Source organism: Herpailurus yagouaroundi, unplaced genomic scaffold (genome assembly GCF_014898765.1).
Source record: "Herpailurus yagouaroundi ecotype Mexico unplaced genomic scaffold, PumYag 140, whole genome shotgun sequence".
NCBI lineage: Eukaryota > Metazoa > Chordata > Mammalia > Carnivora > Felidae > Herpailurus > Herpailurus yagouaroundi.
Genome location: NW_024412395.1, coordinates 40,070,617 through 40,131,714, shown reverse-complemented (window position 1 = coordinate 40,131,714; position 61,098 = coordinate 40,070,617). Strand labels below are relative to the sequence as shown.

At 40.6% G+C, this 61,098-nt stretch overlaps 1 protein-coding gene and 1 long non-coding RNA gene across 3 annotated transcripts in view; one reads left to right on the top strand and one right to left on the bottom strand.

Moving 5' to 3' along the window:
• Positions 1–5,091: 5,091 nt before the first annotated feature.
• UPP2 (uridine phosphorylase 2) lies at positions 5,092–35,954 on the bottom strand. Its single transcript, XM_040474666.1, is given in 13 exon segments — positions 5,092–5,355; positions 9,215–9,310; positions 10,306–10,462; positions 12,032–12,231; positions 13,491–13,562; positions 15,502–15,749; positions 18,424–18,554; positions 19,177–19,240; positions 21,738–21,858; positions 24,205–24,224; positions 24,838–24,972; positions 35,133–35,188; positions 35,869–35,954. Coding segments are annotated over 13 exon segments (1,557 nt in total). The 3' UTR covers positions 5,092–5,184.
• A 9,779-nt stretch (positions 35,955–45,733) lies between these two features.
• LOC121030597 (uncharacterized) overlaps positions 45,734–61,098 on the top strand; it is a 55,919-nt gene continuing 40,554 nt past the window's right edge. For both annotated transcript variants that reach the window (XR_005790312.1, XR_005790311.1), the window contains exon 1: positions 45,734–45,974. This is a non-coding gene — a long non-coding RNA (uncharacterized LOC121030597). The remainder of the gene's footprint in view (positions 45,975–61,098) is intronic.

Genomic DNA, 61,098 nt, shown 5'->3' with positions numbered 1-61,098 from the left:
TATATATATATATATATATATATATATATATATATATATGTCTTAATAAGCTCAAGCTGACAAAATACTAGGTGGCTTAAGCAGCAGAAATGTATTTTCTCACAGTTCTGGAAACTAGAAGTCCCAGATCAAGATTCCAGCCTACTCCATATCTGGTAAGCAGATGGCCAACTTCTCACTGTGTCCTCACATCGCCTTTCCTCAGTGAGTGTGTACACACAGAGAAAGAAAGTGAACTCTCTGGTGTCCTATCTCATAAGTACACTAATCATATCGAATCAGAGATCCACCCTATGATCTCCTGTACCTTAATAATTTCTTATAGGCCCCATCTCCAAATACAGCCACACTGAGGATCAGAGCTTCAACATATAACCTTTGGAGGGGATACAAACATTCCTGTTTTAAAAAATGTATTCTTTGGTGAGGACACTTAAGGCTTACTCTTTTTAAAATTTATTTTTTAAATTATTTTTTTAAATGTTTGTTTATTTATTTTGAGAGAGGGTGTGAGAGCAAGCATGAACAGGAGAGGGGCAGAGAGAGGGAGGGAGAGAATCCCAAGCAGGCTCCACACTGTCAGTGCAGAGCCCGATGTGGGGCTTGATCTCACGTATTATGAAATCATGACCTGAGCTGAAATTAAGAGCCAGAGGCCTAACCAACTGAGCCACCCAGGCGCCTCAGGATTTACTCTTATAGCAAATTTCAAGTATACAATATTACATTATTAAATATAATCACCATGTATAATCCCCAGAACGTATTCATCTCATAACATAACAAAGTCTGTATCCTTTGACCAATTTAGCCAACATCTTCCCATTTCCCCCACCCCTAGTTCCTGGTAACCACCATTCTATTCTCTGTTTCTATGAGTTTGACTTTTTAAAAATTATTCCATATATCAGTAATACTATACAGTATTTGTCTTTTTTGTCTGTTTATTTTACTTAACAGAATGCCATCCAGTCTCATCGCTGTTGTCACAAATGGCAGGATTTCCTTCTTTTTATTCCATTGTGTACATATGCCACATTCTCTTTATTCATTCATCAATGGACACTTAGGTATTTTTCCAGATCTCTACTAGTGTAAAAAAGGGAACTATATGAGGTAATGGATGGTGTCAATTCACTTGATTGTGGTAATCACTTCACAATGTACATGTATATCAAACTATCACACTGTATACTTAAAATATATACAATTTTATCTATCAATTACCCTCAATTAAAAAATATGTATACTGTTCCTGACATTGAGGAACAATATTCTGAAGACTTGTAGAAGTTCACCCAGAGGAATGCCTTGCCATACTCATAGCCTATCCATTCTTCTAAACGTTGGCTCTTGACCCCACCTGCAAATAACCAGGGGAAATTTTTTAGATAGAGCTTTCCAGTCCCATTCCCGGAGATTCTTATTTTGTTGGCCTGAAGAAGGGGCCCAAATAGTGTTTTTTCAGGGCTTCCCTGGTGATCCAAATGTGCACTAGTGTTGAGAACCACCTGGAGTAGATGCATTGACCCACTGCCCACCGCACACCCACACCCAGGCCATCTGCTCTGGGGCCCACACTCCTTGCTACACTACACTGTGATCTCTTAGAATCGGGACTAGTTGTTCTTCTCCTAATTATTAGTTCACATCTTATCTTAAAGACACTGTATATTTTTCTATTTATGAAACAATGCTAGCCAGCTCAGAACCATATTAGGGCCTGCCATCTGCCACTGCATAGACTACATGGGATGCATCTATGCAACCCAGTATCAGTTCCAGGCTCTGTGTCAGTGATGCCCTTTCCCTTCACTTTTCCCTTTTCTTTTCCACTTATTCTATCTAACCTATACTATCTTGATATGCTTTATTTATCCTTATAAACTGTTCCTAGTTATTTCTGGGAAGAAGGAGGGATATGTATTTATAACGAATGAACAGAGGAACAAACATATCAAAAAATGCACATGAGCACCCATACATAGAAATAACCAGAAGAGAGTTTTTGCAAGCCTTTCTGTTTCTTGAAGAGTGTTCAAGGAAAGCAAGATTAAATGAGTGGAAAAGATGGAATTAGAAGTGAGGTGAAAAGCCAGTGTCTAGGCATAAGGCAGGCATAGTTGAACAGTCCAAGACTGCCTACAGAGGACTAAACTCCATAACAGTCTAAGGATAGAAGGGACACACAGGCCTTTCAAGTGAGGACAATCTGGGTGGTCATAACCCAAATTCATGAAAAAGGATGAATGTTCTCAACACGATATATGAATGCGAACAAATCGGTATCTTCTTAGTGCAACCCCAACTCTAAGTGAAAAAGAAGGGAAATTATTATGGGCTGAGAGGGAGCTAAGCTTGGAGAACTTCCCAAAGTTGATTCTGGGGTTTGGTTTTGACAAGGAAAGCCATGTGCTATAGGAGAAAACACGAGGTTCTAGACATCACAACTCTACACTGATAGTACGTGAAATGCATTAAGAAGGACAGTCGGGGGAGCCATCTGACAAGGGACTGACAGAGGAAAGGATGAGTCTCGCAAAGATTAGGGACATTTTAGTGAGAGTTTATAAGGGGAATGCTATCAAGAAGATTCATTCTTCATTTAACAAATATTTTTTGAGTACCTGGTATGTGACAGGCACTGTTTTAGGTTCTTAGGGTACATCAGTAAATAAAACAGGTACACACTTTGCCCTCGAGAACCTTATAATCTAGGCAGTAGACATTAATTAAATAATGACCCAAATCACAACATAATTGCAAGCTGTGGTGACTGCTTTGAGGAGGCAGTAGAGGGCGCTGTGGGAGGCTGAGGGCGAGGTTGGCTCGGAGGAATCTGGTTTGAAGATTCAGAAGGCAGTGGACAGATTGGAGAAACATTTAGGAGAATCAATTAATAGGATATGGTGATTGATTGGAAGGAGAAAGAATCATCAAAGAGGTTTCCCAGGTCTCTTGCTTGTTCAGCTGATACCATTTTCTGAGATAGGAAATACTAGTGGGGAAAACCGACATACATAGACTTAGGTGGGTGGGCATACACACACTCCCAATCAGGGGTTGAGAGGAGGATTAACTGCAATTAGTTCTTTCTTCTCTGTCTTTCTTAACCTCCCCTTCTCCCAGTAAAAAGGAAAATAAAGGAGATTTCCCAGGAGCAGACAGGTAAAAGTTCAACCTGAAGGCTTATGGAGAACATTATAAAGTATTCCACTTGGTCTAAAAAAATTATGAAACAAAGTGAAAACTTGACTAGTGACTGCAGTGTTCTTCTACATTACTTTTAGCTCCGATCTTTATATTTGATGATCAGTTATGGGGGTACTTTAAGAATCTCACTCCAAGCACACCTAACTGCCAGAAGAAGTTCCCAAATGGATGCACCTCACAGGATGTTGTTTATTGTCACTGATTAAAAGAGAAAATCCTTGGGGCACCTGGCTACCTCAGCTGGTAGAGCGAGTGACTCTTGATCTTGGGGTTGTGAGTTCAAGCCCCATGTTGGGTGTGGAGATTACTTAAAAATAAAATCTTAAAAAAATTTTTTTAACATTTATTTATTTTTGAGAGAGAGAGAGAGAGAGAGAGTGCTAGTGGGAGAGGGCCATAAAGAGGATCTGAAGCAGGGTCCATGCTGTGAGCACAGAGCCTGATGTGGGGCTCGAACTCCTGAACCGTAAGATCATGACCCAAGCTGAAATCAAGAGTTGGCTGCTTCACCAACTGAGCCACTCAGGCACCCCACTTAAAAGTAAAATCTTAAAAATAAATACAGAAAAAATACAAAAAAAATAAAAGAGAAAAACTTTTTCTGAGCAGGAGCAGACCCCTTTAGATTCAACCAGGCTAGACCATGTTGACCACCAATAGAGAAGCCCACCCTGTGCCTCCACTCTGTCACTCATGAGGCAATAGTTTCAGGATGCAAATAATCTTTATTATGGAATTAAACTTTACTTGAACCACAAGCATATAAGTATCTGTACACGACATACACTGTAGAAGCATGTCAGCCATCCTCCATCCACGCTTCCCAATGTCTAAGTGTGTAGGCTTTAAAAACTTCCCAGGTGGTAGCACCTCATACAAAGCATTGCCACACAAAATGACAACTTTAACATCTTTTTTTTTTTAATGTTTATTTACTCATTTTTTGAGAGTGACCGAGGGGCAGAGGGAAAGGAGGAGAGAGAATCCCATGCAGGCTCCACACTGTCAGTGCAAAGCCCTACTTGGGGCTTTAACCCACCAACCATGGGATCACGACCTGAGCCAAAACCGAGAGTCAGATGCTTAACCGATTGAGTCACCCAGGCGCCCCTAACATCTTGAACTCAAGCCTAAACTCAGTTGTTACTAATTCCTCAGCCTATTCAATCAAGTTAATATTGAAATGAGATTTAAAAATATAGCCTCCTTGAAACACATTTTCTCAAAAGAAAAGAAAATTACTAGAAGGCAATTTAGTCATTTGTGAGTTCTAAAAAAAAAAAATGAGGATCATTCTCTGCATTACCTGGGGTTTTCATCTTCATATAAATGTGTGGTCTAGAGTCATTCTATTCCATGATAAAATCGCAAACATGGGCAAACATAAGCCTCTAATCCTATTCTGTGGTGTACTGAAATCATGCAGGTGGGGCAGGGGGTTGGGTGGGGGGCAGAAAAGAAGTGTGATCACATTTCCTGAAGGGTAGCTTTCGCTATAGACCTACATTACACTGACATTTTTTTTTTCCTGTAAATATTCTAAATGTGCATGATCAATTTCTGTCACTTGTCCAACACCTAGTAAGTGCCTGACAATGTTCCAACATTTCTGGATTGGTTTCAGAAACAGAGTGACTGGTAACCGTATCTACAAGTGGCTAATCTATTTTGATGTGAGCTTAATTAATGCTGCATATGAAACTCCAAATGTTACAATCCAGGAGTTTTAAATTTTTAATTATTAGACTAACTCAGTTAACTTATTCCAAGATGAAATTTGAATTCGATTTAATGTGAGTATTAAATTCTTTTACAATAAATTCAATTTTCAACAGAAAGGGGTTTTATAAAACCACTCTATTACAATTTTAGCACATGATGAGACCTATATATAAATGTCACAAATAATATATGACTTTAACACTACAGTTTGAACTACCCAAACTTGCAGGGAAGGATCAGGCTGCATAGTTATAACATCTGGTCCTGAAATCTAAGCTGCTGTCTGATGAAGCTGGAGATTAGGGGCTGAGGCTGTTGCTGTTACTCTGCTAAAACACCATGGGGCAAGCTGATCTGGTCACATTTAAGTCTGTCAAGACATGTCACACACCACAGCAGTTGGAAGAGCAGGTAGCACTTCTACTGGACAAATGGGTTTATCTTTTGTATAGAAACATCAGACAAACACCCTCATCTCCCTAGCATATGTACTTTGTGTTATTTTCTCTGTTATGTAGATACAACCCACAGAACCTTCTAGCCTTCCATATAATTCATAGTTCTGTGGACTCCAGCAAACACCCCATCTAAATAAATTAACTGAGATAGTTTTAAGTACTCTCCTTTTTCCTTTGTAAGGTTCAGGAAAGGTTTGTGTTCAGGAGAAGAACACGGGGTAATCTTTTTCATTCTAGACACACAAAGCTCCAGCTTTCTATCCTATAGCCGGTTCTTAGAGAAGGATCTTCTTACAGGAGGGTAGAAATGGAGAGCTAGTCATTACTCCTGAGATGACATTTTACTCTGGGGTGCAATGTTTGAGTTTGCCTAGCCCTTGGTAAAGAGCAGAGTAAATACAGAAGAGGTATGAACACAGACCTCAGGAAACACCAATAAACGTGATTACTGATCCTTATGAAATTTGAGAAGGAAAATATGAAATAAAATGCCTAAACTTAAGAACCAGCTCCGTGAAGGAGCAAATTTATTAAAATTGAGTGGCTGAAGAATAGGAATGAAATCTTTAGACATGAAACCAGGGGAGAAGAACAAACACCTTAAAAAAAAATGAAACTCAGTTTTGAAAAATCACCATGCAGGTGGGGTCTGTGTTTTTTTCCACCAAGAAGAACGAGAGAGAAAAATTGGGTCCCCACAAATTCTTTATGGTCACTTTCACATGAAATCTTTGATTTCAAGGAATGTGGTTACACACATTGAAATCAATGTTACCTACTTTAAGTAGATAGCAAAGTAGTGATGTCTATCTTCACCTGCATCATCTTATTTTATTTTTAAAGTACGTTCTACACCTAATGTGGGGCTCAAACTCAATGACCCCAAGGTCAAGAGTCACATGCTCTCTGACTAAGCCAGCCAGGTGCCTCGTGTCTGCATCATTTTAAACCATTATACATTTCAGTGTACACGGGATTAGATGTGCCTACATTAACAAGCTTGGAAGGCATGGAGATAAAGTTGGGTGTGAATATAATACTTTTTTTACTTCTCCACTATTTCAAACTTCTTAATAAGATCTGGATTTGGGAAGGATAAATGGACCATAATGATAATAGATGCTCTTTGTTTGGTTTAGTTCTTGTTATATGCTAGGTATTTATGATATCATTTAGTCCTTATGGCTGTACCATGAGCTAGCTATTATTTTTATCCCCTTTTGACAGATGATGAATGAGGGCTTAAGGAGGTCAAATAAATGGCCCAGAATGACACAGTTAGTAAATAGCCAGTCAATTCCCAGCCTCCTAAAGTGCTGAGAAGAGTTCTCTGCCTTTCCATCCACTGCTCCCCTGGGAAGGCACATGATGAACCATTACACAGACCTGCCCCGACCTACTGGTCAAACTGACCTTCCTGTTCAGTGAAGTGAGAAGCAATGAAAATATTCAACTTGAGCTGAGTCAAATATTTTATCACCTAGGACCTACCCTACTTATTCAAAACTCACTCACTTGTAAAGCAACTTGGTTGAACAGGTAAATAAGCAAAGGGAAGGGCTAGAAACTTCCCCAGCTTTTCGAGTTAATGATCAACAAGTCTGTGAAGCCTGACATGGGCTGGCAGAAACAGGGAAAAGTTGAAAGTCCTTCTCTAATCCTTCACTTGGCAAAAGGATAAAAGGAAACTCATGCTCTGAACTTTTCACGGAGTGGGAGCTGACTTTACTAAACGTCTTTTCTGATACTTTCAAGGGGAATGCCAAAGATGGAAAAGAACAGGTCATAGCAATCCCAGTGGTGTTTTCTTGACCCTGGAGGACCCATTAACAAGCAGCATATAATAATCTTGTCACCTAAAATTACTATTTCCATGAGCCATTAAAAGGGACTAATTACCCAAAACAATTTGTCAAAATTAAGCCTGACAGCTTTGCTACCATAATCCTCAGATTGGGCTTGGAGGGGTGCTCCTGTGGAGAGATACTTAGTGACCTAGCTGTCACCAAAGAGGATGTCGGCTAACTGACCTTAGACTGCAATGTGATGGAGCACTGCGACATGAACACAGAGCTTGATGCACCCTTGGTTGTGCCAGGGACTCCCAGTGGTTTTTCACTCTTTGCAGTCATTTATGGTCCCTTTGAGCACTGATGAAAGTTGTAATTGGAAACTCTTTTCACAAAAATACACATATGCCTATACACACAAAATATTCATGTATAATTTCAGGAGGTTCAGGGTCCCTGAATTCCACTGTGAATCCTTGGGAATCTACAGACCCCCATTGGACACCCGATTTAGCCCCACCTCTCTGATTCAGAATGGACTTCCAGGAAAATCTTCATATAAACTGTAGGCAAAGACAGCAAGGTGAGGCACAGATTCCCCCATGCACCGCAGAACCCAAACAAGGCTGGGCCTTGGAAAATGACAAAGCAGCAAAGGTTAGCTTTGGAGTTTCCAATGTGGCCCTTATGACTTCTCCTCTTCCACTTATCCCGTCTTTTTCATGGCTCCCTTTACTCCTCAAGGTTTGAGTTTATTAAGCATTGTTATTTCATGTATGCCTGATAAATAAAGCATAGGAATCTCAGCAACCCAGAGCCTTTGCACTTCCTCTGTCTTCCCTGAAAAATCAATCTCAGGCTATTGGCTGCTAATCAAAACCAAGTTGAGAAAATATATATTCAAAGGGAAGATCAAAGCTAAGGAGCATAGGGATAATTTGTTCTTCTAGGTTGGTGTTTCTTCAGATGTGCCCCACTGGCCACCTGAATCACAACCAGAGCTTAATAATGCAGACTCTTAGGCTCTATCTTGGACCTATAGATTGAAGGATGAGGGTGAGAGAGGACAGTGATCTACATTAGGGAAAAAAAAAAAAACCTTTGTAGTAAATTATTTTCACATTAATATTTGAGAACAATTGCTTTTTAAACATTTTTAAATTTTTGAGAGAGAGAGATGAGCAGGGGAGGAACAGGCAGAAAGGGAGAGACAGAATCCCAAGCAGGCTCCACATTGTTGGCACAGAGCCCAATGTGGGGCCCGATCTCACAAGCTGTGAGATAATGACCTGAGCTAAAATCAAGAGTCGGACACTTAACCGACTGAGCCACCCAGGCACCCTTGAGAACAATTGCTTTAAAGACTTTAAACTCTATCCTGTATCAAATCATGTTACAACAACATAACTGAACCCTCGTGCTCTAGGTTCCCAAAGAAATGCTGATTCAGACAGAACCAAGATTTAATATGAACTCTATCAAGAATTGTCCTATATCTTTTATAAGTGTTATTGAAGACACTGTCCATTATAATATAGCTGACATTTTTTAATTAAGTATAATGTTTGGATGAAGTTTTTATGATAAACTTCAAATACTAATTCAGTGTTTCCATTTTCTTACCTCCAGGAAACTCAGAACCAAATCTGAGTATTCAGATTTAGTATTGCACTCCCAAATGGCCTCCTTCATATTGAAAACTCCCCATCCACTCTCTTAAATACATGCCTCTATTCACCTTACCTTTGCTTAAATTATAGTAAACATTCATCCTTTATTGAAAGCTGCTGCTAATGCCTATTCAAAAAAATAGAGAATACAAGTAACTGTCAGTAGATAAATATGTTACTCTTTTATACCTTATGAAATAGTGGAGGGAGTGGGGATCAGGGGATGGGAAATCTCAGTTCTAGTCCATCTGTCTTTCTCTGTCTAGCTGGCTTTCCTTAAGCAGGTTGCCTCCTTTCACTCTCTGAGAAAGGGGCAGGTTGGATCTCAGAGGTCTCTCCCAAGTCCACACCCTCAGCTTACGTGCTTCCCATCCTCTTGCTGGTGTAAGGACCATGCTGTCATCTCCAGGAGGTCTAGCTGCAGCCATGGGTTCTTGATTGTCTGCTGGGTGCTGGACTGCCAACCAGAGACATGTCAGGATGGGCAGAGGATAGAGCCTGATGTGCTGGGGGTGGGGGTGGGCTCCAGGGGGGGCACCCAGGAAGCCTCACTGGGGTCATAGGGAGGAGTGGGTCACAAACAATGCCAACCATACAAGGGATTCAGTCAGTGGTCCTAAATGGTCCTCTAATATGTGAGTGTGTTGGTATGAGGGGAGGGAGGAGTTGGATAGAGGGTAGAAGAGGAGAACTAGGATAAATCAAATAAAATGATAGAGGCTCACCTTGATTAAAAATATATAAAAACGGCACCTGAATGGCTCATTTGAGTGTCCAACTTCGGCTTTGGTCGTGATCTCGTGGTTCTTGAGTTTGAGCTCCACTTTCGGCTCTCTGCTGTCAGCGCATAGCCCGCTTCAGATCATCTGTCCTTCTCTGTCCCTGACCCTCCCCTGCTCATGCTCTGTTTCAAAAATGAATGAATGAATGAATGAATGAATGAATAAATAAATAAATAAATTAATTAATTAAAACACCAACAAAGTAAGAAGAAACCATTTTTTTAAGTCTTGTTTTTTTTTTTAATTTTTTTTTCAACGTTTATTTATTTTTGGGACAGAGAGAGACAGAGCATGAACGGGCGAGGGGCAGAGAGAGAGGGAGACACAGAATCGGAAACAGGCTCCAGGCTCTGAGCCATCAGCCCAGAGCCCGACGCGGGGCTCGAACTCACGGACCGCGAGATCGTGACCTGGCTGAAGTCGGATGCTTAACCGACTGCGCCACCCAGGCGCCCCTTAAGTCTTGTTTTTGTAAAAGTAATAAATGAATTACCTAACATTTATGTATGATTTCCCAGATAAACTGACTGATTTTCTTGGCAAAATAATGGCTAGGCAGAGTACTGAAAAATTGTCAAATTAATGCTTTATTTGTCTCTAGCACTCACCATCTTGGTATACGCTGAACCCTTAGGACTTGCTTGCTGAAGTAGCACAACTCTCTGCTCACAACTTTTAAAATAGAAACATCTGCATAGTTGTTGTTGTGAACAGACTCTATGAACTTTGTGTATTTATGGGAAGCTGCTGGGATGAAGCAGCCGAGCGTGCTACCAAGGGGCCTCCAATCAGAGCTCGGTTCAAGTCCCCGCTCAGCGGCTAATTCACTGGGAGAATTTGGGAAAGTTACTGAACGTCTCTGAGCCACAGTTTCCTTTTCTCCTGTGAGGGTGAAGAGAGCTGTAATTGGTTGCCTCATCCCCTTCTGCAATAATATTTCAAAACCCTGACTTGTCTCCATTTTAGAGTTAAGAAATGCTCCAGCTCTAGACTGAATATAATCTTTAATCCTTGTTGTAATATCTTTTTTGCTTTATCAGTGATCACTGCACAGTCCCCACAGTCCACCATCCTTCATTGCTGGGACCAGTGGAAGAATATAAAACTGAGTTAAAATCAAGATTCTACTCCCTTTCATTGAACTGTAATAAAGTAATATAAAGACTGACTATATCCCCAAAGTTGCCAGTATCTGTCAAACGAAATAACACTGGATTCTTCCTTTATCCTAAAGAAAAAAACCACTGTGAGTGCTGCAAACAGTTAAAGACAAAGAAGAGGATTTAAGCAGAACTTAATCTTAGATAAACGTTAGGTTTCACGTGTTGCCATGCAAGCGTGTGTCAAAAGGCAGCACTGTCTTTTAAAAATGGATACAAATTGAACGTACTTATCACAAGTTCACAGTGCAAAAGGATTATCATCTTTAATCAGAATGTTAGGGGTTTAATTAAAGTAGATTTTGCTTTAAGGGAGGGACAGATGTATGCATATTACAAAATCATGGGTGAATTCATTTATGCACTATATAGTGGATTTACGTTATTCTGAAGGTTTAGCCTTTCGATGGAGAATAATTCTGTGAGTGCCACTATTTCCCTTCACCCTAATCTTTGTTAACACAACGTTGGATTTCCACTGTTCTTTTTCGGGATAATGAGATCAAGATAACAACAGTGATTTATGGGTGTCAGTGGCCACATTTCAAGCAGGTTGTACGCCTATCAAACATCAAAGGATCCCGGGGCTAGAGATACAGCAGCGTTATTGTATGAACTTTACTGCAAAGGAAGGCTTAACTCTAAGGCTTTGCCTCCTCCTATGAGGACAGTTTGGAGGTGCCCTAAGGTCCTTTAGGCCATTCTCCCGAGTCATTAATGTAGCCAGGGAATGAAGGAACCAGATGGATTTGCCATCGCCATCTTTCATGGCAAATGAGAGTTAAAGGTCATTGCTTTCATTCATGTGTTTGTTCATTTAGCAAATACTTATTGAAGGCCCATAAGGCAGGTATTATTCTAAGTGCTGGGGATATAGCAAGAAAATTACAAACAAGGTCCCTGTTCTCATGGTGCTTATATTTCTAATGGAGAGAGATGCTAAGTACATACCTTCATGCATTAATATATGTAAAATAATATATAAGTTAATAGGTAAAGAAACCAGAAGAACAATGGGTGAGTGAGTTGAGTTGAGGTCATCCTACAGGCAAGGCTTCCCAGTGAAGTGAGAAGGGCCCTGAGCTGTTTGAGCCAGGTGAAATACATTTTCCCATGTCGTTTACCACTGATATATTCTCCCTCCCTTCCTCCATGTTAAAGCAGCTGCTTGTGAAGCCTCCCTCAGCCTTCCCCCCAAGCAAGTTTTTCTAGCTCAGTGTTTTTTCAGAGCTTCACTGCTGTGGCGAACTGATGTTAGGAAGCAGTGATGCAAGGTCGAACATGGTAGCATTGTACGCATGGAGTTTGGGTCTGTGTCCTGGTGGTTGATCTTCCAGGGGGGCCTGTACCAGGAATTCACCTTTGAAAACAGGGGTGTCTGAAGGAGGTGAGTCCTCGTCACCTCGAAGAATTTTAGACCGAGATACTCCCAAGAACTACAGTGTTAGAATCACAGCTGCAACCTTTAGCGTGAAGGTTGGCAGTCTGGAAGAGGTTGGCTCCCTGAAAGAGCTGCAGGAGTGGCTTGGGAGAGAGCTGCTAGCGGGCTGAAGTCAGCTACCAACAGCCCCCGCATCCAGCCTCGGGGAAAAGGCAAATGCTGCAGGGCATCAGGAACTACAGGAAATAAGGGAGGAAGGAGTCCAGAAGGGTGCCTGCAGGCGGCAGAGAGAGCAAGGTCACAAGGACTTGCAGCAAGGACAGAAAGATCCCTCATAACAGAATCATTTCTCTGAGGGCTTGGCAACGTCCTTAAAGAGAGAAAGACCAGGGTCCAGGGTTCACAAGCTGAGAACTCTCCCTGGTTGCCAATTGATGCCTCTTAGGAAAGAACTGATGGTCATCACCAAACTGACATCAGGGCAGCACGTTTGTCAGTAGGCATTTTTTTTTCCTTCTAAGTTAACTGGATACCAAATTCTCCATTTGCATACTATGTGGGGCCGTGGCTCAGGTGACCACTTGTTTCTATAATAAAGAAATGTGAGGAGGCATTTCTTGGAGCAGAAATGTCTAAATCTGGGTGTTTCTACAGGCTGTGTGCTGATGGGACTGTTGTTCAGGTCAAGGTCAAGCTGCCACCACCTGTGGCTCTCACTCTCACTAACTTGTGGGGAGAAAAGCAGATGCTGTTGTTTCTCTGAAAGGGGGTATTAATGATGACCTTCGAAAGAGGATAAGGATTCGTTTGCATTCTTCACCCATATACTACAAGGATCTGCATGGACATGAATTCTGAGAGATGGGAGTAGTTAAGCCTAGTGGTTCTACAATTAATCTCTTCTTATGAACTACGACTTCTTTCTAACATGTATTTTTGGAAATTTTACCATATATATTTTGTTTATAGTATTGGATATATACATATATTTTTAAAATTTTTTTGATGTTTATTTCTGAGAGAGAGAGAGAGAGAGCATGAGCCAGGGAGGGGCAGAGAGAGAGAGAGAGAGAGAGAGAGACAGAATCCGAAGCAGGCTCTAGGCTCTGAGCTGTCAGCACAGAGTCTGACAAGGGGCTCGAACCCACCAACTGCAAGATCATGACTTGAGCCGAAGCGGGACGCTCAACCGACTGAGCCACTGGGGCACCCCTGTAGTTTTATATATTAAAATTGACTGATTATAAGGACAACTGTTGCAATTAAAATTCCACTTGTGATTAAAAGACATATTAACATGCTATAATTCTTTACGTGTTCTTTGAAGTTTGCTTCTCTGAATTCCAGGACACTAGACTCTCCAGGTGTACTGCCAATTCCACTGGCCTGGCCAAATTTGAGATAATTTGAGTATCCAAGACAATAATGACAGAAACCATTTATAACACATTGATTTGAACAAGAGTCACAAAACAATAGTAACTACCCTCCACGACCAAAAAAGAGAGCGAGGGAGAAAGAATGTGATGAAGAAAAACTTTTCTTAAAGTAGAATTCCAGCTATTAAATGTAGAGGGAATGATGGAATTGAAAAATCACCATTTTGCAACCCATGCTAAAATCATTAGTAAAAGACAGTTGGGTTACTGGGTGTTCATGCCATGCCACATAGTCACCACAGAGATTGCTTGTTCCACACAAAGAGGGAACTTTCACTTCTCCATGGAAAGTGATGGAAGTTACCCCTTGGACCAAGTGCTCCAACTTGAAATGACTGATAGTGGGACATCTTCACATTACATCTCCCTGAGGTGGTACACTACAAAGCTTACATTACCATCAAGTGTTCTTGCCATAAGGCTGAATCTAGTGAGGCCACTAGACTTTACTTCCACCTACAGGAAATCTGCAGTAGAGATGAACAAGTGAGACTCCATGATGAAACACACAGACAAATCTAGAACATGGTATATTTAACAAGATAACAGCCTTGATGCGTTAAAAAATCCATTGTCATAGGAAAAAAAGAGAAAAGTAGGGGAAACTCTTCTAGAACAGAGATATAACAACCAAGTAATATAATGTATGAAATTACCTTGATAATGGGTAAGAAAAAATCTATAAAAGATATTTTAGGAAAATTAGGGAAATTTAAATATGGAATGGATACTGATATTATGAAGCTACTTTTACTTTCCTTAGGTTTTTGGGGTTTTTTTTTTTTGATAATGGTATTTTGGTCATTACAAGAATACTTTATTCTTAGGAAATGATGCTGAGGTATAAGAGTTAACTGGCATGATGTTTGCAATTCATTAACAAATGAACCAGGGAAAAAAGCAAATAGATGTGTGTATACCTATGTTTTCACACATGTATATGCATATATATGTGTATATATATATTTAGAAAGCATGCATAAATGTGGCAAAATATTAAAAACTGTTCAATCTTTGTAGAGTGTAGATAGGTATTATACTATTTTTTTCAATTTTTCTGAATTATTAAAAGTTTTCAAAATAAAAAAGTTGGGAAAAGCAAAAATGCATGTAAATTAATTTTATTTTATTTTTTTATTTTTTTTTTTCAACGTTTATTTATTTTTGGGACAGAGAGAGACAGAGCATGAACGGGCGAGGGGCAGAGAGAGAGGGAGACACAGAATCGGAAACAGGCTCCAGTCTCCGAGCCATCAGCCCAGAGCCTGACGCGGGGCTCGAACTCACGGACCGCAAGATCGTGACCTGGCTGAAGTCGGACGCTTAACCGACTGCGCCACCCAGGCGCCCCGCATGTAAATTAATTTTAAAAACCTACTCCACTGATGCTTTGTCCTTTGAACAGTTTTAGGAATATTTTATTTTTATCGTGTCTTGATAAATTAAATTGTAACAGCAAACAGCAGCCACTACCAGGATCAAGAAAGTGGAACATGGGGCGCCTGGGTGGCGCAGTCGGTTAAGCGTCCGACTTCAGCCAGGTCACGATCTCGCGGTCCGTGAGTTCGAGCCCCGCGTCAGGCTCTGGGCTGATGACTCAGAGCCTGGAGCCTGTTTCCGATTCTGTGTCTCCCTCTCTCTCTGCCCCTCCGCCGTTCATGCTCTGTCTCTCTCTGTCCCAAAAATAAATAAACGTTGAAAAAAAAAATTAAAAAAAAAAAGTGGAACTTGCTGTGAAGTCCTGACTACATAACCTTCATGACCTTGGGCAACCCCTTTTTAACCCCTGAGGCTTGGTTTCCTTATTTGCATAATGAGAACAATGTTCTGCCCTCTCATAAGACATTATGATCATATTATAAACAATTATAAGGCATGCGTTCAACCCCAAGTAATATATAGTTGGATTCCTTTTTCTTCTCCTGCAGAGTGAAAATAACTTCATGAAAAAGGAGAATTGGATCTGAGGCTTTCATGAATAGCTTACCTTTTAGATCACAATTTCTACGTGTAGCCAAGGACACTGCAGATTCCGTTTCAGTTTTCCTGATGCCGGCTTTATGTGCTCTCTTCAAGCAGTGAAACTTTTCTTCTCTGGAAAAGGACCACAGTGCTCCATCTAGTAGACCCTGGCCTGAAAGAGAATGGAGAACACTTAGTGGCTTGATGTCCTACCACGGTGGCAGTAGCATCATTAAAGGGCTTACTGTGGACCCAAGTGCTCTATGGCTGACTCTAACACTTGGGTCTGCACTCCTGGGAAAAATCCAGCCATCTGAACCATCCTGTCAAGGTATTTGGAGCAAGGCTGTGCCTGGCTCAAGAGTCTCTTGTGGAGAGGGGTCTCCATGGTGCTGAGTGACCTAGCTCTGGAACAAGTAACCATTGAGTGGCCGCAACAGCTAGCACTGTGCCCAGGGATAGCATGACCTGGAGGCTTGCTAGGAGATCTGCCTTTGAGAAAAATCTCAGGTTGCTTCTGTGACTGGGGAATGGCTCAGGGAGAGGTGCCGAAGGAGAAGCAGCAGCTCCAAGCCTCAGTGATGCTCCTGAAGCTACTTGAGGACCAGGATGGTGGTTTGGAGCTTGCAGTTCCCCATCTCCGTTAGGACAATGGAGCCACATACGGACAATGGACTTGTCCACCGTCTTCTCTGCCACGCGTGTCTCAAGTTGCATGCCACCCTTTTGTGATCACTTTTTCTCTTCTAGGCTGCTCTCAGTGTTCATTTAGTTTCACCTGTGTCAACTAGTGAAGCCAGAAGGAAGGCAGGGAGGGGAGCCTGAAGCTATTTTGTCTCCTCCACTGTGCATACACTGCTCCCAATTGAAGAGGGAGGATAGAAGCAGGGAGGCCAACACACTCTGTCACCATCCATTATTTTGCACAGTCCCCATTTTGGCTCCCTTTCTGCTCTTGTTCTCCCTTTCCTCTAGTTTACACACCACTTCCACCGTGGCTGTCTGCTCCTCCTTGCTCCCTCCTCCTCAGTGCTGCCTGCCAACACCTCTAATACTGTGTTATTTAAGCCAATTCAAACTCAGATGTCCCAGAAGCTGAGCAGGTAACATCAGTGAGGTCTGCCTGGTCTAAAGGGAGAAGCCTTGCCTCACTTTCAGTAAATGCAGCCCAATGTGGGCTGGGGCTTGCTAGGGCTGCCATGAATATATCATTTCATATTTTTTATGTGATGTTATCTCAGGAAGCCAAAAATCTGGACTTTCATGTGAAACCTCCAGAAATTTTCAAAGTTGGCAAAATAATTCACATTTAAAAAAATACTGTGTGGGCCAAATAAAACATCGACTCCAACAGGCTGCTGTTTGCAAGCTCTGACTTAAACCTAGTGATGACCCTCCCGGTGAAGGGGCCAGTGACCTATCACAGAGTCTCAACCCTATTAGACCCAACATTCCTCCTACTTTATAACACACAGGTACTGACACTACTTTTACTAACCTCAGGTAATGTTTGTACATAATATAACCTGTCTCCATACATAATTTTAAACAATTATTTTAATGTTTAGTTTTTGAGAGACAGCAAGTGGGAGAGGGCAGAAAGAGAGACGGAGACACAGAATCCAAAGCAGGCTCCAGGGTTTTAGTTGTCTGCACAGAGATCGACACGGGGCTCAAACTCACAAACCATGAGATCATGACCTGAGCCAAAGTCAGATGTTTAACCGACTGAGCCGCCCAGGTGCCCCTCCATACATAATTTTCTTTTAAAGTTTACTTATTTTGAGGGAGAGAGAGAGAGAGAGAGAGAGCATGAATTGAGGGAAGAACAAAGAGAGGGAGAGAGGGAATCCCAAGCAGGTTCCATGCTGTCAGCACAGAGCCCCAAGCAGGGCTCGAACCCACAAACTGTGAGATCATGACCTGAGCTGAAATCAAGACTCAGATGCTTAACCAAATGAGCCATGCAGGAGCCCCCATATTTTTTTAAAATTCAGTATAATACCCTAAGTTTGATCCAAGGGACAAGAAAAGAAACATAATTTAAAATGAATTAATACATAGTTTGATGAATTTACACAAATACAACTACACCTTAAGATTTCTAGAAGGCCCTTCAAGAAATGGTAACAATCCTGGTTAGATTCTTTCTTCTGGGATGAGCAGAGTCTGCCCTTGAGACTGTTTTCTCCCAGCCCCTCATCCCTTGGAGCTCTTGGATTGCCAAGAGCTACTACTTGGCAATCACCTTCAATTTGTGTCAAAGTTGATTTGGGCACCCTTCATGGTTGAGAGATAAAAGAACCACTCTGAAAGCACCCATCCCTTTAGGATTCCCTCCCCCAAATATTTCTCCCTGTTTCCTGGTCCCCACTCTTCCCTGGGTACCAGATCTGTTCTGATATATAGGTGAATATACCTCAAAATGGCAGAAACATAGAATCAGCATAATCCCTTTTTCCCAGAGTTACCAGTGTAAATTAAAGGCATAAACAGAGGTATGATTTTGCTAACATCACTAATTGCATTTTAGTATTTGATTTGTTCTTGGAGGATTAAACCCACTCTCAATATAAATTCATTATGGATGTTTCTCTGCTGCTTATTATGTCCTTGTGCTCCCATGCTCTAGTAAGTTAAAAAGACTGTTTCTGTTCCTTTTTTAATCCCCAACTATTTAATTTTCTAAAGCAGAGTTTTTAATATAAATTATGGCTTTGAATAACAAAGAGTTCCTGACAAATTTCTGTTGCTTTCCCAGTTTATAACTTCTTCTGTCTTCATACAAATCTCCTAGGTACACACTGCATGTCTGATGAAGATTGGGAAGTGGGAAGTCCCTTTACCATAGTTGAGGAGCTCCTCAGCCAGGTCTTTGTCAAGCTCAGCACTTCAGGTGGTGATATGGTCCGAGATTACCTATTAAAACCAGGGCTTAAGGAAGGAGTCTGTGGCCCCAGCTGCTATTACAACAGACCTTGGTGCAGTATTGCAATGTGAGATTAAAAGAGTGGTTACAGAAGAATGTCACTGAGAGTTTACTTTTGACGTGTAGTATGTAATCTATTCTGCCAACACTAATTAATGCTGGTTGCTAATGATTCTCCCTATTTTCATCTTTTACATTATTTTCTTTTACAAATGCAATTAAATAATATTCAGAACAAGCATTTACATTTGCTGTCTTTCCAGATTCACATTTACAGTGTGATCAGGTTTAGATTTCAAGACAAACATGACTCTTGGACATGCAAATTAGTACCGGCCTTCAGGCTCAAATTTGAGTAAATTAGGTCAGGAATAAACTAAATGAGCCTGCCAGCAAGTAGCTTTCATGAAGTGATGTGACTACTTGATATTTAATCTTCTCTGCAGCTCCTTGATTACTATAATTTCTTTGCATCTCTGTCCTCTCTTCCTTCTGATTCTTGTCACATCCACTCCCTCCCCACCCCCCCACCCCCGCCATGTAAATTAGGCTTCCTGGCTGACCTTCCGTTGCTGCAAACTCTGCCTTGCTCATGGGACTCAGAAACTCAAGTCTCAGGGACTCAAGAAACCATTTTCTGCCAACTCATTCTTGACCCACACTCTTTGACCAGATTACCTGCAACTCATTCTCCAGGTGTGAATCCATGGAGGGGGAAACGTCTGAAAAAACATCTGAATCCATGGAGGGGGAAAGAATAAAAGGCAACACAGATAGGTTACATTAAATTTCTTCAGCCCAGCTTTTGATCTACTTTTGGATCCATTCTGATTTCTATTTAGAGCCTGGATAAGGGGATATGTATTGATAGTACCCTTGATTCTGTGTCTTAACATTTATTACATTTAGTATTTACTCCTTGCATGTCTATTGCCCGGATAACACACGAACTCTATAAAGGCAGGAGCAATGTCTGTTCACTGTTGTCCCTGTAAGCCTAGCATTCTGCCTATTACATTAAAGGTACTGATAAAAATGTGTTGAATGAGTGAATGCTTTCACAGAGATGCCATAAAGCAGAGATCTGCAAACTACAATCCATGGCCCAAATTCAACCTGTCTTTATAAATAAAGTTTTATTGTAACACAGCCACATTCATCCATTTATATATTATCTACAGTTGCTTACACACTACAATGACAGAGTTGAGAAGTTGCAACAGAAATCATATGTTCTGCAAAGCCTAAAATATTTATTATCTGGCTCTTTACAGAAGAAGTTTACTGATCCCTTCCACAGGGTATAGTCATATCATTCTGGGGTTTTATAAATTCTAATACTAATCAACATGCGGTTAATTTAGAAGGTTCAGGTAGAGACCCAAGGTGGGCTCTGATGAAAAAGCCTTGGTGGGTCAGATACTTTTAAAATAAGTCAAACAAGTGGCTCCTTGAATTATTCACAATGTCCTAAGAGTAGGAAAGAGATTGAGAACAAAGTTGAAAATGTGGGTGTCAAAACTGATACTATTCACAGGTCATCCTGATATTTAGAGATTTTAGAACATTTATATCCGGGTTAAAGTCTCTTAAAGGTCAAAGTATTATTTAATCAGGTATTTTATCCTCATGAAAGTTTCCTGGCTTGCCTAAGGAGTGGGAACAGCAGCAGAGGAATTAGCTTTACTTCCTTCATCTCTGAATTCAATGCTGCTTAAAACAAAACAAACATTCACATCCTAGCAATAAGCTAAGAGTTCTTAATGAGGATAAAACTTCAACATGAAGGTATCTACAACAGCCCAGTGGTTTTATTTCCCACCATTTGTAGACCTCCGCTGTGATACGGGTATAGCCTGTGGGCTGGATGTATCTTGTTGCCATAAAGCAAAAGACCTAGAATTCATGACCATGAGTTGGATAGGCAGCAGAGTGCCTTGTGCATACTGGACACTTGTTCATATCCAGTGGCAGCCACAGCAGCAAGGATGGTACATTGCACTGGCATGGGCTATGCAGACAGATCCTTATATCCCACACCCCCAAATTATAAGCAATCTTAATAACAGTACTATCCATTTCATTACCGAATGCACTGTTATCTACTACTTATTTGGGGGTAACAATGGATAAACAACAATCTAGAAGGATACCTCATTTAACAATGATTGCTAATATTCTCCTTCTGTTTCTAGATGGGCATCCACGGATGTTTTTCTTTATAGCACCTGTGAGGGCCATGGCTGGACCTTACCCTGTACACAGCTATGGAGAGGGCATAATCTTTTTGAACATGTCTATTTCTAGTGAAGCATGGCTCAGTCACTTGTGGCTCTGTGATACTGGACAAGTCACTCCTCTAGTTCTTTGTCTGAAGCTTTATAAGGTTGAAATTTATCCCAAAACTGTGTCATTCTGTGAGCAAAATCACAACCCTTTTTATAATCTCCGTGCAGTCCTGCCATTCTGTCAACCAAACCTTTTCAGTTACAATGCCCTGTCTATATCTGCATTTGGGTACATAGTAAAATCACCTCCTTACAAGGTCTGCTCCTGGAGAAAAGATTTAAAAAGAAGGAGGTTTCCTCACTGCAGAAGCACATGCATGGCCCCTGACCAGCCAGCCACCTGACCAGTGGAGGAGGAAGGGCGGAGGGGAGGCTCTGGGAAAACAGTAGGAAGCATCACCTGGCCCTTCTCTAAAAGCCCAGCCTTCTGGTGTGTTGATGAGGAAAAGATCCAGCCAAGAAAAGGGGTGTAGTCACTGATAGGAGCTAAAACAAAGTGTTCCCCTGGAGGTATGAAGTCTGCTTACTTAGCTGACAAACAAGGCAAACCTTAGTGATTAATTTTTCCTTGAAAGCACATATTTCTGTCACTTATAAAATTCCTCAGCCTCAAAACTTATACTTATCCTCATCCATATTCCCTAGCAATTCTTCCAGTCTTCCCCTTAAGAATACCTAAGTCCATCTGGGCAATAGGCAGTGTGATCTCTCATGCCAGGTTTCCATGGAGAAAAAAAAAAAGGAAGATAAAAAAGAAATACTTCTTTAGATTTCTTTAATTTTCTTTAAATTTAAATTTTTATAAATTTCCTCAAGGCCAGCCTCCTGACACCTTCTAGCCCACCTGGGTCTCTGCTGGTCTGTAAGTATGTTGCTGTATTTTGGCAGCCACCCTGTATGGAACAGTCACTTGGATTTCATAGTAGAAACCAACCCATCTCACCTATTCTCCCTGATGTACCAGTTCTGATAACAGCAACATCACAGCACCGGGCATGGTGCAGTAATTTGATGAGTTCATGAAGCATACGCATAATAAAAATGGAGGGAATGCCAATGCCATGCTGTTGAGAGAAAAGAGAAAGTCATTATACATCTTGCAAACTGGTACATGCACAGGACATATTTTCTTACTTCATTACAAGTTAACAGCCCTCAGATAAATTTACATAATCATTATGACTTTGCCAAAGCTGAGGAAAACGTAAGTCAGCTCTAACTGATGCCTACCTGACATGCTGATAGATGTGTCCATCTGTGAGGATCAGACAGAGACATCTCCCTGCCAGTTACACAGAGTTCAGCCCTCATTGTCAAGAGCAGAAGGTGGGGATAGCATGGTGTACTCGTGTGTCAGAGCATGGCCGTTTCTCATCTCCCTACTGGGTTCTTTATAGTGAGCTTTTGAAAAAGAGCTTTTTGCAAGATTGACTTGATTCTCAGGAAATATAAATTTGGCTGCCATGTTATTAGTCCTCTTCTACTGTACTAAGTGAAATAGTAAATCCATTTCATTGCTCTCATGTGGCCTTGTTCATTTGCTGCTAATTCTGTGTGAGCTCTGAAAGGTATGAGGGTAGAGGTGTGGTCTGCATCCATACCTGACAATTCGGAGCATAGGCAAGGCTACATTGCTATACATCATGACCACAACACCTATTTCCATCATAACCCTTATTTTCCTTAGCATTTGCTACAACAAAATCCACATCACCAGAATAGGGGGTCAACATAGGTTAGAGGATTTAGAGACTCCTGGTGGTTACAATATGTTCTAATAACTCTCCAGAAAGATTGTCTGTATTGAAATTTGTAGTAGCTGGAGCTGAGTTTTGAATTGGTGGTGATTTCATTTCTAACATAAACATTAGGGAGTCAAATGTGTTCTTCAATGTATTCACCTCTTGAGCACAAAGACTTTGTATGTGGAACAGCACCAGGGGTATCTTGGCAATTAGGTGATGCCTGCCACTAATTGCAACCGTGACCATGATGTTCTCACCTGAGTTCCCTCACCGTCACCATCAAGGATATTAAACTAATGGGGCACCTGGGTGGCTCAGTTGGTTAAGTGTCTGTCTCTTGATTTTGGCTCAGGTCATGGTCTCTTAGTTTGTGCGATCGAGCCCTGCATTGGGCTCTGCGCTGACAGCTTGGATCCTGCTTGGGATTGTCTCTTGCTCTCTCTCTGTCCCTTCCCCTGCCACCTCTCAAAATACATAAATAAACTTAAAAAAAGAAAAAAAGAATATTAAGCTGTGGAACGTTTGAATCTCTGGGTTCACCATTTTTTGGTTCCCAATGAACATGTCCTGACTTCCAAATGCATTGTAAGCCTCCTAGAGACATGAATCAAATCTGTATTAATTTGTATGTCCAAGATTAACAAGTCTGGGCTTTGGCACTGTCTCTGCCACTAATGAGTAGACTCTCTAAATCTCATTTTCCTCAACTATAAATTAAGAGAATGAACTATTATTTCATCTATTAGGTTCCTTCTAAATCAGATATTTGATAGGTTTATGATTATCACTTATTATGCAACATGGTAATAAAATGACAAATGGGCTTATGTGTTCCTGAAAAAGTCTCTCTCTCCCCCACTCTCTTACACACACACACACACAGACACACACACACACACACACACACCCTCAGCAGCTGCTGGGGAGAAGGACTTTTTAAAGAAGGTGTCCCAACTGGAAATCCTCTGTCTGCCTTAGTAAAGGCCACTTTGAATTGGCAGACTCCTGAACATGACACACATTTCGGGTCTTTTTCTCAGACAGGACAGCAGGATCAGTCTAGTGCAGTTTTTCTTGCTCTGAAGTTTTACTGCTTGTTTATGATAGTTTCACATTTATATAAACAATTACTTTTTTGTCCTTACTCATTTACCATGCAAAAAAGGAAAAACAGGTGTAGTCTAAAAGTCAGGCAAAGATGAGTAAAAAAAAAAAAATTGCCAGGATCAGAGAATATTCATCTTCCTTCTAATGTAGATCTCCTATAATAGTTAAATGAACAAATGATTAAATGAATGGATTCCCCCGTTTGCGTCCCCAAAGCAGTTCTGAGGCATTCATGGCCCAGAGGGGAGATCAACTTGGCTGCCCCAATTGGCATTGCCTAATTTTCCCTTCTTTACTCCAGCCTTCCAGCCAAGATGGCTCATCTGTCCTTCCTCATCTGTCCTTCCATCGCCAGGTGCTATTGAGTGACTGATGGACGAAGGCTATTCCCTGGTGCAGGGGCCACGGGTAATTCAGCTCCTTAGACTTGTCACACGTCTGCAGTGGACTCTTCCCCTCTACTCTGGCATGCCTGGCGGTGCCCCTTGGGAGGGCCGCAGTGTCCAGACACGTGACAGACATAGAGCCGTGGTTTCAGACCACAGGCCTGTGGCAGACAGACGCACTTAAAAGGCGAGCTGGGTGTTCACGTATATCTACTCCCTTTATGCATATGGTGCCCTGAGTTGAAGAGGGAAGTGGTCTGTGTTTCCTTAAACTGCAAATCGTTCTGCTTTCATTTTGTGTTAGGACACTGTGTGTGTCGGGAGCTGTTAACATATTCCCAATACGGAGAGCAATTCACAAGAGCTTGTGAAAATGCATTAGCAGCTTTTCCAGCGAGCTTATTATAATGTTAAACAGCACACTTTGACAATCCTGAAAATTGGCCCCTGTGTACGAAAAGCTCAACATTCCCAAAGCTAGCTCAGGGATAGAAAAGTGCTGGTGGCTTAATCAGTTATAAATTAAAGAGAGGAGGTGTGCTTTGAGGGTGTTCTTCCCCCCTAACTTGAATAGCTAAGTGGTAGCTAATAAAGTAAAGTGACAAGGAATGCTGTGTTCTGCCCCTAGGACTTTTTCCAACAATGAATGTCACACCTGGGCACTTAATTTAATTGTGTGAAAATGCAAAGCAGGTAAGGAGAAAGAACTCCTGTATTCAGAATTTCCCACCTTTTTTTCTGCTAGCTTATGATGAGTACCTCAAGGGCAACTATTGAGTACGCAGACTGATGGAGGGCATGAGACAAGTTCTGTCCCTGCAAGATCTGTCTGTCCCGGCTCAGACGTTCTTTCTGTCCTCTCCACTCTCCTCCAAGTCGAGCTCCTTGCGCATAAGGAGTGCAAACTCTTTCATTGTGTTGGGGCTCCCACCAACGCAAACTGTTAATAAAAATAAATAATTACCTGCCTTATAACTGATGTAGGAAACAAGGGTCAGCTTTCAACTTTAATATTTTTATTTTATTTTTTCAGTAATTTACATGAGAGTACGTATAGACATACTGGGTTACATTTATGATTAGCTAATTTGCATCATTAACCTGTAAATAAGGCAACCAGACGAAAACTTTGATGGTACTTAATTAGTAAAGGAAAAAGATAATCACAAAATCAAAGTAAGTGTTGATTTTGTTCAAGGAGGTGTTTCCTGGTGTTTTTGTTTACAGTGAACATCATCCCGCATCTTGAGTTGATACAGACAGCTTGTTTCAGGGTATTAGCAGGCTATATGGAATATAAGTAACATGAGAAAAAAAAAAAGAACTGTGACTTTTAGATATGTCTTCCCATTCCATATTCCCAAACATTAGTTTTTATCGTAAAATGTGCTATGTTAACTTAAAGCTTTAAACAATCACATCAAGCCTTTCCAGCTTCTCAGTCAGAAGAAATCCTCGTGTAATAAGCCTTATCATTCATTGTAGACTGGAAATGTCACTATGCTATTTCACCAATTCCAATGACTTGTTTTTGTTTTGTTCACATTTTAACATCTCTGAAATGATAACAAATGTTGCAGTCAAGGGGGTCCACTCAAAGAAAATGTGGTAACACTATTGTGTTATAGTGACTTGTACAATGGCCCATTAGGGGTGCACCAGCCTTGGGTGAGTGAGGTGGAGGTCTAAGGCAGGATGGGAGCAGCCTAACAGCAAGGGTGAGCAGTGGCCTGGTGATCACTGGGGGTCAGCAGCGGAGTAGATGAGCAACAGCAGATGTCCTAGACCCAAGGAAGCACAGACCGTAGAAGGGCTCCAGGAGCAAAGCCATTCAGAAATCTAAGCTAAGCCGAAGCGTCCCCAGAAGCTGAAGAAGGTCCATGTCAGAGAGATAGGTAACAAATGTAGTGTTTAAGCGCCTGCCCTTTGAGATTAGATAAACCTGGCTTTGCACCCCAACCCTGTCAGTGATTAAGTGACTTGCCTAGTGTTACACACATAATCTCTATGTGCTTCAGATCATCGTCTCCAAAATAGAAAAATGCAGAGCACGTCGGGGGGGGGGGGGGTTGGTAGAGACAAAACGGGATAGACTATGGCAGAGGACATTGCACAAAGCCAGGTAACTTCTGAGTGTTCAACAAATGGCAGCTGTTTCCTCTTTTTCACATCATGTAGCAATTTTCTGGCCTTGCTTTTTTTTTTTTTTTTTTTTTAAACGTTTATTTATTTTTGGGACAGAGAGAGACAGAGCACGAACGGGAGAGGGTCAGAGAGAAAGGGAGACTCAGAATCGGAAACAGGCTCCAGGCTCTGAGCCATCAGCCCAGAGCCTGACGCGGGGCTCGAACTCACGGACCGCGAGATCGTGACCTGGCTGAAGTCGGACGCCTAACCGACTGCGCCACCCAGGCGCCCCTGGCCTTGCTTTTAAGCTTGCTTATTGTTTCTGTATTTGCAGAACTTAGTACAAATGAAGCTGGTTCAAATCCCGTAAGGAAAAGGCAGTTGGTGGTGCCTAACCCATGTGGGCAGCATTAGGCACAGGATCAGAAGGATTGTTGGAGAGGTTCTTCCTAGCAATGAAGACTATCTGTCCAGCCTTCAAGGAAATACCTAACAGAGGTTATAGTGTAGGCGTCCCCACTCACAGATGACTTACTGGGACTATTGGGTGGTCTGATTACATGATGCATTATGTTTCCATTTAACAATAATTCCTGTGCCAGACTAATTTTTCAGTTTTGGGATGTAATTATCCTTTTATCCAGGCCCTCTGCTTCTCTTTTACTATCATTATTGTCTTTTCTGTGCCCTTTCATGGGTTTCTCCAATGGGCCTGTGGTTGGTAATGAACTGCAATGAAAGTTAGCCATAAAGGCTAGTTAGCAAAGAGGGAAGGCTGTGGTCTAAGGTGAGTTCTTAAATTATTATTGATAATTCGTGAGATTTTTTTTCCCTCTGTTGGTATGGATAGTTGAGACTTGGCTCAACATGTAAGTACAAAGAGGCCATTTTTGTTGTTTTCTTTTTACAAAATACAGTAGTTTGAAAATAACCTCATTGTGTGGTGTCAGTGAACGTAAATTACAACTATTCAGATTGACCATAAAACCAAAACAGATGTTAGAATAGCTTGTGGTTTCAATTCTTCTTTGAACTGTAGATATTGCTGTAATCAACAGGAATTTCTGAATGTTTCTGGAGACACAAAGATATATGTGTAGACTGAAACATTTTCATTCTTGAAGACTTACTCCTAACTGAGACTTACAAAATATCACCTCTAGACACAATTTTTGGTCTGGCTGCTTTAATGAGAAGTCAAATATGGCTGAAGACCACCAACCAACATTGACCTTAAGTGACATTTTCTGTGATTTAGGCCCCAAACAAAATTATCATTTTTCCTGGTTTTATCAAAGAAGATAGAAATGCATTGGAAAGGAGTCTGAAGAATTATAAAAATATGTTATGGACTTTGCCTAATGACTGCCAGAATGAATTCACTTTCAAATATACCCAGTGTCTTAAAAGACTTAACTTTGCCATGTTGTCCATGTTATATTAATCTGGTCCTATTTCTAGTCAGTTTGATAAAGACTGATTAGCTGTTCACCAAAGCTGTTTCCCTTCTTTCCAGACACACAGTTCAACTTCCTAGCCTCCTTTCCAGTTAGCTGAGGCCATATGCCTGGATTCCAGCAACTAGAATGTGAACAAATTTTATGGATGCCACTTCTAGTCCCAACCCATAGAAATCTCTCATTGGTGCTCCAATAGATTGCCTTCTTCTGTCTCCTGGAAGGGTGTAGACACCCAGGGAAACTTCATAAGCTACTCTTTGAAGGTGAATGAACAACAAGATAGAAGGAACCTGGGTCCCTGAATCACCAGTTGGAGGAAAGTCACCATGAATATTCACTTTATACTCAATGTGAGTGAGAAAAAAAAAAAAACTTAGGTTGTGTTAAGCAACTGATATTTTTCAGCAGCAGCTAGCAAACCCTTTTAAAATCTAGCAAGCAAGGAAATGAAGGAAATAAGAATGGTTATCAGAATCTTTAAGATTTAAATTTTACACACCCAGAGTTCTCCTTTCCTTTGAAGATAATGCTATTAATAATCCTTATCATTTCTATAAAGACAAGGCTGAGTTTTAGGTACTGATGGATTTTATCCTCTCTTCTTAGCTAGAATTACTGCCCTGGGATTTAAGGGAGTCAAGAGATTGAACCTAGCATGTTCTCATTCAAAGATAAAAATGTGGCTGGAAGAAGGCAAGTTTCCAAGAAAATCATCTGTATATGCAGAACAGACTTTACCTACTGCGTCTCGAGAATCCTGCTATAGGTTAAACAGCCAATTCTGATAATTTGGAATTACACTACCTGCTCCCCAGTCTACACACACACACACACACACACACACACACACACACACACTTTTGCCTCCTATCCATCAAAATGGTCCAATAATAAGAGTTAACTCTCTGGTGGAAACAACAGGTTCTAATCAGAACATGTTTTTATTTTTGTTTTTGTTTTTGTTTTATCCAAAAGAGAATCTACTGAAGATGTCCATAACCAAGTGGATGGTGAGTTTATAAGTTTGGATAGTGGCTATGACAGAGTGTAAGAATAAGTGTGAATGAAAATCTATTCAGGTAAAAAGGTAAAGGCCTGATTCCTGGGATTGTAACAAAGATGAGACAACTGTGTGTGTGTGTGTGTGTGTGTGTGTGTGTGTGTGTGTGTGAAAGAGAGAGTGAGAGAGAGAGATATGTGTGAGTCCTGTAATTTTCATGTCTAAGACAAAGCTTTCCATCCCAGTGGTTTCCCAGAAACTAACAGTTAGAATAAAAGTGTAGTACTTTTTTCTTTCAAATAGAGAAAGAGCCATTACTTTTTCCATCAGAGAAACTTAAGGTTTAATCCCAGCTTTTTTACTTACCAGTTGCATTATGACTGTTACAAATGCTCTCAGAGAGCTGGAAGGGGAGGAAGCAACTTAGCACCTACAATTAATGAATATCACAAATGTCCTTCCTTCCTTCCTTCCTCCTCCTCCATCTTCTTTTCTTCTTTTTCTTTCTCTAGCTAACTTCTTCTTCTTCTTCCTCCCTTTCTCAATGCCCCTCCCAGGTAATGGACTATTCTCAGTTACTATGACTCACAGAGCACACCTAGTGCAGTGGTCAAGGAGACCAGGAATGGGACTTGGAGGAACTTGGTCCAAGTCCTTGCTCTACCACTATGTGGTGTACCTTATTTAACTCCTTTGGACTTCCAGAACTCAATTGCCTTGTTTTACGGAGGAAATTAGTATCTGCTAACCCCACCTAAAAGAGCTAATGTGAAGATTTAGAAAGATGATGAATGTAAGAGCTTTTACTTTTGCTCCTGTAGTTGCTAAGAAAATAAAGGTCAGATAAAAACTGCTCAATTCTTGCAGATGGTTCTCACAGAATTCTCTCATGTGTGAACACAATGTAATCTATAGCTTTATCCAATCACTATGTTGTACATTTAAAACCAATGTAACAATGTGTGTCACTTAGACTTCAATAAACAAAAAATAAATAAAAACAATAAGAGGAAAGAAAAAAAGAAAACTGTACAACTCTCCACTGGTAGGATTATGAATAGGGGTGAACTTTTTAGAAAACAAAAGTTCTTTAAAAAATTTAAAAATTTTATTCCCTTGACCATTTCTGTGAATCATCCCAAGCAAATGTGAAAAATCTTTAGGTACAAAAATGTCCATTTGAGTGCTGTTTATAATAGAAAATACTTCCATATAAAAGTCATCAATAGACTATAGAATGTAGGGCACAACCACTTGATATCCGTATGCAATGTGTTTCAAAGAAAATGTCATAATATGGGGAAATGCTAATGACATAAAATTAAGTAAAAAAATGCAGAATGCAGAAAGAAAAAATTTCTGACTCCTTTAAAACCTACTTATTAAAAAGGATTGGAAGAAAAGCAAATAAGTTGATGGTGTTTGTGTTCAGATAGGAGTTTTTTAAAGTTTATTTAGTGTGTGTATGTGTGTGTGTGAGAGAGAGAGAGACAGAGAAAGAGACAGAGACAGAGAATGAGTGGGGGAGGGGCAGAGAAAGAGGGGGAGAAAAAGAATCCTAGGCAGGCTCCACATGTCAGTACAGAGCCCAATTAGGGGGCTCGATCTCACAAACCCTGAGATCATGACCTGAGCCAAAACCAAGAGTCAGACACTTCACCCACTGAGCCACCCAGGCTCCCCTAGATGGAAGGAGTGGTTTTTTTTAATTTCTTTGATTATAAATAATGAACATGAGTTGCTTTTATAATTAAAAAATATATATAAGTTAAAATAATACAGAAGCACAATTTTCCTAACAGTATTCCACAAACAATTTTCTCAGAATATTTCTTATGAAATAACACAAATCTTAATAATATGAAATATTAGGTAAGTTACATTCAAGAAGCAGAATAAGATAGTATTGTTTTGTTATTTTATAATTTAATAGAATGAAAATTAGTGAGGTTCAGCTATGAGTGTAGATGTTAAAGAGTGAACTGAATCATAATGAATTCTGAACACCCAGCAGTATTGTCAACAAAATTGTATTTATCTCTAGGGACCAGAGCAGCCAAATAATCATGTTTGTATTCAGTTTAGTTTGGGAACCTTTATGTCTCGTTGCGGTGGAAACGATTGCACATTCTAACTGGTTTCAGATTAGGAACATAGCTTGGGTTCTTGTTAGGACATCTGATATTTCTCTAGCCAAAGGTATAAATGTTATGTTGGTAAAATAAGAAGAAACAGTGACAGAGAAAACTCCATTGTTTTTCCTAAATTTAGAAATAGTTTTACCTCTACATTCCCAAGTGTTGCTAGTGGGTTGTGTTCTAATCTTATATCCACTCTATGAGGCAATACTAATCATTCAGTTTACAAATGCAGAAGCCAAAGCTCACAGAAGTTGGAAAACTCGTGCAATATTATACAACCAGTAAATTACAGAACAGTAATTTCTCCAGTTCTGTCTGGCCATAGTGGCCATTTTCTTTCTCTGCATGGGGACTGTAAAACATAAGCTACTGGGCTTGGACTCAGACTGCCTGGGTTCTTGGGTAAGTTACTTTATCTTTGTTCTTTAGTTTCCTCATCTATGAAATGGGTATAGTGAAAATAATAACTGCTTTGCACGATTGCCCGAAAGCCAGAGATAATGTTTGTGACCCACTTGATGTACAGTGAACAGAGAATAACTAGCCCTCATTATTACACCTCCCAACATTGAGAGTCTGAAAGACACCAGCTTTAGAGAGACTGACGTGAAAAAGTAGGGTGTGGCAAAGAATGCAGCGTGTTCATCAGACCCCAATTCTTCTCCCTCTTGAAAGCATTGTAGAACGTATTCCCAACTTCCCTGCAGTGAGGTGAGGTCATCTGACTGAGTTCTGGCAAGTGGAATTTGGGTGGAAGTGACACACTTACTTCTCGGCGTGACTCATAAAAACCAGTATCTCACTCAATCCCTTGCCTTCTGGCTCAATGCAGGAGATGGAAGGCTCTAGATCTCTGAATGGCTGAATAGTAGACACCTCTCTTTACTTCACCACTGTTTTAGATTGAGCAAGAAGCCACTGATATTTTAAACAGCGTTAGCCCACCTGATCAATAAGAGGTTTTTAGTTCTGTCAACATAGTTGACAAATGTGACCTTTGTCACTTTAGGAGATTTTAGTGAGAAATAAGTGAAATGGATGATGGACTGAAAGCACAGAGCTGAGTAGGAACCTGAGAGACTGAATTTGGTTATAATAGGCACAAAGAAAGAATGAATGGGCATGTAGTTCTGTAGAAACAGGACTTAGAGCTTCTCAAGAAAAGGAATGCTCCAAAAAAAGCATGAAGGAGAAGACATGAGGCTAAAGAGCTTAGAGAAGGGGGAGTGAGACATCCAAATTTTAGCAAACGTGTGACAAAATAATACAGAATTATTGTAATAAGGTAAGTGAAACCGAAAAACAGAAGTAAGAGAAGAAGGCAGACATTTTTGTGTGGAAACTATTTGTCCAGCAGCATTCCTCCACCAGATTCCCAGGAGAGAATGTGGAGAAATTACTAAGGAACCAAAGGAAGATGGCTTGCCAGAAAGAAAGCACTAGAGTCAGAAGACCTTGCAGCCATTCATGGTGCCAGCCCCTCACCCCATCACCAATGTGATTCAGCGGGTGCCTGTTCACTCCCACTCATCATCCTGGGTGTGACGTCCCAGCATACCCTGGCCACACCATCCATCCTAGCAATGCCATGGCTGTCACTCCACCTGTCCCTTCCTATGTCACATGAGCACTGCATCCTGAACCAGCAGCCTTATGTTCCTATGGTAGTCCTCCCATATGCCCTGTAGAGAGGGCCTTTCTCACTACTATCTCTCCATCTCACACACTTCTTTGTCTCCTTCTTGACTTTCGATGGGTTTTGTGTATGTCTGGGTCTGAGGCTATGTGGGCATGTAGTCTACGAGTCCTGTAGCTTCTTTCAGCTCTGTAGACCAGTGCTCCTCAAAGTTTAGCTAACATAACAATCACTGGACTCTTCATGGGCTCATTTTCCAGAAATTCTGATTCAACAGGTTGAGGATGTATGTACCAGAATTTGCATTTCTTCTTTTTTTTAATGTTTATTTCTTTATTTTGAGAGAGAGAGAGAGAGAGAGGGAGGGAGAGTATGTGTGTAAATCCACATGTGAGCAGGAGAGGGGCAGAGAGAGGAAGAGAGAGAATCCCAAGCAGGCTCCTAGCTAGCATGGAGCCCCAACTGGGGCTTGATCTCACAACCACGAGATCATGACCTGAGCTGAAATCAAGAGTTGGACGCTTAACCAATTGAGCCACCCAGGTGCCCCCAGAGTTTGCATTTTTAATAATGTTCCTCATTCATGCAGATTTTGCTGGTCCAAGAACCACACTGGGAGTAACACTGACATTGAGGACTCACTCCATCAACTATACTGAATCTATCCCCTTTCCTCCCCGGTGGCCACTGCCCCAGGCCTCCGTCACAGGAGTCCTAACTGGGCCACCAGCACTTCCTATCTCTTGGTATAATAATACATGACACGGAATGCAAGACTAACTGCTACTATAGGAATGACCTTAATTCAATCTAATTCATATTTATGAAGCACATCATCCACAGCCTTCGGTTATTTCAGTAATAATTATATACTACTTTAATTATTAGTGATAACAAGTTTTCCTCCCCACACCACAGTGGGTCAAGCCATCTTTGCCAAGAACCATCTGGGACTTCTTTGCTCTACATTTCTCCCACTTCCTTCCAAATACCTCAAAAAATCTTAACAAAAACTTTGTGTCTTTATACATCTCCAGTGATCCTCAACCTAATTGCACATTAAAATCACCAGGGAGCTTTTCAAAAAACACTGGTTCTCGGGCTCCAATTAATTTAGACGCTGAAAGTACTTTTTAAAGCTTCCCAGATGGTCTGATGTGCAGCCAAAGTTAGGAACCCCTGCTTTGGTTCTTTGTTCTGAAGCATCCTTGGGCGGGCCCCCCCCCCCCCCATTTTTCATGAATTGGAATCCTACTCATTCTTCAACTTCATAGTCAAATATCACCTCCTCCATGAAGGCTTTTCCAAGTGTCTTTCCTCCCTGGTCAATATGGATTCCCCACACTGTGCTCCTAGAGCATTGATTTAGCATTTCACATGTTAATTTTCTGTTTCCCCAGAAAGATTGTGAATTCCCTCATGCAAGCTGTCTCATATATCTTTTTTTAATCCCTAAGGCTTAAATTCTATTTGTTGAATTAAATTTAACTGTTCAGGAAGTGGAACAGAAGTACTATTAACTTCCTCCTCAAAAACATTTAGAGTAACAGATTCTTAATTAGTTAGTGGATCATAGCTGGTTTCAAAAATAAAGCATTCCATGATGTTAATACACTCTCCTTCTTCAGAATAAGCCTCAAAACCTTAAGGCAAAAGGACACCTCCTTTCTTCTCTTGGTGAGGGGCAAGAGGACATTTACCCATAGTTCCCTGTTAGACAAAATGTGGTCAGGGAAGCAGCACCCCAGCAGCATTGCCTGGGAAGTTTGTTAGAAATGTAGAATCTCAGTCCCCACTCTACACCCACTGAATCAAAATCTGGTTTTAACTAACTCTTATGCCACTCATGTGCACATTAAAGTTGGAGAAATACTGCCATCCACTTTCTCCTCCAACTTCTCTTATCCTTTCTGTTTTACTCTGCAAAACTGCTTTCACTATCTGGAGATTTCCCAGTGGAATCTATGAATCATTATTCTGCAAAAGCATGCCGTTCATCTACTTCAGTGATTCTAAACTCTAACAACATTTCAAAATCATAACAACCTGGGGTGCTTTAAAAGGTATTGATACCTTGGTCCCCACCCCTAGAAATTCTAATTCAGTTGGTCAAGGAGATCTGGGCCTTGGTATTTTTAAAATCACTGATCTAGTCATTTTTCCTATCTTCAAGAAGAAATTCTCAAACCAGCAATTTTATTCTCTTGTATGAATTATAATACTCCTATTAATTCATAAGGGGGATATTCTTTAGTTTTCCTTGATGTCTGCTCCCAACGTCTGATGACCCCTTTGTCAAAAAATTGGAGAGCTTGTCCATAGAAAGTTTTTATCCCCTTGATAAGAAGCACTTCTAAGATGATCACTCTATCAGGGACCAAAGGAAAGACTAATTTGGGCATCAAACCAAATTCAATCCAGTATGAATCTGGCAATTGCAATACTTTGATCTTCCCAAGATATATATTTTTCACTAAATAGAATTGCTTTTACCGTGTCTTCTTCAAGCTTGTTTGGTATTTTCTTTTTCTAAAACATGGGCCAAAGTTGCCCAAAGTTAGGAATAAAGTCTTTAGCAAACCGTGGGAAGTTACACAGAATGGTTAGTATTATATATCAGTGACCAAAGGAAAGTGCTGGCTGAGAAGTCTTTCATTTTATTCTGACCTTCATCTTCATAATTTTTCCTTTTCCTCTCCTTGAACTTCCTAGAGAAATAAACATGTAGGAGGTTACCTCTGTTTGGGATGGGTAAGAGGAGCACCTTCTGAAATGCTGACATGATAAAGGCTCTAAGCAAGACATTTCACACAACTCTTAGTGAATCATAGGGAACTCGCAGGAATTCCTTAAACCTCATGAAGATTATTAATGCTCTATTGTGTTCTGCGAACCTGGGGCAAGAATTGGAGCTAAATTTGCCGACTGCTTTGGCAGATTTATGTCTACTCCTGAGATGAATAACATACACAGTATTTTAGAAGTGAATTCTATGTAAGGTCCGTCACAAAGCACATGAAATCACTTCATAATAGGCTGCAACACAGTTAAATCTCCCTTAGGCACTAGGAGCCTCCTTTAATTATTTTTTAGATACAGCCCGTGATCCTGGAATTAAAGGCTGAATCCCAGGCTGAACTTTGATTTTGTTCACTCATGCAGGCTGAACTTTGATTTTGTTCACTCATGTTTTTTGTGACATTTTTTTGCCTCACTTTTTTTATTGAGACATAACTGATACACTCCCCCACTTTCTTAGATGAGCCAAACCCCAGAACAAAGGATGAAAATTCCATTGGAAAGAAAATGTGCATTGTTTTTATTTTGTTTTGTATTATAAGCTACATTCCAATGTATTGTCTCTAAACTAAAGAAATTTGCATAATTGTAGAGGTTCATCTTATGAACATTTAATATAAAATCCAAAGAACATCCATCTCATCAGAATAAATAAACAATCAAAATTACTCACCCAACATATGTATTCCTGTCAGATTTTGTGGATTTATTGGAAGCAGGTAAATTTGAAGCCATACTTTCTACTATATGGATAGTCATTATTAACTTGATGTTAAGAAAAAGAATTGCAGGGGCGCCTGGGTGGCGCAGTCGGTTAAGCGTCCGACTTCAGCCAGGTCACGATCTCGTGGTCCGTGAGTTCGAGCCCCGCGTCAGGCTCTGGGCTGATGGCTCAGAGCCTGGAGCCTGTTTCCGATTCTGTGTCTCCCTCTCTCTCTGCCCCTCCCCCGTTCATGCTCTGTCTCTCTCTGTCCCAAAAATAAATAAAACGTTGAAAAAAAAAAAAAAGAAAAAGAATTGCTGGGGTGCCTGGGTGGCTCAGTCAATTGGGTGTCCAGCTTCGGCTCAGGTCATGATCTCGAGGTTCATGGGTTCAAGCCCCACGTTGAGCTCTGTGCTGACAGCTCGTAGCCTGGAGCCTGCTTTGGATTCTGTGTCTCCCTCTTTCTCTGCCCCTCTGCCGCTCATGATCTGTCTCTCAAAAATAAATAAATGTTAAAAATTTTTTTAAGAAAAAGAATTGCAATTTGCTATTAAATATGCTATTAAATTAAATTGCAATGTTAAGAAAAATATTGTGAGTTGTTATTAAATTAAAGATCAAATCATAGTGGTTCAGCTCCAAGTTAGAATGACACTCTCCTTTAAAATCTATGTTTTCTTCTAAAATTGCTTAATGGAACTTTTCCCTGAGCATTCTAAAGTCCCTTATCAATTCAAAAATATCCTCCCTGACATGGCCTTTTATACTCCAACCCAGCTCTCAGAATAGCATTCCCCCTAGAAGACAGACTTCTTTTGAAGCTGTGGCATCCTGTCTCTTTGACCAGATTGGTTAGCTTATTAACTGTTGACCAGTGAGCCTTTCTCTCACATCTGGCCTTAGTCCAGCATGGGTCTGGTGGAGCACACTGACTTATTTATTTTGAGACAATAGTACATGGATGTCAGTCCTCCATTGATTTCCATAACAACTCCACCAGGTTGTGTCAAAAAACGTGAGAACTTCCAGTTTCCAAACATTCCGTTTTCTTACCCTATCCCATCCCTCACCAACTTGTTCTTACTCTTTGTGATCAGAAGTGAGGAAAACATCCAAAGTCAGGACCTCAGAATACCCCTTTATCTGAATGTTCCCCGTTCAAAATCACACAGAAGTTCTGATAAATAAACAAAACCTGTTTCCCAGGGTCTCTTCATTTAGCTAAACCCTACCTAAAATCCAATGAACTACCTGTCAGAGGCCAATCCAGGTAGAAAAATGAACTACAGTCCAAAATTTTTAGAAAACAGAGTATCTGTTAAGAAATCCATGAATTCACAACTTTGCTGCTGCTTTTCGCTTTATGCTTTCGGGACAGAAAGTCTAAGAGACTTTTGAGGAACTTCATCTTGTTCCTTTTTTGCCACATTAGTCTCATGGTTTCCAAGTCAATCAAAGTGCCCAAAGAGCAGCAAATACAAGGCATTTCATGATACACATGGATTTCTCTCTACGAATGTGCATAACAGCCAATAATCAAATGTCCATATCTTTTTTTTTTAGTTTATTTATTTATTTAGAGAGAGAGAGCAGGGGAGGGGGAAAGAGATGGTGGAAGAGAGAATCTCAAGCAGGCTCTATGCTGTCAGCCTAGAGCCTGACATGGGGCTCGAACCCAGGAACCATGAAATCCTGACCTGAGCCAAAGCCAAGAGTCAGACACTTAATTGACTGAGCCACCCAGGAGGCCCTCAAATGTTCATATCTTACCTGGGATCTCCATGTTAGAAGATACTCCTCTTCCTGGTGATAGTCACTCTGGGCAAACCCCTCAAATTCCATGCTGGCCTCCTTTGGTCTATCCTGGTCAGCTAACAAAGCTTACAGAATGAGACGGAAAGAGAATAGGGAACCAATGCAGCAGCCTAAAGCTTGCCACTGCCACCACCAAATAGGTATTGGTAACTTTGCCCAAAGTATTCACAAATCCCTGATCCTAGTAAGGGTGATGACAGCTTTGAGGCTAAATAAGCCTGAACACGTGTGTTGCTTCTGTCACTTGGGACAGTAGCTCCTGTTTGTAGTTTACAATGATACAGATGTCTCTTACCTCATGACCCACCTCCAACTGCTCCCCCTGCTGGGCTTTCCAACCACCACTGACAGTTTGGCGCCTCAGCAATTGCCACCATGAGGCCTCCACACTTGTGTTTGGTATTCCATGCTGCATGTCTCAATTTATTTTTAGGGTATAATGAGTCCGACCACCGAATTCCAGTCTGGCATCTACCTCTGGCTCTGACAGGTGAAAGTGGTAGCTAATTAGAAAAGTGCTAGATAATTAATTGCTCCTTTGAATTAATTAGACTGATTAACAAGTCTGTTTCCAGTGCAAATTCTGTCAGCCAATGGTCTCAATCACTAATGGTGCCAGATAATGCCAGCCAAGATTTACGGGCCCCGTGTAACATGTCGCAGGACATTAGGGCAAGAGGTCATCATGTGGGTGACATGCTAAAGAGTTTTGTGGAGTCTACGAAAGCAGAGTACCGATTCCTGTCTTCTGGAGAGTCTTCAATTATTTTCCCGTTTTCAATCTTTTCAAGACCCAATCCTACTCTTCTGGTAGGTTGTTCCTGGATGATTGTTTTAACTGTATTGCAATAGGCCAATCATCTGAACGGCAGTGGATAAACTTTTCATTTTTAGAAGCATGTACACAGACCGCACAAGGTAAGTGCAGGCCATCATTGGCTGTTTTACAAACAAAGGCCGTGTGCCAGGCAGAGCCCCATGACTCAGCACGACATTGAGGTCAGTATGCTTGTTTTCTCTCTGCCAGATCCATGCTCCATGGTGTCTGGCCTCAGACAAAACCCTCGATTTCCCACCATCTTCCTCCACAGTGTCAGCATTTTTATCTTCTCGCTTCCATAACAATTCTCTATCTGGCTTAATTTTGCCACTACACCTTTAACATGGAGAGAAGAAATCAGAGTCCTGGTGTGCAACTGGAGGACATTGGGGTCTCTCTCCGTTTGATACGCTGCTTAATCTGTGAGATGGTGTAGACATAGAACCACACCGACACCCCGAAAACAGTGTCCGTATCACTCTGGGGAGGGCCCTGGGTAGGAATTGGGGCTTCCAGAACCTTGCAGTGAAGACTGGGCATCCACCTCAAGCCGGGCCCTGGGCTAAATTCTGAGAACACAAAGAAGATGAGATGCATGGCATCTGCCCTAAAGGCATTTATACTCTAGTGGGAAAGAGAGATGAGCAGGGTTATCCTAGTTATAAAATATATACTTTAAAAGTTTACACTTAAGGGATTGGCATCTTGACTCTTTTAACAAAGAGTACAGTCAAATTGTGCTGCTAATCACAAGACATTGCAGGGCCTATCAAAATATTTCTTAATTCATCACACACCGTAAACTTAATGGAACACAAGTTTAAAAGTAGCTTATACTCTTCCCTTCTCTCAGTGCAGTTGGTGAATTTTTATATATACATATTTACAGTCTAATTTTAGACCAAACAGCCCCCACCTTTGGGCCCACCAGGCTGGGTCTGCCTCCTTGAGACCATGCCTCAGTGCTCTTTTCTTTTCTTCCAGACCAACCCTTTCTGCCCTGGGCTCAGAGTCTCTTCTCTGAGAGTGTCTCTCCATGAAGCACCTTTGGGTCCTCTCGGTTTACCTAAGGCTGCACAAAGCACTCTTGTCTGGGAAACCATTACACACACAGGCAAACACACAACCCCAGAGCCACCCTCACAGCCTGTGGGAGATGGGTGGCAATGCACAGCAAAGTCCCCACGTCCACCCCTTTCTTTCTTCCCTCTTTCTGCAGCGGGTCCCTCGTGGTGAGGATGGGGTAACAAAGAGTGCCTATCTTCCTGCCACCCCACCCCACTCCACTATTTGGCCCAGGGTACCATCAATGGCTTGCAAGAGCTCAAAAATGTTTCAGTTATCCACTCAGATGCTAAGCAGTTTTTTTTTCATTTATTCATTGAACAAATATTGACTGAGCACACATGATGCTCCAGGAAGTCTAGGAAGTACCAGAGATACGGTTATGACTAAGACAGCTCCTGCTTCTCTGATTTCTTCCACAAAAACTTTGACGTTGCATAAACAGAAAAGATACAAGTTACCACAGTTCTTATACTAACCTTCCCCATGTCAAAACACAGGATTAAGTGTATCTTCATCATTCCATTTTTATTCTTTTTATTTTTTAAATGTTTATATATTTTTTTTATTTTGAGAGAGTGAGAGCAAGCTGGGGAGGGGCAGAGAGAGACAGACAGACAGAACCTGAAGGAGGCTCCAGGCTCTGAGCTGTCAGCACAGAGCCTGACACGGGGCTCAAACTCACGGACCATGAGATCGTGACCTGAGCTGAAGTCAGACGCTCGACCGACTGAGCCACACAGGCGCCCCTATACAGTGTTATATTCTATTCTTCATACCTAATAACTAAAACTTATTGAGTCTTTGGATCTTTCCCGAAGTGTTTACCTTCCAATACATAGACTGTAGCTGCCTCAAATCCTTTTTGGAAGAGAGGAGGTACAAAAAATAAACAATTGTTTCCTTTATCATATAGACATGTTGCAGCTTAACATTTGCACGCATATGTGCAAGGAAAATGCATCTTATTTTCTATTAGCCATCCAATCTCTCCCACTATGCCTACCATCCTGAAAGTTGGGGTAGAGGGTGGTGACTTTAAACTTGCCAATCAGAAGCATCTTCCTGTCTTTGTTTTGGACAGTCTCATTTAGGCGGCTTGTTCTCTTTCAAGTACACGTTTTCCTCCCTCTGCCCACTGCTCCCATCTGATATAACACACAGTGAATGGAGTGGATGGGGAGGGGCTTACTTGGTTTCTTGACAGTAAGGAAGAGAAGGGCTCTGGGATACATGTGCTCAGGTCCTTGTCCTGGGAGGTGGCAGGTCAGGCACTGTCCATTGCATTCTTGTGACAAACCTGTAGCTACTTGGGTTGGTCTGTGGGTCTCTGAATGGGGTGACTGAAATGCATGCAGCTAGGCCCATCCAGCAGTAATGGGACATTATGCTGGCACCCACCTCTGAAGTCTGTGGCTTGTCTATTCATCTCCAGCCTCAAAGTCTCCTTTCCTTGTGGCCTCTTTGTTCAGTTCCCATACCCGACAGCCCACTGGTATCTGGGAACTTCTGCTTCCCTTTGTGAGAGCAATCAGAACGTTGAGGCCCCTGCATGCCAGATATAGCCCTTGGTGTTGTCTTGGGCTGTCTCTCTCAATTCTTCTCTGTCCACCATGGGTGCACTAATGTCCAATACCATGCTGGATGGAGATTCTCCTGCAGACTTGAAACCTCTCCTGGGCTACATCAAAGGATGCAAACTTCTGGCTCCAGTGTCCTCAGGCTGACCTATGCCTAGTTGGATAGTTACATGGCACTTTCTCCCTGGCATTCACCCCCAGAGGTAGATGGTGACCAGGGACCCTGTATGAACTTCTTGCCCTACTTCTTCTCCCTGCTCCCACCCCCACAATTCTCATCACAAGGAGGTAAGGTCCTCTTTGTACCTTTTCTACCTGACCAATGTGAGATACCCTTGTATCATATACTGAATGCTTCCTGGCTTCTGGCAATCCCCATATTCAAGTTCACTGGACCTAGCTTCTATGTTAATTAAAACAAACATTTTTAAAATCTTATTGTTCCTCACCCTGCCTCCCTAGGGACTCAAACTTCCTGTTAAAAGAGTTCTAATTTCCTCCTTTAATCTCCTTTAATTCCCATTGCCCAGCAGGTAGGTAGGAATGTGGACTATGAAAATGGTCATGTAGGCAGAAAGGAAAGAAAAGCTTGGCAATATGTTTCAAAACTACTATCTCTGTAAATGTTATAAGTAATAAGAATTGAATCCCTAGCACAAAGGCCAGGAGTACCATTGTTTGTATTTTTCCTTGGAGCACTTATCCATCCACAGTTCGGTTAGAATGCTGTACTCAAACCTTATGACACTCTTCCAGACAAGACCATGCAGAGGGGCAGTGGATGAAGCCTGTGTCATGAGTGGAGTCACTTGAAGGGGACTCTAGTGGAGGATGACCCACATTGAGACCATGGAAAGGGTGACTGCATACCCCAATCCTTGCAGAGGACTGAAGCCTCCTGTTTTCAGTCCCATAGGATTCTAGAGTTACTTTGTTTTAAAAGTTCAATAATTGTGTATGAGATTAAAAATACAAAAAAAAAAAAAAAAAGACATATTTTCCAGAACCCACAGAGCACTGACCTCTGGCATATTTACAAAGGTGAGATTTGCTTTAAGAAAATAATTGCTTCTTGAAACACAACAGAAAGCCTAGAAATAAGCCCAACATTCTATGGTCAGTTAACCTTTAACAAAGGAGACAAGAATATGCAATGAGAAGAAGACAGTCTTGTCAACAAATGGCGTTGGGAAAACTGGACAGCTACATGCAAAAGAATGAAACTGGACTACTTTTTTACACCAGACACAAAAATAAACTCACAATGGATTAAGGACCTAAATGTGAGGCCTGAAACCATAAAAATTCTAGATGAGAGCATAGGCAGTAAATTTTCTGACATAGGCCATAAAAACATTCTTTCTAGATACGTCTCCTAAGGCAAGGGAAACAAAAGCAAAAATAAACAATTGGGCCTACACCAAAATAAAAGGCTTCTGCCGAGCAAAGGAAACAACCAACAAAACTAAAAGACAACATACTGAATGGGAGAAGATATTTGCAAATGATATATCTGATAAAGGGTTAGTATCCAAAATATATAAAGAACTGATATAACTCAACACAAAAAAAACCCCAAATAATCCAGTTTAAAAATGAGCAGAAGACATGAACAGACCTTTTTTTCAAAGAAGACATATAGATGGCCAACAGACACATGAAAATATGCTTAGCATCACTCATCAGCATGGAAATGCAAATCAAAACTACAATGAGATATCACCTGTCAGAATGGCTAAAATAAAAAACACAAGAAACAAGTGTTGCAATGAAGTGGAGAAAAAGGAACTCTCGAGCACTGTTGGTGGGAATGCAAACTCGTGCACCCCCTGTGGAAAATAGTATAGAGGTTCCTCAAATTAAAAATAGAACTACCCTATGATCTAATAATAATTATACCACTGGGTATTTACCCCCAAGATACAAAAATATTAATACAAAAACATTAATTCATATGTTTATAACAGTACTATTTAGAATATACAAATTATGGAAGCAGCCCTGGGTCCATCCATAGATGAATGGATAAGGAAAATGTGGTATATATATATATATATATATATATATATATATATATATATATATGCAATGGAATATTATTCAGCCATAAAAAAGAATGAAACCTTTCTATTTGTACCAACATGGATGGATCTAGAGGGGATAAAGCTATGTGAAATAAGTCAGAGAAAGACAAAAACCATATGATTTCACTCATACGTAGAATTTAAGAAACTAAACAAATGAACAAAGGTGGGAAAAAGAGACAAATAAAAAATATAGATGCTTAACTATACAGAACAAACTGATCAATACCAGAGGGGAGGTGAGTGGAGGGATAAGTGAAATAGGTGAAGGGGATTAAGAGTACACTTATCTTGATGAGCACTGAGTAATGGATAGAATTGTTGAATCACTATATTGTACACGTGAAATGAATGTAACAGTGTATGTTAATTACACTGGAATTAAAATAAAAAGAAAGGGGGCGCCTGGGTGGCGCAGTCGGTTAAGCGTCCGGCTTCAGCCAGGTCACGATCTCGTGGTCCGTGAGTTCGAGCCCCGCGTCAGGCTCTGGGCTGATGGCTCAGAGCCTGGAGCCTGTTTCCGATTCTGTGTCTCCCTCTCTCTCTGCCCCTCCCCCGTTCATGCTCTGTCTCTCTCTGTACCAAAAATAAATAAAAACGTTGAAGAAAAAAAAAATTTTAAATAAAAAGAATTTCTTTAAAGAAAATAACTCCTCTTGATTTACAAAATTGCATTGATCTTTTTTTCCTTCCAGAATTATATTATCTAATATTTAAACTATATATAACCAGAAATTTCTTTTTGGACAATGAGTTAAAATAATAAAAGAACATATTTCAAATTGTGCAGACATTTATTTATAGGGCTGTTTTGGGGCATGGGAGGACTTGACTGTCATCAACCATCCTAGATGGATAGGATCTGTTTCTTAGTCTGTTCAGGTTGCTATAACAAAATAATACAGACTGGCTGGCTTAACCACCAAACATTTATTTCTCGCAATTCTAGAGGCTGAGAAGTCCATAGTCAAGGTACCATCAGATCAAGTGTCCATGAGAGACTGCTTCCTGGTTTATAGACCACTATCTTCTCTCTCTGTCCTCATATAGCACAAAAGGAATGAGAAAACTCTCTGTGGTCTCTTTTATAAGCCCCTTCATGAGGGCTCCACCTCATGATCTAGTCACTTCTCAAAGCCCCCTATTTCCTATACCATCACCTTGGAGGTTAGGATTTCAACATACAAATTTGGGGGAGACACATTTAGTCCATAACAGTCTATTTTGAAGTGAATCTGCATGGAAGGTGCCATACATACTCTGCAGTAAGTAATTACTAAAGCACCTACTCTGTGCTAAATTTGTTCCTGATTGAAGTTGTACAAGAAACATAAAATAATGTTTCTTGGGGCACCTGGGTGGCTCAGTTGGTTAAGCACCTGACTCTTGATTTGGGCTCAGGTCATGATCTCAATGTTTGTGATCAAGCCCCACATCTCTCTCCCCCTCTCTCTGCCCCTCCTCTGCTAACATACACTCTCTCTAAATAAATAAACATTACAAAAAATGTTTCTTGTTCTCTGACTCATTCTTCTGTCAACCTCCAAATTAAAGGAACTTAACTTACAACTGCCCTGGCTGCTGTGGTGATCTTTCTTCCTGGGAATATGACTCCCACAGTGTGACTAAAGCTTAAATTTCCTGTTCCCCAATGGCTGACCTTAATATTAATGCCAGGGTCTCAATTAGTCAGCGGGCTACACTGAGATGCCAGCGAAGGTCAGCAGTGCCTCAAGTGGCTTGGCCAACAGAGACACTTAAGGCTGAAGTCACTTGATTTCTGAATATGTTTGATTTCAATTTTTAAAATATTTCTGTTCATAATAATGTTTGAAGGAAGGAAATATGAGGCAGAATATCAGACAAAAATTCAAGAAAAGCTATTGTATTGGGAATAAATCATGACATTTTAAATCAGTAGTAGTCAGGAATAAAATGTAAACGTTTGTCTCTAAAATCAAAATAATCCCTCTCAATTCAGAATGGAAATCTGAAGAACAAGGGAAAAATAATCAAAAGGACAGTCAGAAGAAGAATGTCAGTAACAATAGCGAATTCAAGCATTACACCAGGCTAGACTCCGGACCATCTCATTCAACCCTCACAACAACCCTCTGAAATGGGTGTTATTATTTCCCCAATTTTCAGATGAGGAGATTGAAGTCCAGAGAGTTTAAATGAAGTGCCTACAATGAGTAATCCAAGACTGGGATTCAGACCTTGGTCTGCCCAGCTACAAAGCCATGGGGACTCTTTCTATGTCAGCACTGTTTTTAAATGTTAGAGTCCTTTATTTTTTTTAATGTTTATTTATTTACTGAGATAGATAGAGAGGGAGGAAGGGAGGGAGGGAGGGAGAGAACAAGTGGTGGAGAGGGAGAGAAGGAGAGAGAGAGAGAGAGAGAGAGAGAGAGAGAGAGAGAGAGAATCCTAAGCAGGCTCTGTGCTGACAGCACAGAGCTTGACGTGGGGCTCACTCTCAACCATCACGAGATCATGACCTAACCCGAAATCAAGAGTCAGATGCTTAACTGACTAAGCCACCCAGGCGCCCCTGTTAGAGTCCTTTAAAGAAGACAAGAGTCCAAGGAGAATGGAAGAGAAGGAAGGAATATCAACATCAACAAAAGAAGGAAGTGTGATGTGGGTCTTAAAAATGAGGTAGGATTGGGATGTGAGGAGCATCTCTCTACAACATCTTGCCTGCTGGTGGTAAGCACTGTTGATTTCACTGATTATGGGAAAGGGGTGCATAGTAAGCCATGGTGGGTGTTATGTGAATGCTGCTAAAGAAATTAGTCCCACTAAAATGATAGCCCAACACTGACACAGATTTTAAAATCATCTCATTGTCAAAATTTAAATTGACCTTTAAAATGGGCTTCAAACACACTTTAATTTCCACTTTAATTCATCTCAGGCTTGCCACTTCCCTAAGATTTTACTCCAAAAGTTTGGTCCAATTTAACACCCTGCCCATAACCAGTTCTGTCTGCTCCTGAGTGGTTTCTGAAAAGAGAATTAAAAAACACTTGGCTGAGAGGTTCTTAACTCCCTATGGTTTGTCCATTATGCACATTTGAGGCATTGGTGATTAAAGCCCTGTGTTTGTTTCTCAGCACCAGATGAAAATGTCCCATCTGGGAGGGCATGTGGCTGGTTCACTCTGCAGAGCATGCAACTCTTGATCTCAGGGTCAGGAGTTCAAGCCCCATGTTGGGTGTAGAGTTTAGTTTAAAAAAAAAAAAAAAAAAAGAAAAGAAAATGCCCCACTTGAATGTGAAGTACATTGGGAAATCAGACTCTCCATTGGAAAGAAGCTCTTTAATTTGACAGATCTCACTCTGAAATGAGAGAGGGTGCTATTTTCCTTATAACTCAAGGAAGTGCAGTCCTAACCTCTAACAAAAAACAAGGTTATTGCTGCTGCTGCCCAAGAAAGCTCAGATGGGAAAATAATGCTAATGCATCATGGAGGTGATGAATTCCAGGCCCAGAATGTCATGAAATTTCAAAGTGGACTGATTTTACTTTGGGTTTAGCAGAGTGACAGAGAATGGCATGGTCTATGGGCACTCTTCTAACCTACTAAGTGAAATACATTGAGTTAGACGTGAACTTTTTTCTAAAAGTGTAGAAAAGCTTGGGTCATGGTCACATTTATATTAATGCCTTCCTTAGGAATGTCATGACTTTCCTAAAGTGATTATTTTGAATACTTCACCTTGGCTTTGCATTTCATTTTCTATTGTGATGATTGTGGGTATTTCTCTCAGTATTTTATACTGGTCAATATTATTTAAATTTTTAATTATGAAACAGTTCAGGTGATATCATGACCTGAACCCAAATCAAGTGTCAAATGCTTAACCTACTGAGCCACCCAGGCACCCCATTCCTTGTGTCTTTTAAATTTTCTCTTTATATTCTCAAGTTTTCTAAAGTATGTTTAGATGTCACTTAAAAAAAAAAAAAAAGTTCTTCTCAGGACTCACTGTGCTTCCAAATTATGAGAAAGCAAATCCTCATGATTTCTTCCTTGAATACCCGGTCTTCTCTGGCACTCCTATTAGCTATGTGTTGGGCCATCTCAGTCTGTCCTCCGAATGTCTTCACTTGTTCATATATTCTGTCTCTTTGCTTCGCTGCTACAAACGGAGAAATTTTCTCTGGTCTTTCTTCTTCACTTGTTCTCTCGGTAGGTGTGTTTAAACTAGCTTTGTCACTCAATGGCCATCTATTGCAGCAATGCCCTTGATTCCTCATGTATCCTGTACTCATACCCTCTCCCATATGACTGTGCAGTACAACACCCTCTCACCACAGATGGAGTGACCTGTCCTGCCCCGTGCTGGGTTCAGCCATGCCACTCTTTTGATCCAGAAAATGAGGCAGTGTGTCAGCTATTCCTGCCCTTGAACCTCTATCATTGTCCTAAGAACATGCCCAGGCTAGTCTGCTGGAGGGTTAGAAGCATGTAAATCAGAGCCCAGTCACCCCAGGAACCCAGCTGAGGCCAGCCTGGATCAGCCAACAGCCAGCTGATGCCTCAAATGTGAGCAAACCCAGCCGAGGACAACAGGGCCACCTAGCCAGCCCCAGCTGACCCCAGGCACGTGAGCAATAAATGCTTGTTGTACGTTGCTCAAGTCCGAGGCCATAGGGTGATTGTGGCAACAGAAACAGATAACTACTATCCTCTGGGATCTCTCTTTCAAATAATGGTTTTTTCATTTGTAGATATTCCAACTGTCATTTTTGTCAAATTGCCTATACTTTTAAAATTATGTCCTGTTTCCATACATTTCTATTCCACATTTTGTCTACTTGATCATTTTAAACAGAACTATTTTATAGCTTCTTTTAGACTTTAATTCTAAGTTCTCAGGGGTGCTGATCTTCCCATTTGTTGTGTCTGTTGATGTCTGTCATAAGGGATTTTTTCCTGGTTTTATTTATAATTTTTCTTTTTGAATCCATTTCCTGTGAGTGTCCAATATATATACTGGTTTATGAAAGCGTTCCTAAGCAGTGGTTTTGTATTTGCACCTTCCAGGAACGCCCAGGGTAGGTATCCCCAGTCTAGGACCAGGTTTATATCAATTTCCTATCTGAGGATCTCAGCACCATGTAGCTAGCATAAATTGTCATTTTACGATGACACATCATACTTTGTCTCAGTTACTCACTAGAAACTGTACTTCTATCCACATTTGCTGACAAAAATTCATTTGCATTTCAAGAGTGGTCATTAGAATATTCTCTTTTACTGAAGGTACAGAATTTCCAAGGTCCCAGCTGAATACGGGGTTTCAGGTCCAAAGCCCACCTCTGGCAGGTCAAGACCATGTATGTGCATCCTGCAAAACCCCTGTACATTGGCATAAGGGTCTCTTCCAAGATTGATCCTCACTGCGCCATGATCGCATCAGCTCATGACCTGATGATCTTCATTTCTGAAACCTAGGGTTTGCTCTTTCATTTTTCAAAGTTCACCCATTAACATTTACACAATACTCCTCTTATTTACTTTAAGAGACATGGCCATGTGGCTCAGTTTTCCATGTTGCTTACACATGCTTTGTTTCATAAGCAAAGCTGCTACTGTAAAAATTAGAGATTTTTAAAACTGACTTGGTCCTTAGGCAAAAGGAAAATGTGGCAGAAGAAAAAACAGTACAGAGAAATTAGTTCATTCAGGGCCACAAGTTTTTCTTAAAATAGGCTTGATTTTTGTTAAGCACTAAAAATAGCCTCTATCTCTGTTAAGCACTAAAGAATTGACATAAGCAGTTTTTGGACTTATGTTCTTTTTTTTCCACAATGTCAGCATTTCACACAATTCTATATTCTATGATTTACTTGATGAGAATGTATCTATTCCTTTATTTTCCTGGTAATGCTTGATTCTTATGTCTGTAACTCATTTGAAGTGTAACAACACTGCAAATCAACATTTAGAATAATAGGACACAGGCACAGCTCACTATTAATACTAAATGTTACTTGAAAAATTTAAAATGCATGCCTTTAAATGAATACTTTTAAAATGCTACAACATGTGGCTTCCTAACAACCCCTGTTACTGGACATTTTCCCTCTCTTCTTGTCAGAGCCTGGCTCTTTCTCCATTCTTAGGGTAAGGGAAGGGGGCAGGCCAACAGGACTAGAGAGATGTCCCGTCCCGATTGGAATCCCCTACTTCTTTGCCTTAATCCTTTCATTCACACACTAATTGGCACATAGTCTGGGAAACAAAATGCAGAGACTGGGATTTTGGTAAAAGTGTCACAATTCTTTTTCAAAGCGTTTGCAATGGAAAAAAAAGTGTTTGCAATGTTTAGCAAGTTTTGACTTGAGTTGAGCTAGCTAGGAAAGAGAACTATGACTTTAATAAGCTTGAAGAGAGGAGAACATCAAGATTTATAAAAATAGACCAACAACATTCCAAATGATGCATTGTCCCTGAGTATAATCAGTGTGCGGATAAATGGAAAGTCATTGTATTCAGAGAAAAGCCATATTCTTGGCTCTGGAAGTAGAAGGAAGAAGTAAGCACAATTCTATCACAGTATATGAATGCTGTTTTGTTTCATAATGGTAGACTAACAAATGGCAACTACCGAGGCAACATGCTGTACTGGAAAGATAATTCTTTTTATGCCAAATGGATCCGTGTATTGTTGGGCAAGCTCATCATCTTTTCAAACTTTAATTTGTTTGCTTATTTCCTGTAAAGTGGAAATAATAGTAATTTCCATACAGGAGTGTTGGAAAGATAAAATGAAAAAATACGTATTAAATACCTCGTTTATAACAAGCCCATTATAAAGGATGACAATTACTATCTTAATACCATTTTAACATACCCTTTTTAAAAAATTGTGGAAGGGGTGCCTGAATGGCTCAGTTGGTTAAGTGTTAGATTCTTGATTTCGACTCACAGTTATGAGATTGAGTCCTGCATCAGGTTCCCGCTTAAGGTTCTCTCTCTCTCTCTCTCCCTCTCACTCTGTCCCTCCCCTGCTTGTGCAGTGTGCACTCTCTCTCTATCTCTCTCACAAAAAACAATAAACTGTGGAATGTGCAGACAGAGAAATGTGAAATGATGTGTGGTTCATGGAATCTGAATCTCTTTGTCAAATAAGAATTCTCCAAAAGGGGGAGTCCAGGACAGCCATGGGGCTAAGGCCAGGCATGTTTATGTGTTTGTACTGTCCCTAAGCAGAACTCTGCCTTGGAGAATCAGACTTCAAACACAGGTGGCAATGACACTGAACAGCCCAGATATCTCTGTACACATAGTGCCTGACAGACAGGAAAGTCATTCCTGTGCTACATTTTTCTGAATGCAGTTAACTTTACACTTACACACCCTGATTCTGTGTGCAGAGCAATGAATCAGGCAGCATATAGCTCACCCCTCTCTCAATGACTGTGACTCATTCTAACTCACTCAACCTTTCTTTGCTAGATGCACGCTCATCATTTGAGAGCAGAAATAGTCACAAGTAAAGGAGAAAAATTGGAAAAGCTTTTTAAACCTATTTTTCTTAAAATATACATGGAACTCTGGGTATATATCCAAAGGATATAAAATCAAGACCTGGAAGAGATATCTGCACTCCCATGTTCATGGCAACATTATTCACAATAGCCAAGATATGGAAACAGCTTAAGTGTCTATCGACAGATAAATGCATGACAAAAATGTGGTAAGTATATACATTGGAATATTATTGACCCTTAAAAATGAAGTAAATCCTGCCACCTGTGTCAATATGGATGAACTGGAAAGACATTATGCTAACTGAGCCAAGCATGGAAACACAAATATGACAGGGTTTCACTTTATCTGTGGAATCTAAAGTAGTCAGACTCACAGATGCAGAGAAAGCAGAATGGTGGTTGCCAGGGGCTGGGGAGAGAGAGAAATGGGGAGATGTGTGTCAAGGGGTACAAAGTCTTGCTTTTTTAAGTTTAATTATTTATTTGAGAGAGACAGAGACAGCACGAGCAGGGAAGTGGCAGAGAGAGGGAGAGAGAATCCCAAGCAGGCTTCACGTTGCCAGCGCTGAGCCTGACACAGGGCCCAAACTCATGAAACTGAGATTATGACCTGAGCCAAAATCAAGAGTCTGATGATTAACCTAGTGAGCCACCCAGGTGCCCAAGGGGTACAAAGTCTTAATTATGGTAAATGAATAAGTTCTGAAGACCAAATGTACAGCAATACCACTATAGTTAATAATACTATATTGTATACTTGAAATTTGCTAAGAAGGATTTTCACCACACACCAAAAAAGAGAGAACAAAAGGCAGAAATGATTTGGTGAGGCAATAAATACATTAATTAGTTTGATTATAGTCATTTTTCACAATATATACGTATGTCAGAACATCAAGTTGTACACCATGAATATATACAATTTTCATCTGTCAATCTTACCTCAATAAAGCTGGGGGATGAGGGGGACAATGAAGCTTTATAACATATACCTGTAGCAAATAGTGCCCTCTTTCTTAAAGTCATGTTTAGTATCTCTACTTGTATCTTTGTGTAAAATCATATAACTGTGTCGGTATAAGTAAAATCATGCCCTTTCATAATCTTAAAAAAAAAATAAAGTAAAATATACATCAAAGAAATGTGCAAGTGGGAAAACTAATTGTGCGAAATGAAATGGATTCAGCATTATTCAAGTGCTTTTTCAGTTTTCTGGTTTCCCTAAATGTGTCTGATGATGACAAGTGCTTCATGTATGTGATCTTGTTTCCTCTTCACAACAAACCTGTAAAGTAGATATTTCCTTTTTACAACAATGTTCATCCATTTGCCTTACTTCCCTAAGTGTTGAATAGCCTATGTGTCTCTGACCCTAAATTCCACACTCTTCCCCCAACCCTTTCTACCTAAGAAGCATATCTTGGATCAATTTTTTACATTTTAATTTAAATGTGTAGGGCCATAGACAAATAGTTGCTTAATTAATATTTTTGGTGAATAATGTCACTGTGGCAGACAGGAAGGAGCACCAGATTGTGAATCAGGCTACTGGAGTTCTGGTCCCAGCTCCATAATTAACTGGTTTTGTGATCATAAGGAAACTGTAATTTTTCTTGTTCTCAGAGATCTTATCTATTAAAGGAGGTTGGTGTCTTCACTGAAAGAAAAAGACTTAAGCTTTTGTTGTAAGGAATGTTTAATTTCTGGGTAGAGATAGGTAGAGATGTCTTACCTGGCATGGGTAGGGATGCCCTATCTGAGTGACACCAACATAAATGGGAGAGCTACCAAGACCTCCAGGGTAGTTCAGTTTGGGTCCATTCATGAGACAGAAACCACACAGGAATTTACACAAGGGACAATTTCATATAAAGAATGGCTAACTCTAAGAATATATCAGAGTAACAAGGGGTTAGCTAGTGAGAAATGAAGAGAACTCTAACAAACATAGAAAGAGCAGCTCTAAGGATCAGGTGCTACCCTTAGGGCTGAGATAGAGCACCCAAGAAGGAGCCATTCCACTTAAGGCTCCAGATCTTGTTGGAGGGCATGATTGTGGCTCACAGATTGCTGGAGAGGTCACTGTGGTACCCAACTAGTGGAACCTGCTGGAAGTCCTCCCTCTAGGCTATCATGAAAAGCTGTTTACAGGGAGGTGTCTTGCCAGAAGTATTCTGCTACAAATGTGCACAAAGACTTCCAGGGGAAGCTGCTTGGCCAGGATGTACTGTGGAAGCCAGGTACTGGAGAAGTTCTATGCACTACAGTAGACAGATGCTAAAGAAGTCACCCATACTGCAAAAGCTGGCCTCTGGAGAAGCTTCACCCCCTCCAGAGACTGGACACTGGAGAAATTGTGCCGAATCCAGTGCCAAATCCAGATGCTTGAGAAATCATTCCCAATGCAAAAAAAAAAAAAAAAAAAAAAAAAAAAAAAAAAGTGGGCGCTGAAGAAGTCACGGCACTGCAGTAGCACTAGAGTAGCTGCGTGCAGTGCAGGTGTCAAGTGCATAAAGAGACTCCCATGCTGCAAGAGTCAAATGCTAGAGAAGCTGTGCACCTGCAGAAGCCGGACACTGGAGAAGCTGCCTGCCAAGAGGGAGCCCACCAAGAGAGCTCACTGGAATCAGGAAGTAAACTTCATTCTCCTGAAATCTTTCTCCAGCACCACCCACCAACACAGCTTAAGCTTGTGCTACCTGACATAAGAAAATTATCTAAAGGGCCCATCTTAGTTTTCATAGAGCAAGCAAAAGGGGCACATTTCAACCTGAAATGCAGTAACAACTTGCACAGGTGGACATCAAAAGCAGTTTCGTAAAAGAAAAGATATGGGTTCGTGGAACATGATTTCTTGTACCTTAGCAATCGTTCGCTCCAGAGGCAGCCAGCCAGAGGCCTGCTCACCAAACCAGGACAGGAAAGAACTTAAACATTTTGAATGTGAGTGCTTTAAGGAAGGCCTTCTGGCTAACCAAATTCTCAGTAATTCCCAGTGTCTTAGCCAGAGCAGGCAGGCTTCACACAGATACATGCCGGGTCCCTGGGATCGTCTGTGATCCTGGACCATCTATCTATCTGCTTCATCTTACAGATGACAAAACCAAGGCTCAGAGAAATGAAACAGCCTGCTTAAACTAGCTACTCTGTCCCCTGATCCCATCTCTGTCATATTCAAACAGATGGCAGAGTGGAAGTAATAAATAAACCTATCTTAAATGTTGATTTGACTGAAACATTTGCATTAAATTTGGGCTGTATGAATTGCATAGACATTGCTCATTTGCATAGAATCAGGAAATTGTTGAAAGAAATGTGTTCAGGTAATCCTTGATAGCAAGAAAATACCCAGGAGCTTATCAAGACTTGTTTTTCATTGGGTGAACTACCCTGATAGTAAGTGTGCCCTCATGCATAATCTCATTCACAATCTCTGGCAACCATATCAGCACTTCATAATCTATAATTACTACTATAAAAACAATTTCATTGATTCCCCCTTTATCCCTTCTCCTGTGTTTTCAAAGCTATCACTCTCCATCTGATGAGGTTATGCACCTTCTTATCACTTTACCAAAATGGGAAATCTATGCTATTTTCTTTAAGTAACTAAGTGTTAGGCGATTTCCAAATCTTAAATAATTTCACACTCTTGGCAAGGTGAGAAAGAAAACTGTATTACAAAGCTTTTCCAGGATTGCTGATAATGATCATAGTAGCAATGCCTTATTAACGCAGAATACTTCATGGCTGATGATATGTTTTGCTATGTGTTAATTCATTTAAAATAAATCTTCCAAAACTTTATTTGCCAATACCCTTTTGTTTTCTAAGAAAGAAGCCTAATTTAACTTCAATTGCAGCTTAAAAATGCTAGGTTAAACATAATTCAGAAAACCTTCTAGTTAATTCCAAATAAAAATTTAAGTAATATCCACAACCCAATTATTTTATTATAAAATAAAAGACACCTCCAGAAGTCATAGATATTGAAATTTTAAGCAAATACACAAATTTCCAAAATTAATGTGAGTTGCAGTATTTATGATCAAATAAAGAATGGGGGAAAAATTAGAATGTCAGAAATAGGGCATGTGGGTTTATATACATCTTCTCTTCCAGCAATGGGTCATCATTTAACTTGTTAAAGCTTTGTTTTTTTTTAATCCATGATGTGAGTGGGATTCCACGTTCTTTTATAATTTTCGATCCGCTGTAAGGAAAGAGGTCTATAGCCTTTATCTCCTCTGGCCTTTTCTATCTTCACCCCCAGTAGGGAAGGAGCTTTGTTCATTTTAAAACATCAAAGTATGAGGTATAATCCCATTTTTTATTCATTCGAAAATAGGCAAGGCACAAAATAGACACACAGATCAATGAGACAGAATAAAGAACCCAGAAATAAACCCATGATTATATGGTCAGTTAATCTTTGACAAGGAAGAAAGAGTATGCAGTGGGAAGAAAACAGTCTCTTCAATAAATGGTGTTGGGAAAACTGAATAGCTACATGTAAAAGAATGAAACTGGACCACCTTCTTACACTGTACACAAAAATAAATTCAAAATGGATTAAAAGACATAATGTGCGATGTGAAACCATAAAAATTCTAGAAGAGAGCACAGGCAGTAATTTCTCTGACATTGACTGTAGCAACATTTTTCTACTTATGTCTCCTGAGGTAAGAGGAACAAAAGCAAAAATAAACTATTGGGGCTACAACAAAAAAAGCATCTTCACAGTAAACAACTAACAAAACTAAAAGAGAACCTACTGAATGGGAGAAGATATTTGCAAATGATATATCTGATAAAGGGTTAGTATCCAAAATACATAAAGAACTTATATAACTCAACACTAAAAATATAAATAATCTAATTTAAAAATGGGCAGAAGATTTGGACAGACATTCTTCCAAAGAAGACATGCAGATGGACAACAGACACATGAAAATATACTCAACATACTCAGCATCAGGGAAATGCAAATCAAAACCAATGAGAGATGTCCTCTCACCTGTCAGAATGATGAAAATAAAAAGAGGGGCGCCTGGGTGGCGCAGTCGGTTAAGCGTCCGACTTCAGCCAGGTCACGATCTCGCGGTCCGTGAGTTCGAGTCCCGCGTCAGGCTCTGGGCTGATGGCTCGGAGCCTGGAGCCTGTTTCCGATTCTGTGTCTCCCTCTCTCTCTGCCCCTCCCCCGTTCATGCTCTGTTTCTCTCTGTCCCAAAAATAAATAAAAAACTTTGAAAAAAAAATTAAAAAAAAATAAATAAAAAAAAAGAAAATAAAAAGAAAACACAAGTGTTGCAATAATGTTAAAAAAAAAAAAAAGGAACTCTTGAGCGCTGTTCATGAGAAAATAATATGGAGGTTTCTCAAAAAGTGAAAAATAGAACACCCCTATGACTCAGTAATAACACTACTGGGTGAAAATTACAAAAACATTAATACAAAAACACTAATTCAAAGAGATACATGTACCCGTATGTTTTTAGTAGTATTATTTACAATAGGCAAATTATGGAAGCAGCCCAGTGTCCATCAGTAGATGAGTGGGTAAAAAAGATATGGTATAGGGGTGCCTGGGTGGCTCAGTCAGTTGAGTGTCTGACTCTTGATTTCAGCTCAGGTCATGATCCCCGGGTCATGGGATTGAGCCCCGTGTCAGGCTCTGTGCTGAGCCAGCCTAACATTCTATCTCACTTTCCTTCTGCCCCTCTCCCCCACTCACGCTCTCTCTTAAAAAAAAAATGTGGTGTATCTATATACAATAGAATATTATTCAGCCATAAAAAAGAAAACCACTAGACACTAGGGTTATTTAAAATAAAATTTCAAGTTACCAAAATTAAATCAAATTTAAATATGGTTCCTTGGTTGTACTAGCCACATTTCAAGTGCTCAATACCTGTGTGTAGGTGTTGGCCACTGCACTGAAAAGCACAGATAAAAAACATATCCAACATTGCAGAAAGTTCTATTGGACAGCATTGTCTAGAATAGTGATCAGCAAACTTTTTCTCTAAAGAGCCAGGCAGTAATATTTTGACATTGTGAATCACACAGTCTTCTTCACAGCTACTCAAAAGTGGTATGAAAGCAGCCACAGTCCATGTGTGAATGAATGATCATGGTCATGTTTCAGTAAAACTTTATTTACAAAAACAGGCTTTGAACAGAGGGCCATAGTATGCCCATCTTTGGTCTGGAGGATCCAAAGCTCCCAGGTGCTTTAGGGAAGGGACAGGGGCCACAGAAAGAATTTACAGACTAGCGGAGCCCTGGAATAGGACCAAATTACCTGATCTTGCACCCAAAGGTGATGCAGGTCCAGGAGCAACTCAGCAGACACCAGTGAAGGACCAGACTTAGCATCACAAAACAGCACACAAACTTGCACACACAGAGTCAAGTGTTCTCCATTTTGAGAAGAAGCAGCAGGAATGGGAAGAAACCCGAAAGACCAAACCCAAGTAAGACAAATGATCTAAAAGAGACTAAGTGGGGGAGACAGTGATACTGTTTGATGGCAAACATAGGTGTCACCACCCACTGTCTCAAACCCACCACTCCCTGTACCCCCATCTCTCACACTGAGGGGGTTGGAGGGGGCTCAGGAGGAAGTTTAGACCCATTATAGAAAACAAGCCATGATTTCTTTGCATCTCTGAGGTACAGTGCAAATAAAAGTTTAACACCACAGACGAAGAGCAGGAAAGGAAATCTTTGCACTCCCTAGGAGCTCCGGTTTGAACTCATTCATCTCTACAGCCTCACCAGGGCCTCCCTGTGACTGATGATGTACACCAAGGCCTTGTGTGGAGAGGACACTGGTCTCAGAGGGAGAGAACTTGACTCCAGCTATGTGGCTTCTGCTAAAGCTTTTAACTACTCTAGGCCTCAGTGACCTCATCTGCCACATGAGAAGGTAAATCAATGACTCCTAAGTTCTTATCGAGCTCAGGAAACAATTTTGTGATTCATCTAAAAGTCATCTGGGGTTTTAGACTGTGACTATAATTAATGTAGTGAACGAGATCACATGTCAATGAATAAAGTTTTAGCTTTATTAGGAAGTTTCTACCAGGTCACTGAAAGGTTCTGACATTTTACACTTGGATAGTTATAAGATCATCTTATCACTCAAACTGTATTAGTCTGCTTGAGCTGCTGTAACAAAATGCCATAGACCAGGTGGCTTAAACAACAGACATTTATTTTCTTACTGTTCTAGAGGCTGGAAGTCTGAGATCAGGGTGCCAGCATACCTGGTTCCAGGTGAGGGCCCTCCTTCTGGTTGCAGATGGCACCTGCTTGCCATGTCCTCACATGGCAGAAAGAGAGAGTGCACTCTCTGGTGTCTATTCTTATAAGGGGACTTAATATCACGAGGACTTCACTCTCATGACCTCATCTAAACCTAATTACCCCCAAAGTCCCCGTGTCCAAATACCATCACATTGGTGGTTAATGCTTTGATATGTGAGTTGGGGGACAGGGGTATACAGTTCAGTCCATAGCACAAACCTTGAAATGACATTCTGCTTAGATGCTGAGTTCCTGGAATTTTGGTCTCTGGTCACAGACAAAACAAAAGGAAATGCTCTTCTCATTACTAGGAGACTTTTGAGAAAGAAGTATCACATTGAGTCCTACCTTCTCTGAGATTCAAAGCAGAGGTGGAATGACAGAGACAGGGGGGATGACTGCTTTGATGATCAACTATCATGATAGCTAACATTTACTGAGCAGCTTACCGTGCACCAGGCACTCTTCAAAGTGCATTGTATGAATCATCTCATTTCACCCTACGATTTTATTTGACCTATGTAGGTTGAAGAGGCTGCAGTAACTTGCATAAAGTCACATAGCTAATATGAAACTGAGTCGGAATGTGATTCATTAGCAGGCTAATTCCAAAGCCTGCTCTCCTAGTCTCTACAGCCTCAGGTTGGACACAAGCAATGGGGAAATTCCTACACCTACACACAAACACACACCGCAAGATATGCTTGACCAAAATCACATGTATTAATGACATATACTAATTAATTTACACTTTATAATCAACTTATTTAACCAACCAATCAAAGTGCTTTTTCTTAACATCTGGCTGAGGTCAGAATTTCAGGAATGGGAACTTTGATGAGTGGTGACAAGCAAGAAGCTATTTTGGTCTGGAGCATTTGAAGGATGAGAAGCCTGGATAGAAGGCTGAATTTAGGAGCCATGAACAGCTAGGTATCAGACAAAGACATACATGTCTGAGGGGAAGAAAAAGGTTGGAGGTGAAAGAGGAAGCCATATTAGGAAGATGGGTACAGAAAGCGGAGTGTGCCTTCTCTGGAACTCTGTGTGTCAGACACTGTACCGAAGACGTTACAAAAATATTATCTCATTTCTCCCCCAAATTATCTTATTTTTACATCTCAATTTCTCATTTTTATTTTTAATTTTTCTTTACTTTTTGATTTTATTAAGTTTTTTATCTTAATTCCAATATAGTTAACATACAGTGCTATATCAGTTTCAAGCATGAAAATAGTGATTCAACAATTTTATACATTGCTCAGTGTTTGTCATGAGAAGTGCACTGCTTAATCCCCATCACCTATTTCACCCACTCCCCACCCACCTTCCCTTCTGTTAACCATCAGTTTGTTCTCTATAGTTAAGAGTCTTTTTTTTTTTTTTTGGTTTCTCTCTTTTTTTTCTTTGTTCATTTGTTTCTGCCCACAATTATCTTTTGAAGCAGACTTTGTTACTCCCATTTTGCAGCTCTTGAATCTTGGGGATATTAAAAAGCTACCTAAAGTTATATATCAAGTAAGTAGCCTACATTTGAACAACAACAACAACAACAACAACAACAACAACAACAACAAAAACTGTACTCTGTATACAGCCTCCCTAGACAAGGTTTATATACATTTACCTTATTGCCTAACATACCAAAGTCAGTTGCTAAAACCTATCTTTGTGCCAGCCAGGTGCTCAAGGTTGGTCATGCCTTGCTGCCAAGATATGATATATGGCTTATGTTAAAACATGACCTCACATGGGAAAACACTCAAGAGAAGCTCAAAGAGTTTAATGGTCTAGTTCAATTAAAAATTGATGAATAGCCAGTTATCCTAGCCATCAATCAAATAGCCTCATAATTGAAATACTGATAGGCATTTGTGTCCAATATGAAGCCGAATGAGAGCACCAGCTTGGTTACATGATGGTCAAGAACACTAAATGGCTAGAGCTGGGCAACAAATTTTGTAAGTGCAGAGTTCCCCTACCATGTGTTTTTCCATCTTGGTTGGCATTTTGGAGGGGATCTATGATCTTAAAACCAGCTAGATAGTTGTTTTTTTGTTTACTGAAGATCTCCTCAATGACTGATAATTAACAGTTTACCTAATAACAGGGTCATTTGCTTTGATAGTCCTCGGCTGACTTTGGGACCTTCTGTACTTGTCCTCTTCATTTACATCCCTCTACTCATCTCTTTTCCATAACCTTTCTGACCTCTAATCAGTGAATCTTTGCTTGGCCTGAGCAACTTCCTTTCTCTCTTTTTCATGGGTATTGTGCCCACAAATCTCTTCTTCCTATCAGCTTCCTGAGTGAAGTGGGGTGAGGTGAGTGTGATGTGGGAAGGTGTTGGTGAGGGAAATTGGGGGCCAGACCCCACACAACCTTGAAACCAGACCAAAGATTTTGTCTTTCCCTAATGACAATGGGAAACTATAAAAGATATTAAAAGTTTGTGGGGGAGGAATGAGTAACATCATCACCAAATATGTACTTTCAGAAGATCACTCTGGCTACAGTGTGGAGAATGGATAGTCAGAGATGAGGTGGGTTTTGCACCCTAGTTAGATGGCTACTGCAGCAGTCCAGGTGGAGCCTGACGATATCATAAACCAGGGTGGTGGTGGTAGTAATGGTGGAGGAGATGGGGAATAGATATTTGAGAGGTATAGAAAGTAAAATTAATGGTATATTTCATGAAGTTAAAATAATGAAAGGGAAGTCAAGGATGACTTCTAGGTTTCTGGTATGACTAGCTGGGTGGATGAATATGTCATTCACTGAGACAGAAAAATATGAAAGCAAAATAAGACCAGCTGTGCCAAACTCCTTGCCATTTCTGAAATGCACCATGCTATTTCATGCCTCAGTACTTCCAACACTCTGTTCTCAGCACTTGGAAATATGCTGTCTCCCTTCCCTTGCTTTGAGGAAATTGTGTTGTATTTAGTAGCACACACTCAATGCCTAACACAACACCTAGGTATAAGAAGTTAGGACAAGTATAAAATTAGAGTAT